Source organism: Peromyscus eremicus, unplaced genomic scaffold (genome assembly GCF_949786415.1).
Source record: "Peromyscus eremicus unplaced genomic scaffold, PerEre_H2_v1 PerEre#2#unplaced_72, whole genome shotgun sequence".
NCBI lineage: Eukaryota > Metazoa > Chordata > Mammalia > Rodentia > Cricetidae > Peromyscus > Peromyscus eremicus.
In genome coordinates, this window is record NW_026734313.1 from 448,633 (window position 1) to 520,721 (window position 72,089).

Sequence of the window (72,089 nt, forward strand, 5' to 3'; positions counted from 1 at the left end):
AATACAGTTCATGTTGTGGTGACCCCCCCCAACCAAAAAATTATTTCATTGCTACTTTATAGCTGTAATTTTGTTACTGTTATGAATCATAATGTAAATATCTGATAAGCAGGATATATGATATACAATCCCCTTTGAAGTTGTGACTCAAGGTGAGAACTACTGGTTTAGATTAAAATTTAAAATATTGTTTAAATAGGACTGACTTCTTTATTGTAATTACAGTCAACGTAATAGTGACTAACAGTTAACATGTAAAATCTTAAGTTTTAGAGGTTTATTATTTGTGTGTACATATGTGAATCTGTGTGTGCTTGCATGTAGGTGTCTGTGGAAGCCTAGAAAGCACATCAGATACCCTAGAGCTAGAATTACAGGCAGTTTTGAGCCACACAATGTATGTGCTGGGGTTTGAACTCTGGCCCTCTGAGGAGCGGAGAGCACTTTAAACCACTGTTATCTTTCCAGCCCCTCTTTGAAGGAATAAAGGATGAACCTTAAGCCTGATCCCTGGAACTTTGAAACAGAATTTTTGAGATCACTTTTCCAAAAGTATGGATTCCTGATTTTAACTTTGAGGATTCTAGATATGATCTTCATGCTTCCCATTTTCTGCATTGTGATGTTGGTGTCTTTTAGGATCATGGCATGAACTACAGTTCAGGTGGATGTTCACTGCACTGAGAACGACACCGGTGTAGACATGTTACAAACATGACTCCCATCCAGAACTGTGAGAGAATCGGGGTCTCTTCATGTTCAAACCCCAACACTCTAAGACAGCCATTAAGGACTCATTCATGTTTTCAAACATGCTTAGAGTTTATTGAATGTATTTGTTATCTAAATATTGCGAAGTGGTGAGGGGAAGTATAAAGACGGATGGGGGCAGGACACTGTGTAAGAACAACCCTAGAATCAGCTACCAGTACCAGGTGTGCAGCTTGGGACAGGATACACAGGAGAAATAGGACGAAGGAAAAGCCGTTGTTTCAAGATCAGTTCGTGCTGTTCCATACCAGACGGACACCCCTCCTCTCGCTTTCCTCTTTGACCCAGGGACAATGTAAGATATCCAGTTTTTTTTTCATTCCCACAGCTTGCAGTAGCATCTGTGACTCCTCAGTCAATGCAGATTGGTCCAGTCTGGAGTGAAAAAGAAAGTGCTGTTTATTTTTATTACATTTACTAATTTGTATGTGTTTATACGGGCACATGCTACAGTGCACATGGGAAGGTCAGAGGTCAATTCATGGGAGTCCATCCTCCCCCTTCTATTATGTGGGTCCCGGGTTGTCAGGCTGGACAGCAAGTGCCTTCACCCACTGAGCCATGTCAGCACCCCAAGTTTTGTTGACAATCACTTTGCCTCTCTTTACCTCCATGATGTCCTGTCACCCTTCCCTAGGAATGAATGAATGTACTGAGTGTGAAGAGAAGGCGTGATTCTCCCCCAGAGAGTAGGAACCCTCTCATATATATAGATATGTAATATAGATGTCTATATAAAGAATCTATCAAGATGTTAAGATTAAAGTTAAAAAACACTGAAGTAAAAATGACTGTTTTCAGCCATTCATTGTTTAAATGCCTAACCACAATTATTATTATTCCTTATTCATGCATTATAACTTAATAGTCTTGACATTTCTCAAACTTGTGAATACTAGTATAATGTCATTGTCACCAATCTCATAATCGTCCATCTTAAGGCTCTCCCTTTTGTGTCTCTACTCACTTTCTATGAAACACTTAAAGCTTATCCTACATCTTAGCTCACCCTTGAACATATCTGATGCTCATCTGTTCTCACTGCCTGTTTCACCCATGCCATTATCACTAAGCTACCTAAAAAAATAAAAACTACCAAACACTCATTATCTTTACACTTATGTTTAAAAAACTAATTGTTTACTCTTTGATAATTTCATATGTATACAATGGATTTTGATCATATCCTTTCCACATTCTCCTCTCTGACCCCTCCACATCCCTTTCCAAACTTCAAGTCCTTTTCTTCTCCAATAGCTCACTGAGTCTAAGTCGTGATGCCCACAAGTGTGTGGATGTAGGTGCATGCTCTGGAGAATATGCAACCTACAGGACCCACATCCCTGAAGAAAACTGACCCTCCTTCCCCTTGAGGCCACAAATGTCCCTAGCTCCTCAGCTAGGGGTGAGGTCCTGAGCCCCTCCTCTGTCTGTGCTGGAGTGTTGACTGGCTTGAGCTTGTGCAGGTCTTGTGCAGCCAGCCGCTGCTTCTGTCAGTTCCTGAGTGTACCTGCCTTCTCAAGTCTAGAAGAGGCTGGTGTGCAGCAGTCCCGCCAAACTCTTATGATGTTTCTACCCCTTCCTCCTCAATGTTCCCTGGACCTTGGAAGTAAGGGACCACACCTCCCTTTAAAAAATAATGTCTTAAGCAGTCAACACTCAACATGGTTAATTTTTTTCTTAAAAAATTTCCCCTAGATTTTGGACATTAGTTCCCCTTGAATTTCACAAATTGAGATCAGAACACAGGTCTCTCTGATAGAGTACAGCTGGCTGCCTCAATTTCTCCTCCTTCTCTGCTTGCTTTTTTCTTGCCTGATGTCCATAACCATAAGTCATGTCACCTTTAACTACAAAGAGTTAGTTCAGAGATCTGCCAGGCTCTTTAGATCTGCTGCCCATTTCAGCCCCTGCCTCTCCAACCTCTCCTTCAGTCAATACTGCCCCAACCACAGCCTTCTCACTACGATTTACCCCTCTGTGTCCACACCCCAGCCCTTCTCAACATCTCATCCTTGCCTGCACATTACTCTTTATATAACCCCAGTTATATAAGACCTAAGGACCTAAGTCAACAGAGCAGAGGCATGAGCCATTTTTCTCACCGAATGTTCCTCAAAACATCTTCACATGCACTTATGTAACCAACCTGCACATATGGAATAAGTTCTCAAATGTAAATGAAATATTAAGAGACATAACCTTGATTTATAATTCCATACAGAAATTTCAGAACCCTTTCTGATTCTAGACTGGGGGTGAACATTTATGGGTAGTGTATGTGTGAGGCAGTGTTTGTAATCACCTCAGCTGGGTGATTGTGTCTCCAGAACACATGAAAATGCCCAACCAAGTTGTGCCCAGTGGTATAACACAGGCCTGGTAGTTATAGGACTAGCCAATCACTTTTTAATTGGATGATGATGCCTGTTCCACAGGGGAGATTTAATGTCTGCTACTGTAAACATTGTCAAAATCCCATGGTTGAGAGGACCACACAGACCCTAGAGGGAAAGCTACTGTGGTTCCCTTAAACAGGTTTGTTGTGAAATTGCCACCTAAATGTTTACATTTATACCCATAGATTTGTACTTCTCACAGCCTTGGTCAAAGAAGCCTTTTTTTTGTTTGTTTGTTTTTTGTTTGGGAAGAATTTCAGATTTACAGAGAGTTGTATGGATGAGAAGACAGCAGAGGCTCCCCGCACCACAACAGATATTTACCCAGATACTTGAAGTATCGTTAACATTTTATCTCTCTGTATAAACACATATTGCATATGCATTTACACAAATCATAGGTAGTGGTTAATACAGATTCACAACTGGTTGAAAATGCTGAGAGCAAGTGACTATGAATGCTGAGCCATAGATGGGTCATTTATCAACCTCCCCATCCAAGGCTCATGGATGATCATGAAAGAAGGGGCAGATAGACCTCAAGAGCTGAGGGTGGGAAGAAGCACTATGAAATGCTATCTTTTAGTCATGACATGACCATTTTATGCATACACTCACAGTTGATGCTGAGGTTGCCAGTACAAGACCTGCATTCAAAATTCCAACATGGGTCGGGGAGGGACTCTGAGCCCCTCCCCTAGCTGAGAAACTATTGGCAGCTGATGACAGCTGAGTGAGAATGACTCTTAATATCTGGCCGTTGGTAGGTTGCCCATGCCCCAGCAGATGACCCCATGTCCATAAGCACATGGTCAACAGGACTTGGAGTCAGGGGGTTATTAATTGGGATTGGAAGGTCCTGGGAGGGTTGGAGGTTGTTAGTGGGGGATGGAATATGATCAATATACATTGTATACATGTATGAAAATTTAAAAGAATAAATAAAATTATTATTAAAATTAACTTATGGCTGGAGAGATAGCTCAGTGGTTAAGAGCACTGGTTGCTCTTCTAGATATGACTAGGGTTCAACTCACATGGTGGCTCACAATTATCTGTAACTCCATCCCAAGGCATCTGATGCCCTCTTCTGGCCTTTTTAGGCCCTGGGCAGGCATGTGGTACATAGACTTAAATGCAGAGAAAACACTTATACATAACAATATTCTAAAGATTAATTTGGCACTGAAAATGTGTTACACCTTGAGAGACCATTTAATGACTTACACAAAGTATACTATATATGTGAACTCATAAATATTTTATAACTTTTATTACCAATTCTTGCTTTTGTAAATGTTATAGGATATCCACATATAACATTTGTTTACATGTGAGTTTGTGTGTGTGTGACTATGATCTGTACATGAGTGAGAACATGTGTTTTTTTCCTTTTTCAGGTTAGTTGACTATTTGCTATACTTCTAAGTGCACTAATTTTTTTTTACAAATATGATTTCATTATTCTTTAGAGTTGAATGATAATTTTTAAAAATAAGCCAAGTTCTACAAAAGCTTCTCAGTTTCAGGAGGTCCCATGTATTAATTGTCGCTCTCAGTGTCTGTGCTACTGGTGTTATATTTAGGAAGTGGTCTCTTGTGCCAATTTGTTCCAGACTACTTCCGATCAAATGACAGCCTATAGAATGGGAAAAGATCTTCACCAACCCCACATCTGACAGAGGGCTGATCTCCAAAATATGTAAAGAAATAAAAAATCTGGACATCAAAATACTGAACAATCCAATTAAAAAATGGGCTACAGAGCTTAACAGAATTCTCAACAGAAGAATCTCAAATGGCTGAAAGGAACTTAAGGAATTGTTCAGCATCTTAGTCATCAGGGAAATGCAAATCAAAACAACTCTGAGACACCATCTTACACCTGTCAGAATGGCTAAGATCAAAATCACTGAAGACAGCTTATATTGGAGAGGATGTGGAGCAAAGGGAACCCTCCTCCACTGTTGGTGGGAATGAAAACTTGTACAGCCACTTTGGAAATCAGTATGGCAGTTTCTCGGAAAATTGGGAATAAGTCTTCCCCAAGACCTAGTTATACCACTCTTGGGCATATACCCAAGGAATGCTCAATCTTACCAGAAGGACACATGCTCAGCTATGTTCATATCAGCATTATTAATAATAGCAAGAACCTGGAAACAACCTAGATGCCTCTCAACTGAAGAATGGATAAAGAAAATATGGCACATATACACAATGGAGTGCTACTCAGCAGTAAAAAATAATGATCTCATGAAATTTGCAGGCAAATGGATGGATCTAGAAAATATCATCTTGAGTGAGGTAACCCAGACTCAGAAGGACAAACATAGTATGTACTCACTCATAAGAGGATACTAAATGTGAGGGAAGGGATGGCCAGACTGCAACCCACAACTCCAGAGAGGCTAGCTAACAGGGAAAGACCCTAGGAGGGACACATGGATGACCCTGTGAAGGAGAAGTGGATGAGATCTACATGACTGAACTGGGTGGGGGGTGGCAGAGGGCAAGAAGTGGGGGAAGAGAACATTGGGAAATGGGAGGGTCAAGCTGGAACAGGGACAGAGTAGGAGGGCAGGGAAGAAGATACCATGATAGATGAGGACATCATGGGAATAGGAAGAGGCAGGGTGCTGGGGAGCCTCTCAGGAATCCATAAGGTTGACCCCACCTTGGTCTGCTGGCAGTGGTCCAGAGGGTTCCTGGACTGGTCTACTCTGGTGACCAGCCTAGCAAATAACCTAGCTGTCATCATAGAGCCTTTGTCCAGTGACTGATGGAGCCAGATACAGAGATCCACGGCCAGGCACCAGACTGAGCTTCAGGAATCCAATTGATGAGAGAGAGGAAGGATACTGCAGGCGAGGGACATCGAGATCATGATGGGAGGACATGCAGAGATGACTGGCCACACAAGTGGAAACCCATGAACTGTGGACTGGTGGCTGTGGAGCCCCCATGGGACTGGACTAGGCCCTCTGGATACGGAAGATGGTGTTTGGCTCAAACTGTTTGGGAGCACCAAGGTAGGGGGATCGGGATCTGTCCTTGGTCTATGGGCAGGCTTCTGGAATCTGGTGCCTGTGGTGTGACACCTTGCACAGCCTTGATGCAGTGGGAAGGGGCTTGGACTTGCCTAGGCTCAGTGTGCTCGGCTCTGCTGAATCTCCATGGGAGACCTCGATTTGGGGGATGTGGGGTTGTGGGGTGGCTTGGGAAAGAGGGCTGAGGGGTGGGAGAAGGGAGGAGGGGGATCTGTGGATAGTATGTGGAGTGAGTAGAAAATTTCTTAATAAAGAAAAACGAAAAAGAAAAAAAATAAGCCAAGTTTTTAAAAAAGATGTCTTATGATGTTTGGAGCAACCACCACCAGAGGGCAGTACTCATGAATGGATAGAAATCAAGGATGGTTCTCAATGTCCTAAAATACAAAAGTGGTCCTGTACAACAGAACGTCCTAGCCCAGTCTCAACGGGGCTGAGCTTGAGCAAACCACCGCTGAAGAGCTTGCTCTGAAGTTATTCCTGACCCCTAGAGACAAAGAGTACTCACCCCAGCACCTTCAAATTACAACTTTTGTGACTCAAAGCCTCACACAGCAGCTCCAGCCCATCACGGTCGAAGGTTATCCAGTCGAGGTTCAGGCTAGTCAGTGTTTTGCATGTGGTGAGAGCTGAGGCAAGGTCTGCACAGCAGTCAGTTTTGAAATCATTCATGTCTAACCTGTGACAGGGAAAATACCAGAAAAAGAATGTGGTATTTGGTGCCAGCCAGTTCCAGGCTTCTGAGCAAACTCCTAACCAGCCCCAAATGTCCACAGTAAGCAAAAGCACTAAGCAAATCCAGGTTTCACAGAACCATATTTTTTTTATTATTTGAGAATTTCATACATGTAGACAATATGTTCCAATCACATCTGTCTACTACGCATACTTCCAACTCCTCCCAGACCTCCCTATTCTACACAGCTCTCTCTTGATACCCCTTTTAAACCCATTAAGTCAGTGGTTCTCAACCTGTGGGTCACAACCCCTTTAGGGTTGAATGACCCTTTTACAGTGGTCACATATTAGATATCCTGCACACAGATATTTACATTACAATTCATAACAGCAGCAAAATTACAGTGATGAAGTTGCATCGAAAATAATGTTATGGTTGGAGGTCACTTCAACATGAGGAACTGTATGAAATGGCTGTAGCATTAGGAAGGTAGAAATCCCCTGTACCAAGCTCAATCAGGATTGCCATAGGTGCTTGGGTTTAGGAATACCCACTGGAGCACAGGTGACCAGGGCTACATCTCTGAAGAAAACTGACTCTCCTCCCATCAGCAGCCCAGGGCAGGGGCTTCTTGAGTGCCTCTGCCATCCAAGCTGGAATTGTGACCTGGATGACTCATGCCAGGTAAATTGGTGAAGAACCTGTGGCCAGGCATGCCATAGGCCCTAAGGGAAAACCCATTACTACTGCCTTGCTAAGGGGACATAACATAAAACTACCTTCTAAGTCAGTGGTTCTCAACCTTCCTAATGCTATGACCCTTTAATACAGTTCCTCATGTTGTGGTAACCCTGCCTCTGCTAAATTATTTTCATTGCTACTTCATAACTAATTTTGCTACTATTATGAATCATAATGTAAATATTTGTGTTTTCCAATGGTCTTAGGTGACCCCTGTGAAAGGGTTATTTCACCCCCAAAGCGATTGTGACCCACAGGTTGAGAACCATAGTCCTAAATGCTCATCATTATTCCTATATGTTAGTTCAGCTCTCAAGCCTCCTCAGAGATGCTTCTTTTTGTTATGGACTGGCTAATACAGAGACTCACAGCTGGTCAATGTTCTGAGTGTGACTATAGAGTACTCAGCCTCAAATGGAACATTTATACCAGACCCACCCCTCAGGCTCAGGGAACATCACAGAAGGGGGCCAGAAAGACTACAAGAACCAGATACTGTGGTGGGGGAAAACATGACAGGGCAGTTATGCTCAAACTCACAGCAACTGTTGTCTGTACAAGGCCTGTGTATTGACATTTTTCTCAAAACTTGAGACTACGCTAGGTGGAATTCTCCTTAACCCTATTGTCTTAGGGTACTCATCACTGTGAAGAGACTCCACAACCATGGCAACTCATAAGGAAAACATTTCATTGTGGTGGCTCTCAGTTCAGAGGTTCACACCATCATCATCATGGCGGGACATGGTGGCATGCAGGCAGACATGGTGCTAAAGAAAGAGCTGAGGGTCCTTACATCTTGATCCAAAGGCAACAGGAAGTGGTCTGACTCACTGTGTGTGGCTTGAGCATATATGAGACCTCAAAGCCCGCCTCTACAGTGACACTTCCTCCAACAAGGCCACACCTCCTACTAGTGCCACTCCCTTTGGGGGCCATTTTCTCACAAACCACCACACCTATTTACCCTCTAGCTTTCCCTCATTGAGCTGGGGGCCCTTTCCACCATGACAGTAGAGACTCACCCAAGACACTGCAATTTACAATTAGGATTCCTCAGAGCCTCACATAACCGCTTGATGCCCGTGTCTTCTATGTTATTCTTGCCCAGTTTCAGGGTCTTTAGATTTTTACTGCTAGTAAGGACAGCAGAGATACCCCCACAGCAGTCTGAAGTGAGAGAGCAACCAGATAACCTGGGAAAACACACATGCAAACATATTGACTTACGAGGCCCAATCCTTTTGTTTTGGTTTATTAATTTTAATTTTTAGAACCTTATATGAACACTGCATCTACATGCCTCCACCTCTACCTCCAATTCCTCCTAGTCCCTTCAAATTAATAAACTATTATTGTTACATGTATGCACATACATATATGTGTATTCATGCGTGAATACATGTACATGCATATTTTTTCACATTTTTACATTTATTTATGTGTGTATTTGTTCATAGGGTGGGGGCATCTTCTACTATGCAAATCACAGGACAACATGTTTGAATTATTTCTCTCCTTCCACAGTGTGGGTCCCAGGGATTGAACTCATTAGGTCCCTTCTTGCTGAAACATCTTGGTGCCAAATGTAAAATTTTAATAAAAACATAAATTTTATCACTCCAGATCATGACTTTAGTATACTATTCTTTTTAACTTTGAAGACTGAAGACTCTAAGAGAAGAGAAATGGAATACATCTGTAGCATGAATCTTAAAAGGACTTATTAATTAAAACAAACCTGGAGCCAGGTATTGGGGTGAATGCTGGAAGATCAGAGAAGCAGAACAAGCCACAGTCACCTCATCTTGCCAATTCCTCAGCTAATCCTGTTTTCTCAGACTGGAAGCCTCTGAGTCCTTATCTAGATGGATCTCAGCTGAACTGCTTCTTGAAAGCCTAAAGCTTAACCAGCCTCTAGTTCCTCATCCTCATGCCTTAAATACCTTTCTGCTTTCTGCCATCACTTCCTGGGATTAAAGGTGTGAGTCACCATGCCTGGCTGTTTCCAGTGTGGCCTTGAACTCACAGAGATCCAGGCAGATCTCTGCCTCTGGAATGCTAGAATGAAAGGCATGTGTGCCACTATTTTCTGGCCTCTATATCTAGTGGCTGTTCTGTTCTCTGACCCCAGATAAGTTTATTAGGGTGCACAATATTTTGGGGAACACAATATCACCACATACATCAGATATAATCAAGACTGAATAACTACTTATCCCTGTCTCAATTATTCTATACTCAATGAAGAACTTAAGTCTATATTTTGACTTTTCCAATAGAAAACTGTCCAAATGAAAGAGAAAAACAAAAAGACTATGCCTACCTCCATAACTCAGTTCAGAAGACACACTATAAAGCAGTATGTTACCAGATGACTTCAGATGAACACAGAAATGAAACCACATCCTGACTGCTCCTGTCTTTGAGCACTGACTTTCTGGTCACTAGATTCTTCTCAGTGATGTTGGAGGCCTGCCTATTGAAAGCACTTAGAATCAACTGCCTCACCTCCAAAGGGAGGGTCTTGGGTGTAGGTTTCATTTCAGTGGCTTGTGAAATGCAGTTAGATACCCAAGAAATGCTCCTGTCACGGCTGGCTGTGACATGGAAAATGTTTAACTCATACCAACTTCTAACTCCCTTTACTATTCATTCTAAAGAATTTTTTCAATTATTTGATGTACATGCATATTTAACCTAGGTTCATTTAGCCTTGCTTGTGTGTACATGTGTCCAGGGGATAGGAACAGTAGAGCTTGTCCCTGGAGGAGACCCGTTCTCTCTCTCAGCAGCCATTCATTCATCTTTTCTTTTTGAGACAGGGTCTCATGTACCCAGTTTGGCTTCAGACTCATTACATAGCTGAGGATTACCTTGAACTTCTGACCCCCCTATCTCTACCTCCCAGTGCTGAGATCATAGGTATGTAGTTATCACACTTTTTTTCTGAAGACAGAGTTTCTCTGTGCAGCTTTGGCACCTTTCCTGGAACTCACTCTGTAGCCTAGGCTGTCCTCGAACTCACAGAGATCCACCTGCCTCTGCTTCCCGAGTGCTGGGATTAAAGGCACCACCATCTGGACACACATTTTTTTAAAGCTGTGCTGGAGAATCAGACTCAGGGCTCTGTGTATGCTAAGTAAGTGTTCTACCAACTGAGCTACATCCCTCATCAATGAGACCCCATCTTATCAGCTTGGCATATTTCCATCTATTTGAACCAGAAATGCCCAAGTGCTTCTGAAATGCTGACGATGCCTCTCCATCTGGGGTACCCTGCTCCATGCTGGTTCACTGCAATTCTTCTGCAGTGATCTCTTCATGTGGTGTTCCTACTCTCATTCCCCCTGGTTAAAATAGAGATTCTCTGAAAATCATTGGGGTCACCTTATTGCTGATTTCAGATTTCTGTGCAAATGTCATCAAATGGTGAACATCTGCCAGTATTTAATGTAACAAACATGTCCTCAAACCCTCCTTAAGCCTCAAGCTTGTGGTCCCCATGGCACTTTTAATAATGGTTAAGAAAGAGGTTAAGAAAGAGGGGAGAGAAGGAAGATAATGGGTGTAAGATAGGTGAGCAATGGAGAACGGAGATGATGAATGTGTAGATGTTAAATATAGACATTAGGCAGATACATTAGATGTAAAATGAACATACCATAATTAGTAGATGATATATAGATTGATAATGGACAGGCGATATGCAGATGATGAAAAAAGAAGGATTATATGTAAGACAAAAAAATTTTAAATGGGAGAAAAGGGAAAGACATTAAATTTATGATTGATAGATAATAATTGATGGTTGGTGGATATATGATAGGTAGGTAAATATGTAAATCAATACATAAACACATATGGGTGGATATATGACTGATGGAGGTATTTCTACATATGGATTTATGCAGGTCTATATGTGTGTGTTAATGGTTCTCAGGCAGGGATGAATTTACCCTCCAGGGGATGCACATTGCATGTAGAGATATTTTGGTTTGCTACACTAGGTCAGAGGATGCTCTTGACACCTCATAGATGTAGACATAGTGCCACAGCCCTCTTCAAATCACAGGACAGCCATAACAAATATGCCAACAGTACAAAGACTTAGAGACTGTGACATTTGCACACACAGTACCTTTGTGCCTCTTATTCATACATGTCCATCACCTCAATTCTGTTGGATGAGGACTATAGTTAACCTTTTAAAAAAATTTTATTTTATGTGCACTGGTGTTTTGTCTGTGTGAAGATGTTGGACCCTCTGGAACTGTAGTCACAGACAGTTGTGAACTGCCATGTGTGTGTTGGGAATTGAACCTCAGTCCTCTGGAAGAGAAGCCAGTGTTCTTAACCGATGAGCCATCTCTCCAACACCTGTACTTAATTTTGTTATACATCAGGAGAGGGGAAATCACTTGCCCTAGTTCCCACTGCCACTGAGGATATCCTGGATTCTATCCAGTTCCAACTGAAGAACAGCATATGACACCATCTGTCCCGACAATGCCTTTGATCAAGACCAGAGTCAGCAAGTCATGGAGCATCCCAGAAGAATCCGCCAGGATAATCACAGCCTCATTTTCTCAAGCAGACACCATCCTCTGTGGTGTCTTAATCTGGTTGGCCCACTCTAACACAATGTTAGGTTGGATGGCTTGTAAACAACAGATGTGTCTCTTACACAGTTCCAAAAGCTAGAAATCCGAGATCAAGGTATAAGCTGGTTGATGCAGTGTGTGGAGAAAGCCTGATTCTCTGATTCACACATGTACCTTCTTTTTTACTTGTGTCTGTATGTATGTGCCTGTGTGAGTGAATGTGTACATGTTGGTGGGTGCTCATGGAGGCCAGAAGAGAACACTGGATCCCTTGGTGTTGGAGTTACAGGTGATCATGGGCCATCAGACATGGGTGTACTTGGATCCAGATTCTGGCCCTCATGATTTGTAACAAGTGCCCTCAACCACCTCATCATCTCTCCAGCCCTGTTGGAGTCTATGTCCTCATGTGACGGAATGGTTGAGGCAGTTTCTGGGGCTTCTATCAGGGCAGTAATCCCACTCATGGGGGCTCACCTTCGTGACCCAATCACCAAGGGCTCCATGTCTTAAGATAGTCATCATAGGCTTCACCACAGACTCTGTGGAGACACTGACATTCACACAATTCTACCCTCCCACTTCCTTCTGAACACCAACATCCCAAACCACATTCCCTGCAACGGATGAGAACACAGCCCTACCATAACTCCTGAAGGGTGCACTTTGGGTCCTTCAAAGCTTCACACAGAATGTTCACTCCAATATCTTCCAGGATGTTTGATCCCAGGTCAAGAAGAGAGAGATATTTGTTGCACAAAAGGGCTTCGTAGAGATGGCAACAGGCAATGAAGTTGAGACAGCAACGTGACAACCTGCAAAGAGGGTCACACATCAGCAGCTCACCCATTGTCACAGCATCACATGCCTCTGCAAAGACTGTCATGTTCTCCCTATACTGAATTTCCACTTTGCATGAAAACATTTTGAAATGGGCTGGTGAGATGGCTCCACATGCAGATAAAGGCCCTTGCTACAAAGCCTGAGGACTCTAGTTCAATCCCACATGATGGAAGGAAATAATCAACCCCCACAAGTTGTCTTCTGTCCTCCATGTGTGTGAGTATACACACACGATGGAAACAGTTTCAAACAAAAGTTTTGAAAACCTGAGGTTGTAGATCACCACAGATGTTTCCAAAAATGACTGATTTGTCAACTTACTTGCAAAACAGTCAACTAATTCTTCCACCTATATCAGAAATTCATCATGTTGCAGAATCCTGCCCTCGTGGAATATCTTCCATTATGTTTTAAATTTCTTTTCATTGTCAATAAGTATGTATATGTGCCGGGCGGTGGTGGCGCACGCCTTTAATCCCAGCACTCGGGAGGCAGAGCCAGGTGGATCTCTGTGAGTTCGAGGCCAGCCTGGGCTACCAAGTGAGTTCCAGGAAAGGCGCAAAGCTACACAGAGAAACCTTGTCTCGAAAAACCAAAAAAAAAAAAAAGTATGTATATGTCTCTGTGCAGGTGTGTATGTGGATGTAGAGGTCAGAGGGCAAGCTCAGGTGTCACACTCTGGAACACCACCCACCCCCTTTGAGACAGGGTCTTTCACTTTCTGGAACTTATTTATTAGACATGGCTGGTTGTCCAATGAGCCCTAGGGGTCCTGCTGTCTCCACTTCTGCAGTTTTCTTTTAGATATTTTTCTTCACCCTGTTATTTGTGTGGGTTAAAGACTAGTGTTTTAAAGACTAGATAATATTTGAGATAACTCATGCTTAATGCAGTTCTTTATAAGTACTAGTCACTATGTGTAATTTAATTCAAGCTACTCTATAATAACTAGTAATTAAATAACTGAATAATTTTGTCTTCTAATGTTATTTTTTCTTACCTCTCCTGAAATATCTTTCAACTTTTTGTAGTGCATATTTCTCCCTTTGTTTTACAAGTTTCACATCAGGACTGGAGACATGATGCAGCATTTAAGATCACTTGCTGATCTTGCAGAGGACACGGGGTTCAGTTCTAAGCATCCATATAACACCTACATGGTACTCACAAGTCTCCTGTAACCATAGTTCCAGGGGGTTATTGACCTCTTCTGGCTTCTGCTGCTCATGCACTCACATGGTACACAGTTAGAAAATTCCACAAGTGCTCTCATGTATCCAGCCCAGATCAAAACACAATGGCACTGAAAGTATTATATAAGACTATCTCCAAGGCATGTGCACGTATTTTATATATTATGCAAATAAATTTTATGTTTGGACTTAGGGACCATCACCAAGACTCATGATATGCAAATATTCCAAAGGAAATTTAAATGGAATATGGAATATTTCTGTTCTAGAAATATTCTGTTCTGTCATAAGCAGTTCATGAAAGAGATACTTAATCTGCACTAGTTTTCTTTCATAAATAGATGTCTCCATAATGGTCAATATTCAATGCTCTTGCATTTTATATGCATGTTCATGTCTGTAAGCTACATGTGTACATACTACTGCATGAATACATGGTCAGAGAGGACACAACTAATTTTGTGTTTGTATAATCTTTTTCTATGAACCCAGGTATCTTTGAGCACATTCCCCATCTTAAGGCCTTTGAGTGATAGAGCAATAAAGTTATTTACTATGGCTTCCCTGGGACAATAGTCTGTGGTGGGTAGTTGTTTGAGCCATGCCCTGAAGCACTGACCCTAGTGAGGCAGTTGTAGCTGTTACATCTGCCTATGACCTTGAGGAACATGACCCTGGGGCATCACCACCGGGGACTCTTAAGACCTAGGATGCACATATGTGTCTGTCTCTTGGCTACCTCATGGTTTGGATGTTGAGATCTTGGACCAAGCCATTCAGGATGAGACATAGCTCAGCTCTCCTAGACCCTACGATAAATCCCCTATGGTTGTGAGTTAACCCCCAAATAAATTCCTTGATCATTAAATAGACTCCGTGGATTGCTAGCAATTAGATCCCAATATTAGTCTGGTATTCTGCTATCATGAGCAACCAACCAACCTTAACCTCAGGACAGGAGATAGTTTACAGTGACTTAGGTAAGATTGAGGAAGCCTGGCCTTGGAAAGGAATTTTTTTCTTATTTATATTCTCCTCTTGCCTGGTATCCAATCTCTTTCCAGGGGCATCATTTCCCCCCATAATAATCATATTCATTAAGCTAAAAATTATATATAAGGAATTTCAGAGCTAGTATTGCCTTGTCTAAAGTTGGTCTCATGGTGTATCTGTTTGCATTTGCTCCACTTACTTATCTAGCAACTGAGGCATGGACAAGTGACTGAGTCTAGTGACACATCCCTTGTTCTCATGCATTCCTTAGTGGGTATTTGACCAATTTTATGATGGCTGCACCCATGTGCAGGGTTCTGCAATATCTCCAGGGCATGCTCTCCCACACCAACTCACATCAGTGTCTCCAGGACACAGCTTGGATGCTTCAGGATTTCACACAGTAACATTACTCCTTTGTTCTTCAAGGGATTTTCAACCAACGAGAGATGTTTCACCTTGCGGTAGATTAGGGAAGTAGCAATCATGCCACAAGCCTCACTTGAGATGTCACATTTCCCCAACCTACATGTGAGATACATGTCACAGGTTAGAAATAACATCTTCAGGTGGTCTATGTAAGCCTACTTATTGTTCAAACAAATGACCCAGATTCTAATACTGTACATACCCGTCCACACCTACATCATAGGCTTAATTAATTTGTAAGTATAATTATGTGACTACCATTGTGAATTATAGAGTTCTATTGATTGGGAATAAGCCCAAGCCAGTGGTTTTCAGCTATGGGTGACTTTTACTCTCTGAGATCCTTGGAAATGCTTGGTGAGGTTATGGGTTGCCACAAGAACCACTAGAGAGATAGGGTGTTCCTGGAATGTAGTGGGTAGAAGCCCTGCCCTTTAATGCAGAGATAGACCCCATCACTGAAATATGGTCTGTAAACCAGTATGTCTGATTACCAATATCACTGTAACACACACACACACACACACACACACACACACACACACACACACAACTTCTTGAGTCCATCACAGTGATCCTTCCCTCCAGATTTCAGTTATCAGTTAGAAAGCTCATTGTGTTAGACTTGTGCTTCTGACATTATTAAAACCTGCTCCTGTGTTTAACTTAGAGAGGAGATCATAAAGCTTATGGGTTTTGCTGTCTCCCTTGTCAGTTTAGTATATTCAAAAGATCTGATGGAGGATAATAGAAGCAGATCACATGCATGGAGTAAGATCTGGAAGGATCCCAAGTACATGAACATTGTTTTATGGATATAAAGTGCTCCAAATGGATATATTTGCCAAACTAGAAGACCCCCAATTCTAGTCTCAACCCATCACTGTGATAAAACACCCTGACCAAAACTATTTACAGAGGAAATGGTTTGGCTTACACTTCCAGCTCACAGTCCATCATTGGGGAAGTCAGAGCAGGAACCTGGATGCAAGAATCATGAAGGAGCTTCTTGCTGGTTCTTGCTTAGCTAGCTAGACTTCCTATAAAGACCAGAACCATCCATCCAGGAAACCATGCCTCTTCATAGCAGACTGTGCCCTCTTATATTAATTAACCATCACGATAATACTTCACAGACATGCCCAATCTGATAAAGAAATCACCTAATCAAGATGTTCTTTAAGCCAAGGTGACAGTTAATGCAAAGCAGGATGAAAATATTCCAAACTTTTTGGGATTTTTTTTAATGGAGTCTTTATCATGTAAACATGATAGGCTAACTCCAAACTAACATTCTCACTGAGGATGGGGGACAAGAATGACAGTTACAGAATGTGGTTCCAGCTTGGTTCTTCTGGGGACTGGTCACTATGCAGTTGCCCACCAAAGACCATTCATTAGAATACAAGTTGATCCTATCACCTGGAGAACGCCAAGAGGTGGGAAGCTTTATGTCAGGAATCAAGGCAACAGTCCAAATATCATAAGAAGTGATTCTGCCACCATCACCAAGCTCTCACGAAATGACAAAGGTTTGTAATTCCTGTACACAGCCAGAGGAAAAGACTGCAATGCAAGTTTCTCAGCATGAGCCGCCATACCACAGGACCAATGGTGATAAGCTACATGACTGATAGCTCAGAGTGAGTTTAAGAGTAACAGTACCCTGCCAACTTCAACTCATTCTCATGCCGTTTTCACATCACCCTCCTATTTTCTTCTTAGCCTCCCGTCAAAGGCCATGTGCAAGTTTTACTTACGGATTGTTTCTCTGCCGGTAGTTTTCACAAGGTGCCTCTGTATGTTGACCTCTGATTTCCACAGGTGCCCTGCCCCCCACACTAAGTAATGAGTGTAATACAATCCAGATATGCTATTATGTTGGTATTCAAGCCATTAGAAAACAAAGGAAGTCATCAAAATGCAAGGGGAAAATTTTCAGAAGGAAGTGGGAACCAACAGCACACAAGTGAATATGATCGAAGTACATTATAAACATGGGCGAAATGGCGTCATGGGGGAGGTGGAGAGCGGATCAGCAGGTAAGAGCACTTGCTGCTTCAACAGAGGACTGGAGTTCAAATTCAGGAACCCACATCAGGTAGCTCACAGCCCTCTCTGGCTTCTGAAGGTACCTATATACAGGCACATATACACATATTTTTAACAAAGAGAAAAAGAAACTATCATAATGAAACTCATTTTGTGTAACATGTGCTAATACAAGTCAGAACTTTCAAAGATAAGCCTTAAAAGTGATTTTAAAAATAATTTTAAAGAAGCTACTGAGTGTAGACAATGCACTGACTTACAGTAGTTCCTCCACTCTGCATGCTGGGCATTTCAGCACAGAGCACATATTCTCAACTGCGTCATTGGAGAGATTGGTGCCATACAGGTTCACGGATTTCAGGTGAGGTAGTAGTAGAAGTGTGTGAAATAATGCACCATCTCCAAAGTCAGTCATGAAGGAACACCTGTGCAATAATGCCAAATGGCGAATTATACCAGGATGTGGGGGTACGTGGCAAAGCAACTTCTAGACATCCTCTTCCACACTTCGCCTCACAAACCATGGTTGTTCGGGCATTATAGTTACCCATGTCAGGCAGCTCATGATTTATTATAACTCTGACTCCAGAGGACCTAATTCAGATGCACACATACATAGACACAATCAAAATAACCTTAAAAACTAGATTTTTAGTTAACATTCATTGCAGTCTCTAGAACATAATCAACTCCTGTTGGCTGTGTACATGTACACACACACACACACACACACACACACACACACACGCACTCGCGCGCGCACACACGATGTATAAACATTTACAAACCCCTATATAGAAAAACCTCAGATATGTGGCTCTTGGCTATTGCTTTTGCTACTTTAGATTTAGTTCTGCGTTTATTTATGCATTAGTCTACTCAAGGAAGAGTCAGAATTTCTTCTATCTACTTAAAGGATGGGTGCCTATTAAACTTACGACAAGCTTTGAAGCTTAAATGCAGTCAGAGGATTCTTAGAAGATGGATACATCAAGTCACAGAGACGCCTAATGGCAGTTTCATTGAAATTACAGCTGTCCAGATCCAATACCTGCAAGTCTTGAAAAATCTTGCACAATATGCTCCAATATTTTATTGCCTTTCTGCAATGAGATAACACATTATTCTCTGGTGCCTAAATTCAATTTGAGACATTCCTAAAATAGGCAGATCACTCCCAACCCCCTCAACGGGGCACACATGGTACACAGACATACATGCAGGCAAAACACTTATACGTATTAAATAAAAATAAATCTTAAAAAAAAAGAAAAAGGAGCACACAAGAGACAGAGGAGAGAGAGAGAGAGAGAGAGAGAGAGAGAGAGAGAGAGAGAGAGAGAGAGAGAGAGAGAGAGAGAGAGCGCCCTGTGGGTTACAAAATGCCATCTTCTGGGCATGGTATAGTCATTGTGGTCTTAATCCCACAAGAGCTACGGATACCTCCACTGCCTGCACAAGACCGGGCCTGTTACCAGTCAGTCAGAAGCTGGGGAGAGCCTCACACAGCTCTACCCCTCCCTGCTAACATAATGACTACTGGTGGATTCTCAGGGAGGAGCAGTCATCTCCAGTTTTGTACCTGCAAGTCAGTCACCAGGGTCTAATGCACAGTTCCAAACCTATACACACTGATAGCCCTAGTTAAACTCAACAGCTGACACAACAAAAAGACATGAATGTGAGAAAGGAGCTCATAAAGAAGAAGTTAGTGTGATGGGGTAGAAGGGGAACAGAACGGAGTAGAAGGTGAGAGTAACTAGAATGCATTACCTATAGGTATGAAACTGCAAATGAATACATTGAATAAAAATTATAATAAAGAAGCATGGCTTGAGATGAGGTGAACTAGACTGAGCCTTTGGGAGACTCATTGTTAACAGCTACATATCACTGCTGAAGACACCCAGCCTTACTCTGTTCTCTAGGGTCTCCTCTTGCAGTGAGAAAACATGATTTCTATGTGAATTCAGGTAGATATTTGGGACTCCTGAGTGAATAGCAAACTATGCCCAATAATATCAAAGATGCTACACATTTGAAAGACCAAGTATGAGCTAGCAGCCTAAAGCCAATGCAATGAAAGGCAAGTCAACTAGAGCAATGTAGTATGAGCACAGCCTCAAACCAGACACGAGTTCCCAGAATCCTCTCCAGTGTAGTCACCAGGACACTAAACACTCTATGGATGAAGGAAAAGAGCCAGACACTGCAACAAAGCTGCTCACATTTCCACCTCACAACTGGCCTTGTCACAAGTTTGCTCTTTGTATAAATGGAGGAACTCAAGACACAACTTTCCAGGGCCACATAGCTCCGAATGGCAGTGCCAAGACTCAACAGATAGCCTTCCTGACTATGTCATCTAAACACTCAAGATGTGTAAGAACTTAGGAAATGCCATGCTAGAAAGAGGGATTAGTGGGTAGGAGTGTAGGCTGTGCAAGTGTGAGGACCTGAGTTCAGATCCACAGCACTGACATAAAAAGCTGAGCATGGTGGCTTGAGGCTGTTGCCCCAACATTAGAAGAGGGAGACAGGTAGACCCTGGTATTCTGCTGGCCAGTTAGCCTAGTCAAGATGGTGAGCTTCAATGGTGGTGAGAGACTCTCTCAAAGGGTGAAGGTAGAGGACAACAAAGAAAGCCACCCCACGTCTTCCTCTGACTTGTTCACAAATTCATATGGACACAGCATGCACACAAACACACGTATAAAATGTATGGGTGCTAAGGCAAAACTGGAAGAACTGAAGACAAGCTTCAGAGTTGTGCTTACCTTTTGTTGCATTCAAAGTCTTCTAAGTCATCGTCTTCTGGGTTATAGATTTCTGAAAAAACTTTGTGTTGTATATGCAGATGAAGTTTCTTTAATTTTTGAGATTTCAGCAGACCATATGTAGCCACCAACAATGCATCAACATTACTAATATCAACAGTCATTTCTTCAAATAGATTCATCACTTCTGTTTCAAAGCTTTCTTCCTGGCTGTCAAGTAGACTGTCGAACAAACTCTGGGGATTCATCAGTTTCTCACTGCACTCTGCTTGACTCAAACTTCTAAAGCATTTGAGGATTTCCTGTTTTATATCTTTGGATGGTATAAAATCAAAGTGTGGTTCCAGCATGTTGGTAACTTTTTCAGTGGCAATTCCAAACACAAATATCCCTGTCAGGAGCCATATGGTTTGGCCATGACCATAAACTTCTCTTAGAAGTTGGGGCAGGCTTCCAATGACAGGGTGAGGTGTGTCTTCATCTTGTCTGAGGAAATAGAACATGGCAGTGAAATATGACTGTAGTGTAGGATGGTAAAATATGAAGTCTTCACCTTGAATACAGAGAAATTTCATTTTCAGCCACACTGCCTTCTCAGATTCTGTTATCCCATTCCTCCTGAGATCCTCAGACGTGAACACAAATACCTGTTTCCACATTGCCTCTGCAGCCAAGGTACACAGGGTCTTTAATTGTGCCCTGTTCTGATTAGGTGGACAGTCGGCATACACTGATCTGAATGTGCTCACCATAAAGCTTGTGTAGATAATTGAATCTGTTATACCAACTAAGTTCATTTCCTCTCCCCTGTCACATTGCCATATTAAAGTACTACAGGACACCCAGCATATATAAGGGTTTCTGCATAAAGTGAGTAATTTTTTACGTTTTTTTAAATATTCAAAGACTTGTAAGCCTTTGTGGTAATCGGAGAAGAAGCACATACAATAGAACTTTGTGGTCTCGTCAGTGAATCCCTGAATAGTTATCTTCTTTGGATACCGCAGTAAGGGATAGATTTTTGGTACACTTGGGTTTCCCAATTCAAGAAGCAGAGAGGATTCTGGGAGCATTACTTTCTGTAGCAAACTGCTGAAGACAATTTGTGTCGGCAGCGTCTTCCCCCAGTCATTGCACAAGTTTGTTCTGAGTTCCAAGTCAAATTTCAGGTATTCAAGTCCCTCCAGGATAAACAAGATTCTCTTTGGATCAGATAAGATTTTGTCCAGTGTCTCTGAAGACTCAGACAACTTAGCTAACATAAGCTCAGCTAAGCTCAACTCTGTGATATTGTTAAGTGTGATGAGAGAGATGAAGAAAACATACCGGAATCTGTTCTGCCATAAGTTTCCTGATGCCCAGTCCAACATTGCTTTTCTTAAGAAAGTGGTTTTTCCTTTTCCTTTAGAACCTAGTACAACTGCAGTGACCGGCTCTAAGGGACAATAAAATACTTCTTGCAATGCCTTGTACTGCTCTTCTACAGTTATTTGGTAGTTTTCATTATTCATTAGAACGAAGGTCTCCTTGGACCATATGTGTTGAAATGTAATCTTCATAATCTCTTTGTATGAATTTTGATTATCTGAGTTTGATGAAATCAGAACACAAGGCAGTTAGGAATAGGATCCTCCTGAGAATGAATCACATTTTGTTTTCTTAAATACACGTCTGGCAAATGATCTACACATCTGGATGATCAGTGAGGCCATGGGTCCCAAGGAAAGAAGAAAAGGAGGAGAGCCACCCACCCCTTCCCCTGCAGTAAGTTTCCTTTTCCCTTCATCTGATACAGGCTTTTCTTCCCGTTACACTACAAATGAAGAATGGTTAGGCCCCACCCTAACCCAACCAACCAACCAGTTCTTTCTACACCCACACCTCTAGAGACCTCTACTGTATGCAGCTCTTTCCATGCTTGTGAACATGCATGGAAGAGTTGACTGACTCATGGCCAACTCAAATCCCTGTGCTAAAGGGGGTACATGAATATTTCAGGGCCACTAGAGAAGGGAGGTCTCCAGAAGCCAGGGGTACTTAAAGAAAAACGTGGGATCCCTCTAGAGTCAACTGTCTCTATATATTGGGCCCCTCCTCTACCTAAAACAAAAACAAAACAAAACAAACAAACAAAACCCGTACAGTGTCAATAAACCTTACTTTCACTTTCCCTGGAACTCTTTCCTCCCTTACATTTTTTAATTTATAGAGAAAAACAACTCGCCAGCTAGCCAGTCTCATCTTGGTGCCCAGCATGGGGCTCAAACCCCAGACACTCGGTTATTTCACCATATCCAGGGTTATAATATGTTTGGTATATTGACTGTAAAAGCATTATGACCAAACTGGAAACTCACCTCTGAGTGACAGCTGCTATAAAGCATGAATTCTGGGTATTGCTTTCCAAATTTGCAAAGGGCGCAGTACCTCCCCAGGACAAAATCCAGAAGTGCTTCATTTGTACATAATTTCATGAGTTAGAGCTCAGAATGTTGCTGTTCAGTCTAAAACTTTCATACCTCACAGTAAGTCACTTACAAGTCATTCTATTTAAAAATTTTCAGTTTGGTATACATGTTTATAATTCTATGCTTAGTCAAAGCAATATTTGATTCAGGCAACAAGACAGAGTGAGATGAACTTTGGAGTTATATGAGTTCAAGTCTTTGGATAACAAATCAGGGTGTCAAGATGTCCAGGGTTAAATCATACGTATCTCATTGTTTTAGATACATTGATGTATCTGGATCAACGTCCTAAGCCAAATGCGATTAATAGAAAGTGTTTCTCTGGTCATTCATGTTAGCAGGCAGCTGGCATGTGATCAATACCACAGGTTGATATTTTTCTGTGATTTCTGCTACCAGGCTTTCTGAGGGCAAGGGCCAACTGTCTTTTCTGAGACTGGGATATGCATGTATCAGTGAGTGGTACATTAGAAATGTTCACTAAGTTAAGAGAACTTGCTGCTCTTCCAGAGGACCTGGGTGCAGTTCCCAGCACCTATAGAGCCACTGACAACTGGCTGTTAAGTTCAGCTCCAGGGATTCCCTGCCCTCTTCTGGCCACCACAGGAACTGCATGCATGTGGTGCCAAAAAAAATCCCAGCACTCGGGAGGCAGAGCCAGGCGGATTTCTGTGAGTTCGAGGCCAGCCTGGGCTACCAAGTAAGTTCCAGGAGAGGCGCAAAGCTACACAGAGAAACCCTGTCTCGAAAAACCAAAAAAAAAAAAATCTTTTCAAAAAGGAAAATTGGTATCCGTACAGACTTTTGAGTGCCATTAAATTTTTATTGTATTTTGAAAAAAAGAATTACTGTATTCACACATGATGAAGTGTTGAGTGTTGGCCTGCCAACATGGCTCATGGATGGGGGCACACAGGACCCACAAGCAACTCCAACAAGTTGTCCTCTCATCTCCACCTGTGCTCAGTTATATATCCTCACAAATAAGGAAATACATAGATATGGGTTGGAGTAGTAGGTAAGAGATCAAGAGTGCATACTGAACTCAGTTCCCAAGTTCCCAGCACCCACATCAAGTGGCTAACAAATGCCTGCAGCTATGCTCCAGGGGATCTGATGCCTCTGATCTTCAAGAACCTACACTCATGGCACACATCCACATGTTGACACACACTTACAAACATAATTAAAAATAAATGTAAAAATAATATATGTAAAATTTATATGTTAAGAGTTTATGTGACTTGGTGGATAGACAACTATCAGGATTGGATTAAGTTTCCCTGCCACTTAATTTGAAACTATAAGGTCTAGATTATTTCTATTATGCCAAACTCATGCTTAAGTTCACAAATTTCTCTTAAGTTCAGAAATTTTTCTCTTTCTGTGCCCCATCTGTGGCCCCTACTCTGTGTTTCTATCTTTCTAAGCAGGCAACAGATAACATCTGTATTTTTAAATTTCATCACTAAGAGGGGGGAATCCTGTCATTTGTTGGAAACAAAACAATAATGCCTTTCATTATTGCACAGCCCCAAACACTGACATTATTATGGCTGGGAAACCTTGTTATCGAATGAAAAGGCTGCACAGGTTCACAGAGGACAGACATATCAGTCATCCTAAGAGAATCTACTATCTGCCACATGCTGTCACACACTCTGGGGTTCACGTGGCCCTGAAACTTGCTTGTCATTGAGTGGAACTTGTCATATGTGTGATTCAACTCCTTAAAAATGACCTAGGTATAAATATTTAATCAAATGAATGGTTAACAAAAGAACATCATTACATCCCTATGTGTAGCTAGGCAACCAGAAATCTTAGCTTTGTAGGAATCACTCTAGCTCTATGGCCCAGTCAGAGGCTTGCATCCTGTAAGTGCTCCTAGGGCAGCAGCCTAGAGAGGACAAAAATTAAGGTGACATCAGCTAGAATTTGTCCATCTTTAATCTAGTTTCTTTTTTTCCTTTCTGTTTTTAGAGACAGGGTCTTGTGCGGGCCAGAATGCCTGCTGACCTCAAACTAGCCATGTAGTCAAGGCTGGCCTTAAACTCCCAAACTCTCCTATGTGCCCCTACATCTGAAACAGTGGGAGGAGCTAGAATGCACTGCTGTGGTGGTTTGGATAAGAAATGTCCCCCGTTGGCTGGTATGTTTAAAGATTTGTTCCTTAGTTGATGGTCATGTCTGGGAAGGCTTAAGAGGTGTGGCCTCGCTGGAGAAGGATGTTGATTGGGGCGGGCACCGAGATTTTATGGCCTCACCCTACTTCTAGTTCTCTCTGTGCTTCATGCTTGCCGTTGAGATGTGATCTCAGCTTCCTGCTCCTATCACCAGGCCTGTGTGTTGTCATGCCTCTCTCCATGCTGCCTCTCATCACTTTGGACTGATAAGCCAAAATGAACTCTTCCTCCATGAGTCACTTTTGTTCATGGTGTTTTATCACAGCAACAGAAAAGGAACTAGTGCAATAATCATGCCCCGTTATCCTCCACATCTTATAGGCATGTGCCTACTTGGTCCTTGCCAAACTACTGGTATCTTTATCCTCATGAGGAAACAGGTGTAGTGAGATTGATCATCTTGTTGCAGCTGACTAACCAACAAGTCACATGACTAAGGACCAGCTAAATGAAAGCACGTGGTTCCACATTCACAATAATTTTTGGTGGATGCTTCTGACAATTACAGCATTTGTTAAATCATAGTTTTGTTAAAGGATGTATGAACAACAGACAGATTGGAATGTGGAGATAGTCTATATGTGTCTGAAATGTGGGGTCATCTGTTGGTAAAATATTCCCTCTGGAAGGATTGTGACATGCCTTCCACCTGGAGATAATCCAAGGTTGTACATTTGAGGTCTTCCTCTACTGTCTCAAGCAATTCACAGGCTATAGAGGTAAGGTCTCTGGGAAAGGAGATTGAAGGCCTAGTTTTAGCAATACATGTCTGGTCAAAAGATGAGTGAGTACTATAACAGAACTCTGTCTCAGCTGATTGTGGCACTGTGCACCTGGAACCCCAGAACTCAGGAAGCTGAGGCAGGAAATCACGAGTTCAAGACTAGTCTGACAGTCTATAGAGTGACTCTGAAGTGAGACATTTTCAAAGACAGAACAAACAAAAGAGACAGAGGGAGAGAGAGAAGGAGGGAGAGAGGGGGGGAGGAATGCCATGATGAAATGTGTTGTTTTGTATGCTAATTTTTCTAAAAAGATTTATTTATTTATTTATTTATTTCTTATGTATACAATTTCCTGTCTGCATGTATCCCTGCAGGCCAGGAGAGGGCACCAGATCTCATTACAGATGGTTGTGAGCCACCATGTGGTTGCTGGGAATTGAACTCAGGTCCTCTGGCAGAGCAGCCAGTGCTCTTAACCGCTGAGCCATCTCTCCAGCCCTGTATGCTAATTTTAACAAAGCAAATGAAAGGACAACTTTCTTGGTTAGCTGAGGAAAACATTAATGTTAGGATCTGCCTTATTTGTTTCAATCAATCCTGTATTTTCTTTTATTGGTCATGGTCATGTGCATTAGGACACCCTCCCCCTCCCTAGTTAAAGGATGATGAATATAACAACCATTGGTTTCTTCAATGTAACCTTTTCTCAACTATTGGGACAGGCAGGCAATCACCAATGACATGACCCTCACATTATAGTTGTAGCTTGTTGTTTCTGTGGGACTCCTAAGAGTGAAGTTGGGGTGTCTGACTCTTTTGCCTCCTCTTGGGACCATTTTCCTACTACTGGGCTGCTTAGCCCAGCCTTGATCTGAGGGTTTGTACCTAGTCTTATTGTACCTTGTTATGCCATGTTCAGGCATAAGACAGCCTCTGGGAGGCTTGCTCTTTTCTGAAGGGAAATGGAGGAGCAGTGGATCTAGGGAAGATGGAGATGTGGAGGATCAGGAGGGAAGGCGGGATGGGAAACAGTGGTCAGTATGTATTGTATGAGAGAAGAATAAACTAAAAAATAAAAGCAGCTCCTATGTGGCTAACTTTCTCCATGTCTCCCCACTCTCTCCATGATCACTTACCTATCTTCAGTGTCTGAACCATAGTCCAGAGGTCTGACCGATTGACCTGGACAAACAGGACCGATAGTACGTCCCATAAATATCTTAGATAATTTCTGGTCAACAGCACTATTAGGTCTCTTTCCGAAGCCTTCTTAATAAGATCCCAGGGGACTGGCGTGGGTTCATATTCCTCCATTTCTCTCATGAGCAGCTCTTTAAACATCAGGAACTCTGCATTACTGAGTTTTTGCAGGCACTGAATCATCTTCACAGCAGATTCATCCATCTTGGATGGTGAGCTCAACTTCAGAGGTTACTAAATCATCAAAACCAAGATACAAGTAACACCTGGGCAAGAATGACATGAGAAGTCAGGTCTTAACTTAAAAAGGCTCAAATTATTGATGTCATGCATTCCTTCAGATATAGGTAGCTTATCCTTCACCCATTCACTTAATGCATGCTAATCTAGTGTTAAAATTATCCTATGTGCCCAGTTGCTGGCCTGCAGGCAGGGCTCCTGTGGGAAGGCTCCTTGTTCACCAAGACCCCTGTGCAGTAGACCCTGCAATCTACACTCCCTGCCTGCATTCCCATCTGCCTGAGACCCCAGCCACTTCCTGAGGGTTGGAAACCAACCCCCAGCTCTATCCAGACCTAGAGCTCTATCTGTACCTAGAGAGAGGAGGAGATGGGCACACATCAAGGCAGAAGTACATACAACAACATAAAGAGCAATATAGCCATTACCAGAACCTAGCCCTCCTCCAACAGCATGACCTGAACATCACAAGGTAGAAAAAGCAGAAGAAAGCAGCCTTAAAAATAACATCATGAAGATGCTAGAGGCCTTTCAAGAAAAAATGAAAAATGAAATGGAGGAAAAGATAAAAAGTGGAAGAAATCAATAAAGAAATTGAGAAAAAGACAAACAAAAATTGGAAGAAATAGAGGAAAAGACAAATAAATTGGAAGAAAGGAATAAAACCCTTAAAGAAATCCATGAAAAAGCAATTAAACACGTGAGGGAAACAGTTAAAGACCTGAAAAGGGAAAGAGAAACAATGAAGATGACACAAACAGAGGGAATGCTGGAAATAGAAAATCTGAGAAAATGAACAGGAAATACAGATGCAAGCATAACCAGCAGAATACAAGAGATGGATGAGAGAATCTCTGGTATAGAGGATACAATAGAGGAAATGGATTCAATAGAGAAATGGATTCATCAGTCAAAGAAAATGCCAAAGCCAAAAAAGTCGTAACACAAAATGTCCATGAAATGTGGGACACCATGAAAAGACCAAACCTAAGAATAATAGGGATAGAGGAAGGAGAAGACTACCAACTCAAAGGCACAGAAAATATATTCAACAAGATGATAGAAGAAAACTTTCCCAACTTAAAGAAGGAAATGCCTATGAAGATACAAGAAGCCTATAGAACACCAAACAGACTAGACCCCCTAAAAAGTCCCCTCACCACATAATAATTAAACAACTAAAAGGTACAGAATAAAGAGAGAATGTTAAGAGCAGCAAAGGAAATAGGCCAAGTGACTGATAAAGGCAAACCCATCAGAATAACACCCAATTTCTCAGTGGAGACTTTGAAAGCCAGAAGGACCTGGACAGATGTAATGCAGACGCTAAGAGACCATGGATGCCAGCCTAGACTAATATACCCAGCAAAACTTGCAATCACCATAGACGGACTGAACAAGACATTCCATGACAAAACCAGATTTAAACAATACCTCTCCACAAATCCAGCCCTACAGAAAGCACTAGAAGGGAAATTCCAACCTAAGGAAGTCAGATACACCAATGAAAACACAGGCAATAGATAACCCCACAGCAGTAAATCCCAAAGAAGGGAAATACACACACACTACCACCAAAAGATAACAGGAACTAACAATTACTGGTCACTAATATCTCTTAATATTAATGGACTTAATTCACCTATAAAAAACACAGGCTAACAGAATGGACATGAAATCAGGACCTATCTTTCTGCTGCATACAAGAAACACACCTCAATTTCAAAGATAGACACTACCTCAGAATAAAAGGCTGGGAAAAGTCTTTCCAATCAAATGGTCTTAAGAAGCAACCTGGTGTAGCCATCCTAATATCCAGCAAAATAGACTTCAAACTAAAAATCAAACAAAAGAGATCAAGAAGGACATTACATACTCATCACAGGAAAGATCCACCAAGATGAAGTTTCAATTATGAACATTTATGCCCCAAACACAAGGGCACCCACATATGTAAAAGAAACATTACTAAAGCTTAAACCACATATAAAACCCTACACATTAATAGTGGGAGACTTCAACACCCCACTTTCACCACTGGACAGATCTCCCAAATTGAAACTTAACAGAGAAATAAAGGACTTAACTGATGTTATGACTCAAATGGACTTAACTGATATCTACAGAACATAATACCCTAACAAAAAAGAATATACCTTTTTCTTAGCACCCCATGGAACCTTCTCTAAAATCAACCACATCCTTGGCCATAAAGCAAATCTCAACAAATACAAAACAATTGGAATAACCTCCTGTGTTCTATCAGACCACCATGATATAAAGTTATTTTTCAACAACAACAAAAATTACAGAAAGCCTACAAGCCCATGGAAATTGAATAATGCTCAACTGAATCACCAATGGGTTAAGGAAGAAATAAAGAAAGAAATTAAAGACTTTCTAGAGATCAATGAAAATGAATATACCACATACCCAAACTTATGGGACACTATGAAAGCAGTACTAAGAGGGAAATTCATAGCACTAAATGCCCACATAAAGAAGTTTGAGAAATCTCACACTAGTGACTTAACAGCACACCTGAAAGCTCTAGAACAAGAAGAAACAAAGTCACCCAAGAGGAATAGATGTCAGGAAATAATCAAATTGAGAGCTGAAATCAATAAAATAGAAACAAAGAGAACAATACAAAGAATCAATGAAAAAAAGAGTTGGTTCTGGCTGGAAGAAGATGGCTCAGTGGTTAAGAGCACTGGCTGCTCTTCCACAGGTCCCGAGTTCAATTCCCAGCAACAACATGGTGGCTCACAACCATCTATAATGAGATCTTGTGCCCTCTTCTGGCAAAACACTGTATACATAATAAATAAATCTTTTTTTTTTTTTTTTGAGACAGGGTTTCTCTGTGTAGCTTTGCGCCTTTCCTGGAACTCGCTTGGTAGCCCAGGCTGGCCTCAAACTCACAGAGATCCGCCTGCCTCTGCCTCCCGAGTGCTGGGATTAAAGGCGAGCGCCATCACCGCCCGGCCTAAATAAATAAATCTTAAAAAAAAAGAGTTGGTTTTTTGAAAAAAAAAAATCAACCAGATAGACAAGCCCTTATCCAAACTAACCAAAAGGCAGAGAGAGAGAGAGAGAGAGAGAGAGAGAGAGAGAGAGAGAGAGAGAGAGAGGGAGAATTCAAATTAGCAAAATTAGAAAAGACAGACAAAACTAACTTTGAGGAAATCCAGAGAACCATCAGGTCATACTTCAAAAACTTGTACTCCACAAAACTGGAAAATCTAAAAGAAATGGATAATTTTCTGGATAGGTACCACATACCTAAGTGAAATCAAGACCAGATAAACCATTTAAATAGACCAATAACCCGTAATGAAATAGAAACAGTCATAAAAGTCTCCCAACCAAAAATGCCCAGGACCAGATGGTTTCAGCACAGAATTTTACCAGATCTTCAAAGAAGAAAAAAATACCAATACTCTCTAAATTGTTCCACACAATAGAAACAGAAGGAACATTACCAAACTCCTTCTATGAGGCTACAATTACCCTGATTCTTAAGCCAAACAAGGATACAACAAAGAAAGAGAACTACAGACCGATCTCCCTCATGAACATTGATGCAAACAATACTCAATAAAATACTGGCAAACAGACTCCCAGAACACATCAAAACAATTATCCACCATGGTCAAGTAGGCTTCATCTCAGGGATGCAAGTGGTTCAACATATGGAAGTCTGTCAATGTAATAAACCATATTGTGGTGGTATTGTGTTCCCCAAAATATTGTACACCCTAATAAACTTATCTGGGGTCAGAGACAGAACAGCCACTAGATACAAAGGCTAGAAAATCCTAGCATTCCAGAGGTAGAAATCCCTCTGGATCTCTGTGAGTTCAAGGCCACATTGGAAACAGCCAGGCATGGTGATACATGCCTTTAATCCCAAGAAGTGAGCCTTTAATCCCAGTGAGTGATGGCAAAAAGAGAAAGATATATAAGGTGTGAAGACCAGAAACTAGAAGCATTTGGCTGGTTAAGCTTTCAGGCTTTCCAGCAGCAGTTAAGCTGAGATTCATTCTGGATGAGGACTCAAAGGCATCCAGTCTGAGGAAACAGGATCAGCTGAGGATCCAGCGAGGTGAGGTAGCTGTGGCTTGTTCTGCTTCTCTGATCTTCCAGCATTCACCCCAATAACTAGCCTCAGGTTTGATTTTATTAATAAGACCTTCTAAAATTTATGCTACATCTGGTGCCCAACATTTGTGGTATGAATTCATGAAAAAGCTGCTTGCCTGTGGCCTTGCGGGCCCCAGCTCAGGCTGGAGCTACACTTGGCCAGTTGTGGTGATGCACGATGGTAGGATTTACTGAAGGAGGCAGAGGCAGGAGGATCCCGAGTTTGAGCCTGGCCTAGGAGGTTTGCTAAGGAGAAGCTTTGACCAGACACAAATGGTGGTGGTGGGACCATGGAGGCAGCAGCTGCTGCTCTGAGTTGCCAGCTCCTTCTCATTGTGTTGATGACTGTGGTGATGCTGCTACATGGGACAAAGGGTTTACTACTGCTTGTTCAGAGAAGAATTGCCAGGACCATTGTGTTACAAGAAAGCATTGACAAAGGTCAGTTTGGAAAAGTTTGGCAAGACAAATGGTGGGGAAAATTGCTGTCAAGATTTTCTCTTCTAGGGAAGAACATTCATGGTTCCAAGAGACAGACATTTATCAGACTGTGATTGCTCCAAACTACAGAGGAGGCGCACGCGCGCGCGCGCACACACACACACACACACACACACACACACACACACACACAAAGTCTTCAGGGAACCATGACCACACCTAACAGCAACTTTGAAATCTTTAAAAAGATGACAGGATCCCACAACGATGATTCCACATACATGGACTATGATAAAGCCATTAAGCTGATTAACACCATGGAAAGATCGATTTTGGACTACAAATTGGTCAGGACAATTTGGAGATGACTAGCTGAGATGATCTAGCCTGACAGACTACTCGAACCAGGACTTGTGACAAGCCCTGAACTTTCCTATTATGCAGAGACTGGACAAATGATACAGGACTTGACAATTAACCCCAAAATTTTCTTTTCAGGATCCCCTAAAGATTCTTCACCCCCAGAAAGCAAGAAGTAATTTTAAGAAAATGACAGCCACATTCCCAAGAGGTGGGGTGGGAGGTTTTTGGTTGTTTAAAGAGTTTTAGATATTGTCATTGTTTATGACTGTTGGTTACAAGTGTTTAATTGTTAATGGTCAGGAAAAAAGCTGAACAAGGAGATTAGATTCAGAGTTTTTGTTTAAAAAAAGAAGAGAATATAGATATGAGGCAGATCCGAATCTTCTCTGAGAAAAAAGATAAATAACAGGATAAATGGGTAGATCATTGAATCTACACTAAAAAGAAAAAGGAGACGATATAAAAATGACAAAAGGTAGATTATTGAATCTTTTATGAAAAAAGAGAATATGAATGTGATAAGATAAAAAGGTCAATTTTTGAATCCACTTTTAAAAAGGAACTACCCCTTTTAAATAGGATAAGTAATGAAATTTAAACTCCAGCATGTTGTTAAAAGGAAAATACAAACTCCCTGTATCATGCCAGAAGAAAAGAGCCATCTTCTGCTATGGGACAGGAGAAAAGCCAAATTAATTAAGGGACTGTTCTATTACTAATCTCAATTCTTTGATTCTATTTTGATTCTTTAAACTTTTCTTAAAGTATGGATTTTATATCAAATTTACAATATATATACACATTTTAAACTTTGTTAAGATATGAATGGTCATATAGAGTACTAATTCTAGAAAAAAGGCTTCAATTATCTGCATGTACATGTCTTTGGGTTCGAGTCTCTTATCAGTTTTCTGCAGGAAATCATGGCCAGGCCTAACATCAACTGAAGTTTCCAGGAAGAAGATAGGGTCCCACAACAACAACAATTCCATGTGGACAATAATATCACTAAGCTGATAAACATCATCTACAGATCAGCTTTGGACTACAAAGTGCTCAGAGCAATTTTGAGAGGGCTAGCTGAGATGATCCAGTTTCAAAGACTACTTGAATAAGGACTTGAGATAAACATTGAACTTTAGCATTATGCACAGACTGGATAATGAAGGATATAGCTATCTTTTCTAGAATTTGACAATAACCCCAAATTTTTCTTTTCAAAATAAAGATACCTTCGCCCACACCCAGCAGGAAGCAATTTTAAGCATGTGACGCCCACATTCCCAAAGAGGTGGTGTGGGGTGGGTGGTTTTTTTGTCTTTTAATGGGTTTTGGGTCTGGGATAATTTTCATTGTTTAGGAGGGTTGGTTACAAGTTGTTTAAGGATTAGAAAAAGGGCTAAGCAAAGGAGATTAAATTTAAGGTTCTTGTTTAAAAAAAAAAGAAAGAAAAAGACAATTACTAGTTTTAAATACTTTACATTGGATTGGATTTTTTTTAGATTGTATACAAATTATATATTGAAATTGATATTGTTAGAAAATATTATATGTATATTTCTAATTTTGTTCAAGATATTGTACTTATACCATTCATTTAACAATGTAATTCAATTTGCTGATTCTTGAATGTTATCATTACCAACTATTAGGATATAAAGAAATGAAAGTTAGTAGTCAGACATTACAATAGAACTTGTAGTCATATTAGGTATGTTTTCAATATTGAGCAGATATATTTTAGATAGACAGGTCATCTTCAAACTCTTCAGAGATCTACAGAATATGGCATTTAAAATGTTTTAATAACTTAGAAAATTTTTCTTTTTTGTTATGACTATGAGACATGTCAGGTCCTGGCAGTACCAATCTACTTCAGAGAAAATATGGGCATTGAAGAAACTGAAATTGGAGTTAACTTTCATTGTGGCAACAGTTAGCCACTGGACAACACAGTATCCTCCAATCAACTGCTGACAAACAGGACAGACAAGACAAGAAACAAAGGACTACCAATTCTTGCCAAGACAGGTGTGGTTGTGGCTTTATCAAAAGGCATCTTCTGAGGCCAGGACAATATGGCACCATCCCTGAAGTGGCCTTTGAAATCTGGAAAAGGTACAGTGCCCTTTTCTTCGAAGGCAGCTGAATAGGCAGTGGGCCGATGGCTTCTGATGTGCTGTGGAACAGCAGCTGAAACAGTTATTCTTGAAGAGTAACTAAGCTCACGCCTCTCAATGGTAGACTGGCATTTAATAGAGGGATGTAGAGAAGAGTGGGATGCCAAGATGAAGCCACACACATACAGACAAGAAGAATGGACAGCTGAATTAAAAAAAATCAACAATTTCCAGAATTTAAAATCCTGAATCATGACATGACACTAGTGGAATTCGGGTGTTTCTGGTACATGGACTGCTCTCACCAAATGTGAGGTTGAACTGTTGACCTTGTGTACATCCTACTTCACAAATGAGTCTGTCAGATATGCTAAGCCTATAGGCTGAAGATGATGCCCCAACACTGTGGAGAAACCTCAGGTGACTGTCCAGGCAGCTGGCTGTTTCTCTCAACTCACATTTTTTTGGAAGTTGTTTGCATGCACTTCCTGTTTTTATTTTTGTTAGGTAATATTATTTCCTTCTTGGGTCTCTGAGGGAGTTGAAGATTAGTTAGTTATAATTGAAGATTAGTTATAGTTGAAGATTAGTTAGTTATAGTTGAAGATTAATTAGGATAGAAAGTGAACTAGATACATTTTGAACTTACCAAAATAGGATAGATAATGGAATTATTTTCTCTGAATTTGTCAAATACCAATGTGCTAGCCTTTTTTTAGGTATTTATTGCTTGTATATATAGTATATAGTTATTGTACTTTTGTATATAGTTTCTTATATTATAACTTTTTTCCTTTTTATTAAAATAGAAAAGGAGAAAATACGGTGATATTTTATTTGTGCTGAAATGTGATTTTATTTGTATGTTAATAAATAAAGTTGCCTGGGGGTCAGAGCTAATAGCAAGCCATTGCAGAAGTCTGGCAGTGGTAGCACATGCCCTTAATCCTGATCACATGACAGGCAGATCTCTGTGTGTTCAAGGATACAGCCAGCATGGAGACACACACCTTTAATCTCAATACCAACCATAGAAGACCTGGAGGTCTGTACAGACAGGCAGTGACGAGGAGGTCATGTGGTTGGGTTTACAACCAATGAGAAGGCAGAACAGAAAGTCAATAAATAGAACAAACACACAGGAAGTAGTTCTCTTGCTGAGGAGGACAGCAGCGGCAGTGAAGGGTAAGGTTTTTAGCTCTTAGCTATTGCTCTGACCTCTTGGGCTTAACTCTGCAATCGGCTCTGTGTTTCTTATTTAAAAAGACAGTTACATCTACACCATATAATCAAACTAAAAGAAAAAAAACACATGATCATCTCACTAGATGCTGAAAAGGCATTTGACAAAATCCAACACCCCTTTATGAGAAAGGTCTTGGAGAGATGAGGAATACAGGTAACATACCTAAACATAATAAAGGCAATTTACAGCAAGCTGACAGCCAACATCAAAGTAAATGAAGAAAAACTCAAAGTGATCCCACTAAAATCAGGAACAAGATAAGGCTGTCAGCTCTCCCCATACTTATTCAATATAGTATTTGAAGTTCTAGCCAGAGCAATAAGACAACATAAGGAAATCAAGGGGATACAAATTGAAAAGGAAGAAGTCAAGCTTTCACTATTTGCATGCAGATGATATGATAGTATACATAAGTGACCCCAAAAATTCAACAAAAGAACTCATACAGCTTATAAACACTTTCAAGCAATATAGCAGGATACAAGATTAACTAAAAAAATCAGTATCCCTCCTATATACAATTGACAAACAGGCTGAGAAGGAAATCAGAGATACATCACCCTTTATAATAGCCATAAATGATATAAAATACCTTGGGGTAACTAAGCAAGTGAAGGACCTGTATGACAAGAACTTTAAGTCCCTGAAGAAAGAAATTGAAGATGTCAGAAAATGGAAAGATCTTCCATGCTCATGGATAGGTAGAATCAACATAGTAAAAATGACAATCTTACCAAAAGCAATCTACAGATTCAATGCAATCCCCATCAAAATACCAACACAATTCTACACAGACCTGGAAAGAACAATACTCAACTTCATATGGAAAAACAAAAAACTCAGTATAGCCAAAATAATCCTGTACAAAAAAAACAACCTCTGGAGGCATCACAATCCCCGACTTCAAGCTCAGTAATAAAATACAGCTACAGTAATAAAAACAGCTTGGTATTTGCATAAAAACCAACATGTGGGCCAATGGAACTGAACTGAAGACCCCGACATTAATCCGCACACCTATGAATATACGATTTTCAACAAAGAACCCAAAACTGTACAACGGAAAAAAAGGAAGCATCTTCAACAAATGGTGCTGGCATAACTAGTGTCAACGTGTAGAAGACTGCAAATAGATCCATGTCTGTCACTGTGCACAAAACTTAAGTCCATGTGGATCAAAGACCTCAACATAGATCTTGTTACTCTGAACTTGATAGAAGAGAAAGTAGGAAGTACTCTTGAACGCATTAGCACTGGAGATCACTTCCTAAACATAACACCAGCAGCACAGACACTGAGAGCAACAAATAATAAATGGGACCTTTTGAAACTGAGAAGCTTTTGTAGGGCAGAGGACACGGTCAATAAGACAAATTTACAGCCTACAGAATGGGAAAAGACTTTCACCAACCCCACATCTGACAGAGGGCTGATCTCCAGTATATATAAAGAACTCAAGAAATTAGACATCAAAATACCCAACAGTCCAATTAAAAATGGGCTATAGAGTGAAACAGAGAATTCTTAACAGAAGAATCTCAAATGGCTAAAAGACATTTAAGGAATTGCTCAACATCCTTACTCATCAGGGAAATACAAATCAAAACGACTCTGACATACCATCTTACACCTGTCAGAATGTCTAAGATCGAAGACACTTATGTTGAAGAGGATGTGGAACAAGGGGAACACTCCTCCACTGTAGGTGGGAATGCAAACTTGTACAGCCACTTTGAAAATCAATATGCAGTTTCTCAGAAAATTGGGAATCAATCTTCAAGACCCAGCTATACCATTCTTGGGCATATACTCAAGGAATGCTCAATCTTACCACAAGGACACATGCTCAACTATGTTCATAGCAGCATTATTTGTTGTAGCACGAATTTTAGAAGGTCTTATTAATAAAATCAAACCTGGAGCCAGGTATTGGGGTGAATGCTAGAAGATCAGAGAAGCAGAACAAGCCACAGCTTCCTCACCTCACCAGTTCCTCAGTTTATCCTGTTTCCTCAGACTGGAAGCCTCTGAGTCCTCATCCAAATGGATCTCTGCTGAACTGCTTCTCAAAAACCTAAAAGCTTAACCAGCCTAGTTCCTGGTTTTCACGCCTTATATACCTTTCTGCTTTCTGCCCTCACTTCCTGTGATTAAAGGCTCACTTCTTGGGATTAAAGGTATGAGTCACTATGCCTGGCTGTTTCCAGTGTGGCTTTAAACTCACAGAGATCCGGATGGATCTCTGCCTCCCAAGTGATAGGATTAAAGGCATACGGGCCACCATTTTCTGGCCTCTATATCTAGTGGCTGTTCTGTTCTCTGACTCCAGATAAGTTTATTAGGGTACACAATATTTTGGGGAACACAATACCACCACAATTTGTAGTAGCCAGAACTTGGAAACAACGTAGATATCCCTCAAGTGAAGAATGGATAAAGAAAATATGGTACATATACACAATGGAGTACTACTCAGCAGAGAAAAACAATGACATCATGATGGTTGCAGGCAAATGGATGGAACTAGAAAATATCATCCTGAGTGAGGTAACCCAGACCCAGAAAGACAAACATGGTATTTACTCACTCATAAGTGGTTATTAGATTTAAAGCAAAGGATAACTAGGCTACACTCCACAGCCTCAGAGAGGCTAGCTAACAAGGAGGACCCTAGGAGGGATGCATGGATTTCCCTGAGAAGGGGAAATAGATGAGATATCCTGGTTAAATTGGAGGTGGGTGTGAGGGGTGGGAGGTGGGGTGGAGGGGAGATGTTGGGAGATGGGAACATGAAAGACCGGCTTGTTTGAGTTGAGGGTGGGACTAATGAAAGAGATATCTTGATAGAGGGGGCCATTCTATGGTCAGGAATAAACCAGGTGCCAGGGAAACTCCTAGGAATCTACAAGGATGACCCCAGCTCAGACTCCTAGCAATAGTGGAGAAGGTGCCTGAACTGGCCTTCTCCTGTAATCAGATTGGTGACTGTCCTAATTGTCATCAGAGAGCCTTTACCCAGTAACTGATGGAAGCAGCTGCTGAGATCCATAGCCAAGCACTGGGCTGAGCTCCAGGGGTCCAGTTGAAGACAGGGAGCAGGGATTCTATGAGCAGGTGGGATCAAGATCATGATTGGGAAACCCACAGAGACATATGACCTGAGCTAGTGGGATCTCACGGACTCTGAACCAACAGTAAAGGAGCCTACATGGGACCTACCTAGGCCCTGCATGTGGGTGACAGTTGTGTAGCTTGGTCTGTTTGTAGGGTCCCAAGAAATGGGATCAGGACCTGTACCTGGAGCATGAGTTGGCTTTTTTGAACCTATTCCCCATGTAGGTATGCCTTGCTCAGCCTTGATGCAGGGGGAGGAGCTTGGTTGTGCCTCAACATGGTATGACATGCTTTGTTGACTCCCATGGGAGGTCTTACCATTTTCTGAACAGAGGAATAGTGAATGGGAGCATAGATGGGAGGTGAGGGGAGGGAAGGGGAAGGGAGGAGGGAGAAGAAATTGTGGTTGGTATGTAAGATAAATGAAAAAAATTCAATAAAAAAGAAAATGTTTAATATAAATTAACAGTTCAGAGAAAAAATCATCTGCAAATAAATTATAATAATAAATATTTCCCTAGGCTCAAATACCATGTGGTATCTTCGATTCAAGGACAAGGGGGAAGCGCACTAAGAAATGAAAATTCTAAAGTATGTAATCCCTGGTTTGATTCCCCAGCACTCTGAAGGAGGAGGGAGAAGCAGAAGACAGGGAGGTGTGGGAGGAGGGAGAGAAAGACAGAGGGAGGGGCTGAGGGAGGGAGAGGAAGGAGAAGGAAGAAGAGGAAAAACAAAAATTCTTAGCATTTGGTCCCCTAGCTTGCCCCCGACCCCATCCCTGGGCACCAGCCACTCCAGGGAAGACCTGCCCAACTTGGCCCCAGGTTCTGGCCACCGGGCAGGTTCCCTTCTAGCCCCACTGGGAAGGATCCCCTTCTCCAAGACCCCTGGCAGACCCTGCAGTCTCCACGCCCTGCCCCCACGCCCATCAGCCCGAGCCCCAAGCCTCTTCCTGAGACTTAGAGGCCGGCCCCCAGCTCCCATCTTGCCCTGGATTTCCTTCTGGAGCACAGCTCCCATCCTGCCCCGGACTTCCCTTCTGGAGCGCGCGCGCGCGCGCGCGCACACACACACACACACACACACACACACACACACACACACACACAGAGAGAGAGAGAGAGAGAGAGAGAGAGAGAGAGAGAGAGAGAGAGAGAAGAGCTCCCATCCTGCGCTGGACTTCCCTTCTGGAGCACAGCTCCCATCCTGCCCCGGACTTCCAATTTGGATAAGAGAGCTCCCATCTGGACAAGAGAGAGACACTCCCTGAATCTGTCAGCTCTGTCTGAACCAAGTGTGCGGATAAGGCCAAGAACGAACCACAAGGAGATGGGCAGATGTCAAGGCAGAAACACATACAACAAAATGAATAGCAATACAGCATCACCAGGCCCTAGCCCTCCTCCAACACCTAGACCTGAACATCAGAAATTGGAAGAAGCAGAAGAAAATAGCCTTATGAATGACATCATTAAAAAGCTAGAGGCTTGTGTAGAGGAAAAGACAAAAAAATGTGAAGAACGCTGTAAACAACTAGAGGAAAGGGCAAACAAATTAGAAGAAATCAATAAAGTCCTGGAAGAAAACAATAAAGTACTGAAAGAAAATCAAGAAAAATCAATGAAACAAATGAAGGAAACAGTCCAAGACCTGAAAAGGGAAATAGAAAAATGAAGAAGACACAAACAGAGGGAATGCTGGAAATAGAAAATCTGAGAAAATGATTGGGCACTTCAGATGCAAGTATAATCAACAGAATGCAAGAGATGGAAGAGAGGATCTCTAGCGTTGAAGATACAGTAGAAGAAATAGATTCATCAGTCAAAGAAAACACTAAAGCCAACAAAGTCATGAACCAAAATGTCCAAGAAATTTGGGACACCATGAAAAGACCAAACCTACGAACAATAGGTGTAGAAGAAGGAGAAGAATACCAACTCAAGGGCACAGAAAATATATTCAACAAGATCATAGAAGAAAACTTTCCCAACTTAAAGAAGGAAATGCCTGTGAAGATACAAGAAGCCTATAGAACACCAAACAGACTAGACCCCCCAAAAAAGTCCCCTTGCCACATAATAATTAAACAACTAAACGTACAGAATAAAGAAAGAATCTTAAGAGCAGCAAAGGAAAAAGGCCAAGTGACTGATAAAGGCAAACCCATCAGAATAACACCCGATTTCTCAATGGAGACTTTGAAAGCCAGAAGGACCTGGACAGATGTAATGCAGACACTAAGAGACCATGGATGTCAGCCTAGACTAATATACCCAGCAAAACTTTCAATCATCATAGATGGAGTGAACAAGACATTCCATGACAAAGCCAGATTTAAACAATACTTATCCACAAACCCAGCCCTATAGAAAGCACAAGAAGGAAAATTCCAACCTAAGGAAGTCAGATACACCCTCAAACACACAGGCAATAGATAAAGCCACAGCAGTAAACCCCAACGAAGAGAAGTACACACACATCACCACTAAAAAATAACAGGAATGAACAATCACTGGCCATTAATATCCCTCAATATCAATGGACTTAATTCACCTATAAAAAGACATAGGCTTACAGAATGGATATGAAAGCAGGACCCATCTTTCTGCTGCATACAAGAAACACATCTCAAATTCAAAGATAGACACTACCTAAAAATAAAAGGCTGGGAAAAGACTTTCCAATCAAACGGTCTTAAGAAACAAGCGGGTGTAGCCATCCTGATATCCAGCAAAATAGACTTCAAACTAAAATCAATCAAAAGAGATCAAGAAGGGCATTACATACTCATCACAGGAAAGATCCACCAAGATGAAGTCTCAATTCTGAACATTTATGCCCCAAACACAAGGGCACCCACATGTGTAAAAGAAACTTTACTAAAGCTTAAATCACATATAAAACCCCACACATTAATAGTGGGAGACCTCAACACCCCACTTTCACCACTGGACAGATCTCCCAAATTGAAACTTAACAGAGAAATAAAGGACTTAACTGATATTATGACTCAAATGGACTTAATCGATATCTACAGAACATTCCATCCTAACAAAAAAGAATATACCTTCTTCTCAGCTTCCCATGGAACCTTCTCTAAAATCGACCACATACTTGGCCACAAAACAAATCTAAACAGATATAAAACAATTGGAATAACCTCCTGTGTCCTATCAGACCACCATGGTCTAAAGTTGGATTTCAACAACAACAAAAACTACAGAAAACCTACAATCTCATGGAAACTGAATAATACCCAACTGAATCACCAATGAGTTAAGGAAGAAATAAAGAAAGAAATTAAAGACTTCCTAGAGATCAATGAAAATGAAGACACCACATATCCAAACCTATGGGACACTATGAAAGCAGTACTAAGAGGGAAATTCATAGCACTAAATGCCCACATAAATAAGTTGGAGAAATCTCACACTAGTGACTTAACAGCACACCTGAAAGTTCTAGAACAAGAAGAAGCAAAGTCTCCCAGGAAAAATAGATGCCAGGAAATTATCAAAGTGAGAGCTGAAATCAATAAAATAGAAACAAAGAGATTACAAAAAATTAATGAAACAAAGAGTTGGTTCTTTGAGAAAATCAACAAGATAGACAAGCCCTTATCCAAACTAACCAAAAGACAGAAAGAGAGCATCCAAATCAACAAAATCAGAAATGAAAAGGGGGACATAACAACAGACATTGAGGAAATCCAGAGAATCATCAGGTCATACTTCAAAAACCTCTATTCCACAAAACTGGAAAACTTAAAAGAAATGGATAATTTTCTGGATAGGTACCACATACCTAAGTTAAATCAAGACCAGATAAACTATTTAAATAGTCCAATAACCCCTAACGAAATAGAAACAGTCATTAAAAGTCTCCCAACCAAAAAAAGCCCAGGACCAGATGGTTTCAGTGCAGAATTCTACCAGATCTTCAAGGGGATACCAATACTCTCTAAATTGTTCCACACAATAGAAACAGAAGGAAAGCCAGGCAGTGGTGGCACATGCCTTTAATCCCAGCACTCGGGAGGCAGAGCCAGGCGGATCTCTGTGAGTTCGAGGCCAGCATGGGCTACCAAGTGAGTTCCAGGAAAGGCGCAAAGCTACACAGAGAAACCCTGTCTCGAAAAAAAAAAAAAAAAAGAAACAGAAGGAACATTACCAAACTCCTTCTATGAGGCTACAATTACCCTGATTCCTAAACCAAACAAGGATACAACTAAGAAAGAGAACTACAGACCGATCTCCCTCATGAACATTGATGCAAAAATACTCAATAAAATACTGGCAAACAGACTCCAAGAACACATCAAAACAATTATCTACCATGATCAAGTAGGATTCATTCCAGGGATGCAAGGATGGTTCAACATATGAAAGTCTGTCAATGTAATACATCATATAAACAAACTCAAAGAAAAAAAACCACATGATCATCTCACTAGATGCTGAAAAGGCATTTGACAAAATCCAACACCCCTTCATGATAAAGGTCTTGGAGCGATCAGGAATACAGGGAACATACCTAAACATAATAAAGGCAATTTACAGCAAGCCAACAGCCAACATCAAATTAAATGGAGAGAAACTCAAAGCAATTCCACTAAAATCAGGAATGAGGCAAGGCTGTCCGCTCTCCCCATACTTATTCAATATAGTACTTGAAGTTCTAGCCAGAGCAATAAGACAACATAAGGAGATTAAGGGGATACAAACTGTAAAGGAAGAAGTCAAGCTTTCCCTATTTGCAGATGACATGATAGTATACTTGAGCAATCCCAAAGATTCCACCAAAGAACTGATACAGCTTATAAACACCTTCAGCAACATAGCAGGATACAAGATCAACTAAAAAAAAATTAGTAGCCCTCCTATATACAATGGACAAAGAAGCGGAGAAGGAAATCAGAGATACATCACCCTTTACTATAGCGACAAATGACATAAAATACCTTGGGGTAACACTAACCAAGCAAGTGAATGACCTATATGACAAGAACTTTAAGTCCCTGAAAAAAGAAATTGAAGTTTTGGGTGGAAATCTGGCAGGCTCTCTCCAAAAACACAGAAAGGGAACCTTGCCTTTCTCCCATGATTTCTTCACCTAGAACCCATCCCCAAGAAACAACTGCATGAATGCTCACAGATGTACAACTGAATAAATGAACATTAGAGTTGTAAATAATGTTTTAAAAGATGCAAACTTAAATACCCACAAATATGAGGATAGTCAAATAATGGTTTGATGAATTTGTGCCATTCAATAAACCAGATATTAAAAGTTGACTGGGACCCAAAGGGGACTCTTACCTGTTACACAAAAGGACCTCACACTCCTGACAGAGACAACGAGGGAGTCCTAAATGTGCTATACCATCATCTTTGTGCATCTCACAATGCCTGGTAGCAGAATGCAGACTGCACAAGCTCACTTGTTGAGTACAACTTTTCATTGTACCCCAACCCTTACAATAGCACTGTTCACTATAAGCTAAGAGCTGGGAGTGGCTAAATACCTATCAGAGGATCAATAAATAGGCATAGTCTATCCCAACACACGGGTATTATTGGCCACCACAGGGAAGGAAATGTTGGCATATTCTATAGCATGGACGGACCTATAAAGAGGATGGCCAATGAAAATCATCCACTGACAAGACACCGTATTCCACTCATTTGAAGTACTTTGATCCAGTTCTTAGGTCTGGGAGGTAGAGTCTGTGGAGTGGAGGAAGAGAAGGAGAAAGGCAAGCTGTTTAGTGGAAATAGTTTCTATCTAGAACAGTGACCAGTTTCTGGAGATGGATGGTAGTGATGGGTACCCAGCAAAGCAAGTATGTTAAGAAATCTGAACAATGGTTCCACATTCCTAAAGCAGTGGGTGTCATGCCAGTACATTTCACCACAAGTTTTTAGAAACCTCACGTGCCCCAGTCTCTCTCCAATCATCTTTTCCTGTTGGGCTTGAGATCTTTCATGAAGGTTCAGGATCTCCCACAGATGTCTCAAATGCTTGACTGCTTAATCAGCTTTACCCCTCACAGTGCATCCTAGAGTCCTCATGTAGGCTCTTGAAACTGTATGGACCCATCATGATGACTTTAGGCTCACAAAAGGATTCTCACAGATGCTCACAACACTGGAGGACCCATCACGCTGACTTTAGGCTCTAGCTCGTTATTTCATGCTGTGGACCTTAGTGCTCCTGCCAACACCTGCCTTAATTCTCATAGAGGGCACCACCTGGCTCACTCCACCTATTATCACTATCCTTGTGATAACAGAGAGAAAGGTTGATGATGAAATGAATTCCCTATCACTTAACATGAAGCTAGGATTTCCAAGAGCTTCTGGGTACCAAACATTTACCTCAAAGCTACCCAACCAAATCACCATAGCAACAGAATTCATACTTAATTCAATTTCTTCCTATGTAACCGCATGCTTTCATTTCTCTGTCCAGGTTCCATCCATCTCACAATCAGAACAGGCACAGCCACCGAGTGTGGGAAACAGAACTTTGAGTTTCAGTGGTCTGTCCTTTCACCCTGATTTCTCCAATATCCACAGCTTCCAAATCTCTATGCCTTTGATTAATATTTTTAAGACATGGTCTCCTGGAACCCAGACAGGCCTTAGACTCACCATGGTGAATCTGAGGATAGCTGTAAGCTTCTGACTTTCTAGTATCCACCTCCCAAGTGCTGGGGTCACACCATTGCCGGTTTGATACAATGCTGATGAAGGAACCCAGACTTCATGCCTGCCAGGTGAGCACCAACCAAGCTACATTCTCAGCTGTAATTAGTTTAAAAAAAATATAATGAGCCCTGACTCCTTTTGGAAGGATTCGTTCTTTCACCCAATTTAGAGTTGGAAAACATAGGAGTTTAATTTTTCTACATTTACTTTTAGGCAGATCTCACTGTGTAGCCCTAGCTGGCTTGAACTCCCATTGTAGACCAAGCTGGCTTGAAACTCAGAGAGGTCTATCTGCCTGCCTCTGCCTCTCGAGTACTGAGACTAAAAGTGTGTGCCACCATGCCCAGCCTATTACATTTTTATTTGGGGGTTGGGAACACACATACGCTGTATGTGAAGGTCAGAGAACAATTTGTGGGAGTCTCGTCTCTCCTTCCACCAGCCGGGTCCGAGAGATAGACCTCAGGTGGTCAGGCTCGGTAGCAGGCACCTTTACTAGCTGAGTTATCTCACCAGCCCAAGGGAAACCTGGACGTTTAAAGGGAGGAAATGTTGGGTACACAATCTAATCTCTGTAAACTCACATGCTTTTCATTAGAATTCCTCCTTGTAACAACAATCAGATCTGGAGCCCCCACTTCTGGCCATTCCTCTAAAGAAACAAGAGAACCACTGAGAAACAATACAATGATGGTACAATTGATTGAACGGACTTACATAAGCCACGAGAGAGATCAGAGTCAATACTGAATGAGGGTCAAAGAAACTCACGGTTCTGTAGACCATCAGGAAAGCATTGAGTGGAGAAAAACAGAAGGAGAGTAAAGACATTTCACTAGAGGGAGTGAGTTCCTTACCCAGTCTGGAGAGGGTCCTATGGGCTGGTACTTATCAAAGACCACTGTGAAAAACGAAGAATAAGAAGCCATGCTAGCCTTTTGATTGGCAGTAGGTTCTCTCCCTTTCATTGGCTGCTATGGCTCTGTCATTGGCTGCAGGCTTTGTAAAAATGTTTCGCCTGTGCTCTTAGGCCCCAGGTGTAAATGATCACCATCAGGCTGCCAGCTGGAAATTCTTAGGATGCTAGCAATATGATTATCATTATTACACTAGCACACAGTGCCATTAGTATAATCCTAGCACTTCTCTGAACAGCCTTCTGCTCCCGATGAGAGGGACTAGTCACGGGCTCCATTCTGCATATAATCTGAATATCTGGCTTCCTTTACTTTGTGATTCTCCAAGGCAAAGCACTTTATGGGTCTGAATTTTCACAGCAGGATCTTAGAATTGTATGTGAGGAAGTGGATGACGGTTCTAGAATGAATGGTTACATTTATAAAACACAGAAGCTGTCATCGTTGGGTGTCTACCAGCACCCCACATTCCTCTTGCAACTCTAGTATCAGATGGAAGCTGATGATGTGAGTCAAGTCCTTCTCATGAAGGTACCGCACTACCAGACTGGTCTGTGTCAGCGGTAACATCACTACCCCAGGTTTTCAAAGCACTTAAAGGAGTCAGAGAGAAGGCTAGAGTCCAGAAGACTGCTGCCTGGTCAGCACAAATTTTAACTATTTCCCTCCATTGCCTACAGCAGTGGTTCTCTCCTTCCTAACCCTTTAATATAGATCCTCATGTTGTGGTGAACCCCAACATTAAATTATTTTTGTGGTTACTTCATAACTGTAATTTTGCTACCATTATGGATCACAATGTAAATATCTAGGTTTTCCAAGATCTTAGGTCTCTGTGAGGGGTCATTTGGTTCTCAAAGGGGTCATGACCCACAGGTTGAGAATGACTGCTCTACAGAAAACCTAAACACTGTTAGGGTTAGAAGGTCTTGTGTTGGGTCAGGTGTGACTCAGTTTTACCTAGGGAAATGGAGCTTGGAGAGTCCTCAACCCTTTCCCACCAAGATCTCTTTCACCATCAAACTCCTTACTTCTCCCTTGAAACAATGAGCTGCTCCCTGACCTTGGCTGTCTAAGTGGTCCTTAGCTCTGTCACAGATAACACATTACAAAACCATGTCTTGGTGTCTTTTAAAAGTATTGTATTGCATTTATTGGGAGGCATGCACATGCCACAGTGCACATGTGCAGGTCAGAGGACACTTGGAGGAGGCAGTTTTCTCCTTCCTGGTGGGTCCCAGGGATTGAACTCAGGTTGTTGTCTCGGGGGCACTGAGTCATCTCACTAGCCACTTCCTCACTCCCTCCCTCCCTGTCTCCCTCCCTGTCTCCACCCCCCTCTCTTTCTTTCTTTCTTTTGAGGTCTGGTGAGATGGTTCAGTGGGTAGAGCATCCGCTATGCAAAACTCACAGCTTGAGTTGAATCCCCAGAGCTGTCATAAAGGTGGACAGAGAGAATCAAGTCCCACGCTGTCCTCTGACTTACACATATATGACAGGGCATAAACACACACACACACACACACACACACACACACACAATTGTAGAGAAAGAAATTGTAATAGTTATTAATGAATTAAAGTGTCTGATGGGTGCTGGGTGATTCCGAAGAGAATCCTAACTGGAAATGATCTCTGTGGCTACATGCAATAGCTGAACTTCCTCCTGTGGGAAATGGATATTTTAATGAACATGGTGGTGTTGATGAGGAGGATGGAGATGGAGAGGGTGATGATGAAGATGACAGGAATGGAAAGGATGATGGTGGTTATGATAATGGGGGAGTTAGCATGTGTTTCTTTCTCCTCAATATGGAGATTTAACTTGACTGTACATCAGTATATATGTAAATATATAAATAAATGTAAATAAGGTATATACATAATGTATGAATAAACATACATAATATTAGATTCAGTAAAAGATGAAATAAATTTAGGTCTATTTAAATTGAATATGTTTAAATTAATTTTATTTAAATATAATAATATACCATTTATAAACATATAAAAACATATATGAGGCTGACTATACATGAGTGGTGTATTGGAGTTTATATATAAATACAAATTATGTGGAGACTCAAATCTCCAAGAATTGAGTTTTTCTATGTATTGTCTATGTTATCTAGATGGTAGAGTTGTCTTGAAATTTCATGTAATATATTGGATTAATCTTATCCTTTATGCTGAGCTTCCCAACCTTGAAATTTAATTATTTTTCTCTATTTTCTTCCACAAATTGATACGTTACTCATATATAAGTTTCTTTTTTTCAAGATAGGCGTTCTCTGTGTAGTTTTGGTGCCTGTCCTGGATCTTGCTCTGTAGACCAGGCTGGCCTTGAACTGACAGAGATCGGCCTGCCTCTGCCTCCCGAGTGCTGGGATTAAAGGCATGTGCGCCACCACTGCCTGGTCTCATATTTAGATTTTGAACCTTTATGGTATGATGGGTTGATTTGGTCTCATTGATTGACTTACCAGTACCAATTACATCAACATATTGCCCAGCCTCCCTCTCTCTAAACTGTCTTTTGAGGCTGGAGAGATGGCTCAGTGGTTAAAAGCACTTGCTGCTCTTGCACAGAACCCGGGTTTGATTTCCAGCACCCTCATAGTGGCTCACAATCATGTGTAACTCCAGTCCCAGGGTGTCTGACGTCCTCTTCTGGACTCTCAGGACACTGCATGCAAACACATGAAATGAAAACAAATCTTTTTAAAAAAGAGTGTTTAAGCTTTTTCTTATTACATTTTATTTGCTTTCTCTCTCTCTCTCTCTCTCTCTCTCTCTCTCTCTCTCTCTCTCTCCCCCCTTCTCTCTCTCCATGTGCACACACAGCATGGCACATGTGTGGAGGTCAGAGGTAACTTACTACTGAAAGTTCTCTCTGTCCACTATGTGGGTCCCAGGGATTGAATTCAGATTATCCACAGCAAGTGCCTCAACCCACGGAGCCCTCTCAGAAATCCCCTTATCAGTTTTCTAGCACTACCCACTTGATACCAAACAGCCTCACATGGACTGTGCTTCTTCTGCATCTCTCTTCTACACTGAATTTTCTATGTCTACTGCTTCTACAATATACTGCTTTAAAAACACTGTTTCTCCATCAGTATGTATCTGTTAATATACCTGTGTGTATTCTATACATCTGATCCAATGACTACTATTAATAATATATTTTGTGTACATGTGAGTGTAGTGCCCACTGTGGCCAGAGGAGGGCAACAGTTCTCTCAGAGCCAGCTCCCTAACATAGGTTCTGGGCGTCAAACCCAGGTCCACTGCAAGAGCAGCCTGTGCTCTGTGGTACTCTTCTCTATTCTTTTGCTAAGAGCCATTCTGGTTGGAGTTAGATGGTTCTCATTCTGAAAACTGTGTTTGCATGATGAATAGAGATTCTGACAAGTTTGTTCAACTCTTGGCTTTTGAAGTTAGTGTACAAAGCAGCCACTTCCTTATGGCATTTTCAAACAGTCTTGGTTGACCCTCCCCACATCCATCATCTCCCCATCTCCCTGCCCTCATCCCTGCTTCACTTTCCCCTCCCAGTGATTCCCCCTTTGCACTTTAATATCACACTGTCACACTTTTTATTATCCTTCCCACCATTTTCCTTTACTCTCCCATTCCCCACCTTGGCTGGGCTCCTTTCTAGTTTCCTGGCAGTGAGGCATACTCACCACACAAAAATAAACTCACATAAAAATTAGGAGCTAGGATATGCATATGAAAGCAAGCAAGCTCCATTTATCCTGAGCCTTGCTTACATAACTTAAGATAATATTCTCTAGTTTCCTTCATTTCCCTGGAAGTTTCATGATTACATTTTGTCTTTTTGAGTGACTATGTTTCCTTTGTGTAAATGCACCACATTTCCATCATCCACTTGTCAGTTGATGGATATCTAGACTGTTCCACTCCCTAGCTATTGTGAACAGAGTGGGGATAAGCATGGGTGTTATGTCTCTGTAACAGAACATAGAGTCCTTTGGGCCTATGCCCAAGAATGATGTAGCAGGGTCATGTGGTAGATCTATTTTCAGCCGCTTGCAAAACCCCCACAGACTGATTCCTGGATGTGGTATCTAAAGTGACCCCTGATTTGCTGCTAAGGGCACAGCTCCAGACTCACAAAAGTGTCAGCAGATTGCACAGTGTGAGAATCAACATTTAGTACTGCTTCTGACCTCAGGATATGAGATCCATGGATTCTATTCAGACCTGGGAGGCCAGTTGTGAAGTGGAGAGTCATGGATCTGTGACCTCACAGTGTCTGGCTGGTGCCCCCAAGGGTCCCAGCAGAACTGTGGAGGTGTGCTGTGGGATGTTCTGTATGTCAAATGTGTTGCTCTGATTGGTTAGTAAATAAAACACTGATTGGCCAGTAGCCAGGCAGGAAGGATAGGCGGGACAAGCAGAGAAGAATTCTGGGAAGTGGAAGGCTGAGTGAGGGAGACACTGCCAGCCGCCACCATGACAAGCCGCGTGGGAAGGTCCCGGTAAGCCATGAGCCATGTGGCAAAGTAAAGATTAATAGAAATGGGCTAAATATAAGAGTAAGAGCTAGACAATGACAGACCTGAGCTAATGGCCAAGCAGTTTAAATAATGTAAGAGTCTGTGTGTTTATTTTATAAGTGGGCTCTGGGACTGGCGGGACTTGGTGGCGGGAGCTGGAGAGAAATTCTCCAGCTACAGAGGTGAGTGATGTAATATGGTTCTCTGACTTCACACTGAGTCAGGTGACAGTGCTGAGGTATATCCAGAATCTAGATATGGCCAAGGGGATCAGCAGCCATGTCCAGTATCACTGGAATTGAATTTGAAATTATAAAGGAAAGGTGAGCCTTAGGATGTGATTCATCTTTCCCTTGCTTTCTACATGCTAGAAGTGCAGACACACACCCACCCAGACCTAGTACTCTATATTTGCTGTGATTGCCTAATGCATATCCTTTCCAGTTTTCCCAGGATTACTTACTTATACAGCAGATTCTCTGTACAGTGGCAATATATTAGGCCTCTGTAGTGTCAGAGGATACATGAGTATCTCAGAAAACAAGCCTGAGATCCACATACAGATAAGTGAACACTGAAATAACTCACAGAATCTGCTGGAGGAAACACATGCTTCTATGGGTCTGTAGTGACAGAGTAAACAGTCCCAGGCCACATGTAGAAGAATGTAGGACCTGCATAGCATATACTAGACTCAAGCTCACACAATGATGGTCCGTATAAAAGGTCTTGTCTTCAGCCTGGTTTTGAAGGATTGAAACAGTACTGTGTGTAGAGAAAAAGGGCTAGCTAAAGAACCCCATCCTGACCCTGGAGCCCAGAACTAGGGAAAGATGGCTCAGATCAGGGCAGAAAGAAACACAGTTTGGCTCAGTCAGATCAGAGCCATCTCTGCCCCTGGCCAACTGACTTGTGAAATCAACCAATCACAGAGCAGGACAGTAGAACCCTGGGCCCCAAGTCAAATCCTGGTTGACTCCACCCCAAGACTTCCCGTGTAAACTGCTCTGCCTGGTCAGTTAGAAAAAGGCTGTTCTCTCCACCCTGGTAGAGGTAGCTACTCTCTTGGAATCCTCCTCCTCAAATAAATTTCTTTCTCAAAAGAGTTTTGGGTGTGAAGATCTTCATTCACTGGCATAGAGAAGATCCTTGCTCAGAAGTCTCTCAGTGGACAAAACAAGGGAGAGCTGAAAGAGCAGAGTAAGGAGGAGCTGAACAGAAGATCTTTGCTGAGACTTCCTTCAGTGGACAGAGCAAGAGAGAGAGCTGAAAAGTAACAATTTTCTCTGGAACTAGAGGAGATTGCTACATTTCTGCAGGGGTTTCCCTTTTGCAGAATGAAGCAAAAGAAGCAACATCTTAGGCCAGAGAAGCAGAGCTCTGCTAGAAAGCCCCCTGAAGTGGGAGTTGAGCAAAGCTCAGCTGTAGCAGCTCTCTAGGAGAGGAATAGGATTGCTATATCCTGTGGGAGACCATCCCCCATCACACCAGGTATACCTTGACTTTCCCAAATAGTCAGGATACGCTTCCCAGCTGAAGCAGTTTCAGGCCTGACGTTCCTGAGAAGTCAGAAAAATTTCCCTTCCAGGGTTGGGCTTCTTCTTTGCAGTTCCAGCCAGCAGAGCTGCGCTAAACAGCTTCAGGTGACTGGGACACCTTCAAGGCAGAGTTGTTGTACTGAGCAGCTTGAGATGTCCTGGATACCTGGCCCTCCAGGGCTGAACTGTGTCCTTGAAGTTCCAGCCATCAGACCTGTGCTAAACAGCTCCAGGTGTCCGGGACACCTTCAGTGCAGAGCTGTTGTTCTGAGCAGCTTGAGATGTCCTGGATACCTGGCCCTCCAGGGCTGAACTGTCTCCTTGCAGCTTCAGCCATCGAGAGCTGTCATAAGCAGCACAAGGTGTTGCCTGACTCCCCAGGTAGTCAGGACACCTTTCCCCAGAGTTGCAAAACTCATGTTTTGGTGCCAAAATCTAGGACCAAACACAGTTTGTTGCAACCAATTTACTTACACTGTGCAAAGTACACCACCCCACAGGTAATACCATAAATACATCCCTTGATCCATCCCTAAGCACACATTTCCATAACTAATATAACATCATTTCCAAACATAAATTATCACAAATGAAACATGCAAACCTTTTCTAACTTCTGCCCAGCTGTTCCTTAGTAACCACCATTAGTTGTTTGTGGTGATTGCTATGGGAATAAAACTTGTACCTCCTTGGAGGCAACCCAAACTCTAACCATGCAGATGCTGCCACTAAAAGGTGACCTTGTAATGGTCTTTCTGAGGGATATCAGGGCAAGACACCTACCCTTTTATGAACACTGGCATCCTGGACTCACCTGTATTGAAAACTTCCTTCACAGAGCTCTGTAGATATTATCTGAAAGATGATTACTTTGTTGAATTCTGTTTCAGGAAAATAGATAGACACAGGGGTCTTCCTTGACAGGGGGTTCAGAGCTGTGTTTCTGCAGTGACTGAGTTCAGTGGAAAGCCTTCACCCCTCGGGAGACTCTCCATCTTTCTATGGCTGGGCAGGTGGAATTCTTGTCACTGTGAGTTTGTTTTTTTTTTAAATTTTTATTTTGCAATACAATTCAGTTCTACATATCAGCCACAGATTCTCTTGTTCTTCCCCCTCCCGCTCCCCTCACCTTCCCCCCAATCCACCCCCCATTCCAATCTCCTCCAGGGCAAAGCCTTCCCCACAGACTGAGATCAACCTGGTGGACTCAGTCCAGGTAGGTCCAGTCCCCTCCTCCCAGGCCGAGCCAAGGGACCCTGCATAGGCCCCAGGTTTCAAACAGCCGACTCGTGCAAAAGCTGGATCAACAACAGAGAGGGAGAACAAGGAATAGAAGACCATGGTAAATGAAGACCACATGAGAATAGGAAGAAACAAAGTGCTAGAGAGGCCCACAGAAATCCACAAAGATACCCCCACAACAGACTGCTGGCAATGGTCGAGAGACAGTCCGAACTGACCTACTCTGGTAATGGGATGGCCAAACACCCTAATTGTCGTGCTAGAAACCTCATCCAACTACTGAGGGATCTGGATGCAGAGATCCCTGACTAGGCCCCGGGTGGATCTCTGGGAGTCCAATTAGCGAGAATGAGGAGGGTTTATATGAGCAAGAATTGTTGAGACCAAGGTTGGATAAAGCACAGAGACAAATAGCCAAACAAACCGAAACACATGAAATATGAACCAATGGCTGAGGGGTCACCAACTGGATTAGGCCCTCTGAGTGGGTGAGACAGTTGATTGGCCTGATCTGTTTGGGAGGCATCCAGGCAGTGGCACCAGGTGAGCTTGTTTTTTATAGAATTCATACATCCCTCTACACTTGACCAACACTTTTGGATCCAACATCAAAAATATTATTTCTGCTTTTTAGAAGTCTTTAGAGTTTGACCAGAACATATTGATGCTTGCATTTTATCTCACAGAACCTTTATTTCATTGGTTCCTACTGAGCTGAAAACTACATGTATTGGGCCAGATGTGGTGGTCTCAGCCTAAATCAGTTCCAGTACTCAAGAAGCAGAGGCAAGTGGATCTCTCTGACTTGCTCTCCACCAACTGTGAAGCCTGCTTTCTTATTGATAAAGAAAGAGTTAATTTGGCTCATGGTCTTAGAGGATTAGAGTGTGTGATGGCGGAGTAAAGGAGCAGCTGAGAACTCACATCTTGATCCACACCAAAATGTCAAAGTGATTCACACTTGGAATGGCAGAAATCTTTTGAAACCACAAAGTCTACCTCAAATGACACACCTCCACCAACATGTCGGGACCACCTATACATTCCCTAACAATTCCACTAACTGTAGGCCAAGTTTTCAAGTAGATGAGCCTATGGCAGACATTCTCATTCAAACCAAAATGTACATACAATGAATTTTCTTGAATCATGAGGAAATTGGGGAATTCTCAGATGTTGAGACATCATAGGACCTCTTAGCTAAATAGTCTCAGCCTTAGGGGTCAAAACTATTTAAGAGCCGAATGGATGGATGCTCTAGTGATCCCATCACCAGATTCGAAGGCTTTGACTAAAACATTTCAAAATATCTTCTGTATTTACTTCTCCTCCCTCCCTGCCTAGGATGTGTCAAGGTCATGACTTTACCTCACCTCACATCTCTTTCCATCTCCAGTCAAGGATGTCCTTCCTCCTGACACCTGTGGTAAAATTGCAACTACTGATGTCCTTCTGAAATTTATTCAACATGTCCATCTGGAGGGGTTCCCCAACTCTCTTACCAAATGTTCAGCTTTAAGAAGACAGATACATTCAGCCCACTGACATATCAACTATGGCTCATACACCTTTGTAGAAACATGAAATATACTCTCCAGAGGGAAAGATGAGGATGAGGGGGGCACAAGTTGGTTATGCCATTTTCAGTAGAAAGACACTAAAGAAAACACTTCATATGCTGGCCAGAAGACAGGAATGTCCTTGGGCTACCTGGAAACACTCTCCTCTCCAGCTGTCATAGATGCCAAAAATGGTTGGGATTTCTAACCTAGGATCTGTTTCTAAATGACTTCGTGTTTACTTCTTCAGTGACATAGAAGTTAATTAAAGGAAAACTCATTGTATCTAAGACAGTGGAATGTCTGTCCTGACTGGAGATTTAATGTTCAGGTCACATGGGTCAATCACCTTGTCAGAAGATTATGCCCCAAAGAGGAAGGACCACCACTTGGAAGGTGGGCTCTCCTTAAGGCATGCCAAAGAGAGGGTCAGAGAAATTATCCCTGTGCTGAAATACTCAACTTTTCCTTCCCAGATTCCCTCCCTGTAGCAAGGCTCTTGCTGAGCACACCATGGTGCTCTGAATTATTCTTTGGATCTCTGCTTTAAGCACGTTTACCCCACTGCTTGGCATTCTTTAGCCTATCACTAAAGGCCCACACCACACCATGGGGCTGTCTGCCACTGTTTGAGCAATTCCATGCTGGCTTAACTCAAGGTCATGGCTCTTTTTGATTCCTCTCCTTTGAGAAACTGCTGAGATTTATAGATTGCCTATTCTGGTATGTTTTTCTTTTGAACTCTAATAAAGTAATCTTTCAGCTTCCATTTGATCACTTCTTATAGGCTATTATTAATGAAATTAAGAAACCCAGGAATGAAATCCCAATTTCCTTTTTCTACTGTGGTGCCAATAAAGAGACACCTAAAATTCTGGTGATAATGGCATAATACAGTCTCACATCTCTCCCTACCCCAAGGGGAATAATACAGGAAGAACTGAGGATAGAAAAAATAAATAAAAAATGACAGTCATCACATAAATTCACAATTATATTAGCATGTTTGTCCAAGCCCTTCTGGTTTTCAGAGTCTCCACTCAGAAGAAAGGGGTAATTCTGACACTTCTGCCTTTATATATTACTTGGTCTTTCTTTTAAACCCAGTCCCCAACTTGATCTCTTTACCTTGAAATTTTTAAAATGCTTTCTTTGTTCTAGACATTTAGTGTTTTGATGATCATGTACCAAGGGGACTTTCTTTTTTGGTCTAGTCCATTTGGTGTTCTGTGTGCTCCTTGTACCTTGATATGCATGTCTTTCTTTAGGTTTGGGACATTTTCTTCTATAATTCGATTGAAAATATTTTCTGTGCCTTTGACCTGTGTTTCTTCCCCTTCCTCTATTCCTGTTATTTTTATATCTGGTCTTTTTGTAGTGTCCCAGATTTCCTGGAAACCTTCTTCTATCTAAGACAATAAAACCTATGGCCTTATATTGGAGACTAAACAGTCATGGTATATAGGCCAATAACCTGGCCAAGGTATTATGCACTAAAAGAGAAGGAACACCTCTATGAAGATGGGCTGACCTTAATCCATGCTGAAAAAGAGGTTTGGAAAAAATTTCACTTTGATGAAATGTTGTACTTTTCCTTCCCATATTCCCACACCCTAGGACAACTGTTACAGAGCACAGCCATGCTGCTCTGAATTATCCTTCTTTCTTTCTCTGCTCTAAGCATGATTGCCCCAATGGTTTTTATTCTTTAGTATTTCTTCAAGCCCCACTCCCCACTATGTGGCTGTCTGCCACTGTGTGACTCATCTCTGTTCTGGCTTACCTCAAGTTCATGGCTCTTTCTCAACACTTGTTGGGCCACAGATGGGAAAATACCAGACTCCTGATGATGTATTGATTATCTTCCTGAAGGATTTCATGCCAGCATGATTTTGCAATGTACAATGAACCCCTTTGGAAATACATTCAACAAATCCCTTGATCTACTCTGGAGTGCACCCCTCTACACCTGATGACAACACAAATTTAAAACTTAGATGCTCCCAAAGGAAAAACATGGGAAACTTTTTCTAACTTCTGACAGCTATTCCTTTGCATGCAACAAAGTCATAAACTTTATCATTAATAAGCAGAAGGTAATAATTGTGATTTCCCCTGAGGACCAGTGTTTTTTTCCTGTCATTGGATGTATCCCAAATTCTCCATGCACACACTGTCACTGGCATCACAGATAACAAAGTAATGCACTCTCTGAGGGCTGTGAGTCTAGATGAACAGTCCTTTTATGAGCACTGATAATCTGTGTTCATTCAGTCATCTGCACAATGCTCCACTGAGTTATTGGAGAGGTAAGCATTTCCTTGGATCTGTCTCAGGGAAGATAAGATCTTCAAATGGAGAAGAAGTCAGAGATGTGTTTCTTCAGTAAATACTTAGGAGCTGTTTTTCATCTTTGTGAGCATCTCTAAAATTGCTGCAGCTTACAGGTGGGATTCTTGTAAAGATAGATGTCTGTTTATCATTCTCTTCTCCATACCACAAGTCTTCTGAAGTCAACATTAATGCTTAGAATAGTTCCTTTTTTGTCTCTTCTTTATCTAATGATGTCAATGATTTCTACATCCCAAGGAAATGTCTGATTCACAGCTTAGCACTTATCTGAAAATGACATTTAATGTGATAATTATATATAGAATGGCTGATTTTTAGCTGATGGATGGAAACTGACTGTTCCTCTGGAAAACAATGTATGAAGTAAGTCACAGACTAAAAAAGGACTTTCAAAGACATGTTTCAAGGATATGAGTTTCAAAAGAATCTGTCTGTGCAAATGGTTTAACTGTGATGGAGTATCAACACATTTTGAGTGTGGCTAAGGGAAGCTGGTGTTAACTCACCAGCATCCAGCTTCTGCTTCCTCATAAAAATAGTTAAGATACAGAAAATGATGAATAAAACAAATGCTTTGGTCCCTTGCAATTTTTCCCTATATATGTGTAAATTGAATTCTTTATATTTTGGAAATCAGCCCACTGTCATATGTGGGGTTGGTGAAGATCTTTTTCTATTCTGTAGGCTGTTGTTTTGTTCTATTGACAGTGTCCTTTGCCTTACAGAAGCATTTAAGTTTCATGAAGTTCCATTTACTAATTGTAGATCTTGGTGTCTGCATTATTGGTGTTATATTAAGGAAGTGATCTCCTGTGCCAACTCATTCAAGGCTATTGCCTACTTTCTTTTCTATCAGGTTCAGTGTAACTTGGTTTATGTTAAGATCTTTGATCCGCTATCCCTGGTGCGTGAGCTAGCTATATGGAGCCCATTACCTATGGTGGGATGCCTTGCTCAGCCTTGATGCAGTAGGGGAGGGCCTTGGCCCTGCCTCAACTGAATATACCAGACTTTTGGAGAAGTGGATGGAGGTGGGTTGAGGAGGTATCCCTGGAGGAAATAGGAGGAGACATAAAAGGACGATCTGTGGTTAGTATGTAAAATGAGTAAAAAAATTTCTTAAATTAAAAAAACAGATCTTTGACTTACCTGAACTTGACTTTTGTGTAGGGTGATAAATATGGATCTATTTTCAATCTTTTACATACTGATGTACATTTAGATGAGCACAATTTGTTGAAGATGCTTTCTTTTTTCCATTGTATAATTTTGGCTTCTTTGTCAAAAATCAGGTGTCCATAGGTGCGTGGATTTACATATGAGTCTTTGATTTCACTGATTTAACTTTCTGTTTTTATGTCAGCATCATGTGGTTTTTATTACTATATTCTTGTAGCAGAGCTTGAAATTAGGCATGATGATACCTCATGAAGTTCTTTTATGTACACTATTGTTCTAGCTTTCCTGATTTTCCATATGTAGTCCAGTATTGTTTGTTTGAGATCTGTGAGGAATTGTGTAGGAATTTTAATGAAGATTCCATTGAATCTGTAGATAGCTTTTGGTATGATGGCCCTTTTAACAATGTTAATCTTACCAATTCATGAGCATGTGAGATCTTTCTATCTTCTGATATCTTCTCCAATTTCTTTCTTAAAAAACTTGAAGTTCTTGTCATATAGGTCTTTTACTTGCTTGGTTAGAGTTACACCAAGTTGTTTTATTATTTGTGATACTTTGAAGGGTGTTGTTTCCTTGATTTCTTTCTTAGCATGTTTATAATTTTTATATATTATATAGGAGGGCTTCTGATTTTTTTGAGTTTATCTTGTATCCAGTCATTTCACTAAAGGTGTTTATTTGCTGTTCTGTGATAGAACTTTTAGGGCTGCTTCTGTATATAAGGATATATATGTGTAAATTGAGGTTCATATTTGTGGTCAGAAAACTAGTTACTTTTTTGAAATATTTTGTATTCTATCACTTTTATGATCCGTATAAAATATTATGAAAATCTGATTGGTCCTTTTTTGCTACTTAATTTACTTATATGATTTTATAAATTATAAATTTGTGTTTTTGTCCTTTTTTTAGATATAGGCATTTTACTTTATATATGTAGTATTTTAAGTGCCTGTATTGTATGTCTGGCACCACATTTGTGCAGTACCACAAAAGCCATGAGAGGGCATTCAATTTGGGGAACTGATGTTACAGATGGATATGAATGACCATGTGGGTGCTGGATTTGAACATGAGTCTTGCACAGATTCCTCTCTCCAACCTTCAGTTTGTAATTCTTAACTTATTTGGTTCACATGGAAATATGAGGAAGCAGAAGCTGGAGATGCTGGAGATGCTGGTGAGTCAACACCAGCTTCCCTTAGCCACACTCAAAATATGTTGATACTCCATCACAGTTATACCATTTGCACAGACAGATTCTTTTGAAACTCATGTCCTTGAAACATGTCTTTGAAAGCTCTTGTTTAGTCTGCAACTTACTTCATACACTGTTTTCCAGAGGAACAGTCAGTCTCCATCCATCAGCTATATATCAGGCATCCTATATATAGATGTCACATTAAATGTCATTTTCAGATAAGTGCTAAGCTGTGAAACAGACATTTCTTTGGGATGAAGAAATCATTGTGTTAAGAGGAAAGTTGCTGCATTGAAAGGATGCAAATATGTGTTCCTATGTTCAATGTTCATATATTAATATGTACTACTATGTTATCATGGGTGTCATGTTGACCATGAAAGAAACAGCTGTATCACTAATACACTTGCATCATGAGGTGAGGGAAAGTACATGAAGTACAAAATAATAGTCTCAGTTGTCTATGCAGTGTTCTCCAGGACAAGCTCCTGTACTGTGGTACAGTAGTGTCTCCCTTCATAGAAGAAGTAAAGACTCAAATCATTCATTATGCTCAGACAATTTAGAAGTGTTTTCAAGAGAGCAGTATTCCTCCTGGTCATCACTCCAGTCTGCACAGAAGTCCTCTCCATGACTTCTCAGAGTAAAGCTCTAAAAACCACTGAGGAATTGGCTCTCCAGATGCTCCTGCTTTTACTGGTTGGGATTGGGACTGTGGCCAACATTCTTCTGTTTATCCATAATTTCTCTCCCGTCTTTACTGGCTCTCGACTGAGGCCCACACAGGTCATTGTCACCAACTTGGCTGTGACCAATGCCTTCCTTCTCCTTGTCACTGCATTTCCAACCAACATGATTGTTTTTGTTCCAAGGAAACCTGCAACTAACCTGAAATGCAAAATTGTGTTCTTCATTCGCCTGGTGGTTCGAAGCACAAACATGTGCTCCACCTGTGCCCTGAGCATCCATCAGTTTCTCACTCTTGTTCCTGGTCACTGGGGTAGGCTGATGCTCCGAGGAAGAACCCCTGATGTCCTGAGTTATTCTTGTTACAGTTGTTGGTTGTTCAGTGTCTTAAATAATGTCTACATTCCAATCAAAGTCACTGGTCCACAGAGCACAGGCAATGACACTAACAATAACAGCAAATTTCTCTGTTCCACATCTGGGTTCAGTGTAGGCATCGTCTTCTTACATTTTGCCCATGATGCCACATTCATCAGCATCATGGCCTGGACCAGTGTCTCTATGGTGATTCTCCTCTATAGGCATCACCAGCGAACACAGCACATCATCACTTCCAATCAGAACCACAGAGGCCATGCTGAGACCAGAGCAGCCCAAACTGTCCTGATGGTGGTGGTCATATTTGTTGCCATGTACCTCCTAAATTTTATTTGTATCATCTTTCACACTGTTTTAACAGACTGGGGTCTCTTGTTGAGGAATGTAGGTGAAGCTTTGACTGCAGGCTTCCCCACTATTTCTCCCTTCCTGTTGATCTTTAGGGATCCTAAGGATCCCTGTTCTGTGCTCTTCAACTGCTGAAAACCACAGTCTAAAGGCCAAACATAGGAAACGGCTTTAACAACAGTCATAAACACTCTATAGTAAATAATGGTTTTAAAAATCCATCTTTACAAAAGGAACATTATGACTCACTATAGGCATCCCAGCACTGGGAAAGTTAATCCAGGAGAAATGGAATGTAATTAATGGTATATCCCAATGCTATGGAGTGAGATACTGGACAACCTCTGATACAGAGCCCCAGTCACATAACTCTCTAACCACCTCCTCCTTAAAGAAAGTGGAACAAAGAAAGAAAGATAGGAAGAAAGAAAGAAAGAAAATAAAGAAAGATAGAAAGAAATAAAGAAAGAACAGAAAGAAAGATAGAAAGAAAGGAATTAAGGAAGGAAGGGAAGAAGGATGAGCCAGTTATGACATAACTTACACTTATCTTATGTAGTCAATATGTTAGTGTTGATGGATTAGAGGATTCCATGTACTTCAATTAATGCATATACTTGATAATCTTTCCTTTACCAGTGGTACTGTGCAAACATATCTAGCTTTTCATGTGAAGAGTTTATACAAATGTTATCTCATGTAGAACAAAGCTAATAACTTTATGTATTGGCGTACTGATGTCAATGGGCAGATGTAAATTTTAAAGTGGAAAACCGAGATGTTTTTCTATCCTGGACACATATAAGGTACCTGAACAATAAATATGTGTCCTCCTAGTCTTTTGTGTCTTTGTTTCTGATGTATTTATCTGAAATACTGCCATATTGGATAGGGAGGGTATTGTGCATCGAAAGGTTGCTTCTCACACATCCAGGTAAACCTTTAAATTTCCCTAAGGAAATGTTCCTGTGGGGATAAATATTAATAAAGACATGGAAACTTCGTTTCTGAGATTTATTTATTTTATTTCTTTTTTTTAATTGTTTTTCCCTTGTCCCCCCCCCCCCCCCCAGCACACTCCCCATTCCCATCTCCTCCAGGGCACGTTTCTGGGATTTATGACATCAGTTTTTACACTTCATCACTGAAAATCAAAATGAAGAGCCTAGTTTCCTATGAAGTCTTATAGGACTTCATCTTCCCCTGATTATTCTCTCCTGATAGTGTAGTCTATGATCTGATTTCAGCACGCTTTACCCTTCTTAATGCTACATTTTTGAATTCTTGGTGAGTCTTTTGGGAACTGAGGGTGACCCACAGAATAATCATTTTCTAGTTAGACCAACTGTCATCTAGTTAGATCAATATCTTCACTGTATATTTAAGAATGATGTAATACAGCCTTTAGGCAGGGGGAGGGGCTTTGACGTGCCTCTACTGAATGGACCTAGCTCTGCTGACTCCCCATGGGAGGCTTCACCTTTTTGTAAAAGGGAATGGGGTGTGGGTGGGTGAGGGAAGACTGGAGGGCTGGGAGGAAGGAAGAGGGGGATTTGTGATTGGTATATAAAATGAATAAAAATTTATTTTGAAAAAAAGAGGAAAAATAGTCGTATAGTCAAATCTTAAATAAAATAAACTGCAACTAATTAAAAACATAAAGCATGATGTGATAAATCTATCTCACCTCCAATATATTATGTGCTGCTATAGGATTCTCTCAGCAGCAGCGACCATGAACAGATGAGGAAGAGTACATCTCCACCCTGAAATCTAAACCCTGAAGATAAAATGAACTGTATGGTGTTCAATCATCTGTTGGCTACATAAGGATTATGTATGGGTCTCCCTCACTCTATCTCTGTGTCTCTGTCTCTCTGTCTCTGTATCTCTCTCTTTGTGTGTGTGTGTGTGTTTGTGTGTGTGTAAATCTTCTTTTGATAAGGCATAAGAAATCTTAGTGATTCTCATGTGATTTGTGTCCAGCCTGTCATCCTGGAATCAAATCATGTCTTCTGTGCAGCATCCATCATGAGTTCCTATGCCTATGTGAGAATATTTCCTGGACTATACAAGGCAGAAAATATTGCTGTCTGACATTGCTGTCATTGAGGTCTGCTGGGAACATCTAAAGCTTTGCAATTTTAGATTGTGCATTCTAGGAATATTAATTTATTTCAGTATGCTATGTATGCTGTTTTGGATTAAACTTTCTTTTTTATTTAACTTGCTAATTTTATCATGTTTCATCATGTGAAGGAAGGATATAAAATGAAAAGGAAACAGGAAACAGGAAAAAGATAATGATAGAAAGGTGTAAGAACAGCTATATTTTAGCAAAGAAGGATTTGTATATAAAGTTTAAGATGGAAGATTGTTTCCCCAGCATCAGTTAGAAATCTGGAAATCCTTACCAAGACTAAGTATGGCATAAATTGAATGTGAAAGATGAGATGTCAATATGGCACCAGTGATCTTGACTTTTTAAGCTTAAAATTCAACACACTGAAGCCATTGGAGTTCTCTGAAAGTAATGATCCATCCTTGGTAAGTTTTTCAAGTTCTGCTTTAAAGGAACAAAAGGCCATCCAGTCAGTGTGTATTAAAAGTGTTATCTTCTGCCTCAGCTCTATATAAATATTAGGTAGGAGAGAACAATACCAGACTTGGCTGGAGATATGGCTAAGCAGTTAATAGAGTTGTTTTCTTACAGAAGACCAACGTTCAGTTCAGAGGACCTAAGTGATGGCTCACAGCCATCTGTGGTTCCAGTTCCAGAGATTCAATGTCCTCTTTTGGTGACTCAGGGTACTAGGCATGCATGTGGTGCACAGACATACACTCATGCAAACATTCATAAATGTAAAATAACAATAATTTAACAAATACCAACTGATATAAGTGCCTTCCTGGGTTCTCAGTAAGGATACTGGCAAGCCTATACTGCTGTGGACAGTGGGATTAAGAGGGGTGATCTTCCAAGGTCAACCAACTCCTGGAGGAACATGGAGAATCTCATAAAATATCCTGTAGCCTCGTTAAATCACCTACCCCCTAATTCAGGGAAGCCATGGAGACCTTACTAGGTAGACTCTAACCTTGTCCAGTTTACAAAGCTGACATTCAAGATAGAGAAGACTTTCCCTACATGATCCCAAGAAAAGTCATGATCCAACAAGGCCTTTGACACATTCTTACCTAGATGCATCAGCTTGTAGAAGAAAGGCTAAAAGAACTAGATGTTCCTGCAAGACCAATTGATCCCTGAGGAAACTATCTTCAAGTAGTCTTGATCTTCAAGAAGTAAAAGCTTAACATTAGCCCTGGTGTAGCTGCAATACCCCAAAAGAAACTGTAACAAAAGACTAAGCTATTTTTCTTTTAAAGTTAAATTAATTAAACTCAAAGTATTTGATCTCATGGGTGATGTTGTTACCAGCAGAAGAGCCTGCATGTGAATAACCAGCTTAAAATTCCAGCATGGACAGGCAAGGGAGAAGGAATGTCTCAACAAAAATTGAGGGTGGTGGGTGGATGGTAGGGACATAGAGTCATTTTCTTTTTCTTTTTCATTTTTATTTTGCAATACAATTCAGTTCTACATATTAGCCACAGATTCCCTTGTTCTCCCCCCTCCTGCCCCCCTCACCTTCCCCCCAGACCGCCCACCATTCCCATCTTCTCCAGGGCAAAGCCTTCCCCACAGACTGAGATCAACCTGGTAGACTCAGTCCAGGTAGGTCCAGTCCCCTCCTCCCAGGCCGAGCCAAGGGACCCTGCATAGGCCCCAGGTTTCAAACAGCCGACTCATGCAATGAGCACAGGACCCGGTCCCACTGCCTGGATGCCTCCCAAACAGATCAGGCCAATCAACTGTCTCACCCACTCAGAGGGCCTGATCCAGTTGGTGACCCCTCAGCCATTGGTTCATATTTCATGTGTTTCCGTTCGTTTGGCTATTTGTCCCTGTGCTTTATCCAACCTTGGTCTCAACAATTCTCGCTCATATAAACCCTTCTCATTCTCACTAATTGGACTACCAGAGATTGACCCGGGGCCTAGTCATGGATCTCTGCATCCAGATCCCTCAGTAGTTGGATGAGGTTTCTAGCTCAACAATTAGGGTGTTTGGCCATCCCATCACCAGAGTAGGTCAGTTTGGACTGTCTCTCGACCATTGCCAGCAGTCTGTTGTGGGGTTATCTTTGTGGATTTCTGTGGGCCTCTCTAGCACTTTGCTTCTTCCTATTCTCATGTGGTCTTCATTTACCATGGTCTCTTATTCCTTGTTCTCCCTCTCTGTTGTTGATCCAGCTGGGATCTCCCGCTTCCCCAAGCTCTCTTTCCCTCAACGCTCGCCCTTTACTACCCCCACTCATGTCCAGGCTGTTCATGTAGATCTCATTCCATTTCTCTGTCATTGGGCGATCCCCGTGTCTTTCTTAGGGTCCTGTTTTCCAGGTAGCCTCCCTGGTGATGTGAGTAGCAGGCCAGTCATCCTTGTTCCACATCTAGTATCCTGCTATGAGTGAGTACATACCATGTTTGTCTTTCTGAGTCTGGGTTACCTCACTCAGGATGATTTTTTCTAGATCCATCCATTTGTCTGCAAACCTCATGATGTCATTGTTTTTCTCTGCTGAGTAGTATTCCATTGTGTATATGTACCACATTTTGTTTATCCATTCTTCAGTTGAAGGGCATCTAGGTTGTTTCCATGTTCTGGCTATTACAAACAATGCTGATATGAACATAGCTGAACAAGTGCTCTTGTGGTGTGGTTGAGCATTCCTTGGGTATATGCCCAAGAGTGGTATAGCTGGATCTTGGGGGAGATGGATTCCCAATTTTCTAAGAAATCGCCATATTGATTTCCAAAGTGGTTGTACAAGCTTGCATTCCCACCAGCAGTGGAGGAGAGTTCCCCTAGCTCCACATCCTCTCCAGCATAATGTGTCTTCAGTGTTTTTGATCTTAGCCATTCTGACAGGCGTAAGGTGGTATCTCAGAGTTGTTTTGATTTGCATTTCCCTGATGATTAGGGATGTTGAGCAATTCCTTAAATGTCTTTCAGCCATTTGAGTTTCCTCTGTTGAGAATTCTCTGTTTAGTTCTATAGCCCATTTCTTAATTGGACTGTTGGGCATTTTGATGTCTAATTTCTTGAGTTCCTTATATATTCTGGATATCAGTCCTCTGTCAGATGTGGGGTTGGTGAAGATCTTTTCCCATTCTGTAGGCTGTCGCTTTGCCTTGTTGACCGTATCCTTTGCTCTACAAAAGCTTCTCAGTTTCAAGAGGTCCCATTGATTGATTGTTTCTCTCAGTGTCTGTGCTACTGGTGTTCTATTTAGGAAGTGGTCTCCTATGCCAATGCGTTCAAGACTACTTTCTACTTTCTCTTCTAGCAGGTTCAGAGTAGCTGGATTTATGTTGAAGTCCTTGATCCACTTGGACTTAAGTTTTGTGCACGGTGATAGATATGGATCTATTTGCAGCCTTCTACATGTTGATATCCAGTTTTGCCAGCACCATTTGTTGAAGATGCTTTCTTATTTCCATTGTGCACTTTTGGCTTCTTTGTCAAAAATTATATGTTCATAGGTGTGCGGATTAATGTCAGGGTCTTCGATTTGATTCCATTGGTCCACATGTCAGTTTTTATGCCAGTACCAAGCTGTTTTTATTACTGTAGCTCTATAGTAGAGCTTGAAGTCAGGGATCGTGATGCCTCCAGAGGTTGTGTTATTGTACAGGATTCTTTTGGCTATCCTGGGTTTTTTTGTTTTTCCATATGAAGTTGAGTATGATTCTTTCCAGGTCTGTGAAGAATTGTGTTGGTATTTTGATGGGGATTGCATTGAATCTGTAGATTGCTTTTGGTAAGATTGCCATTTTTACTATGTTAGTTCTGCCTATCCATGAGCATGGGAGATGTTTCCATTTTCTGACACCTTCTCCAATTTCTTTTTTCAGGGACTTAAAGTTCTTGTCATATAGGTCTTTCACTTGCTTGGTTAGTGTTACCCCAAGGTATTTTATGTCATTTGTCACTATAGTAAAGGGTGATGTATCTCTGATTTCCTTCTCAGCTTCTTTGTCTATTGTATATAGGAGGGCTACTGATTTTTTTTTTAGTTGATCTTGTATCCTGCTATGTTGCTGAAGGTGTTTATAAGCTGTATCAGTTCCTTGGTGGAATCTTTGGGGTTGCTCAAGTATACTATCATGTCATCTGCAAATAGGGAAAGCTTGACTTCTTCCTTTCCAATTTGTATCCCCTTAATCTCCTTATGTTGTCTTATTGCTCTGCCTAGAACTTCAAGTACTATATTGAATATGTATGGGAAGAGCGGACAGCCTTGCCTCGTTCCTGATTTTAGTGGAATTGCTTTGAGTTTCTCTCCATTTAATTTGATATTGGCTGTTGGCTTGCTGTAAATTGCCTTTATTATGTTTAGGTATGTTCCCTGTATTCCTGATCGCTCCAAGACCTTTATCATGAAGGGGTGTTGGATTTTGTTAAATGCCTTTTCAGCATCTAGTGAGATGATCATGTGGTTTTTTTCTTTGAGTTTGTCTATATGGTGTATTACATTGACAGACTTTTGTATGTTGAACCATCCTTGCATCCCTGGAATGAATCCTACTTGATCATGGTGGATAATTGTTTTGATGTGTTCTTGGAGTCTGTTTGCCAGTATTTTATTGAGTATTTTTGCACCAATGTTCATGAGGGAGATCGGTCTGTAGTTCTCTTTCTTTGTTGTATCCTTGTTTGGTTTAGGAATCAGGGTAATTGTAGCCTCATAGAAGGAGTTTGGTAATGTTCCTTCTGTTTCTATTGTGTGGAACAATTTAGAGAGTATTGGTATTAACTCTTCTTTGAAGATCTGGTAGAATTCTGCACTGAAACCATCTGGTCCTGGGCTATTTTTGGTTGGGAGACTTTTAATGACTGTTTCTATTTCGTTAGGGGTTATTGGACTATTTAAATAGTTTATCTGGTCTTGATTTAATTTAGGTATGTGGTAGCTATCCAGAAAATTATCCATTTCTTTTAGGTTTTCCAGTGTTGTGGAATAGAGGTTTTTGAAGTATGACCTGATGATTCTCTGGATTTCCTCAATGTCTGTTGTTATGTCCCCCTTTTCATTTCTGATTTTGTTGATTTGGATGCTCTCTCTCTGTCTTTTGGTTAGTTTGGATAAGGGCTTGTCTATCTTGTTGATTTTCTCAAAGAACCAACTCTTTGTTTCATTAATTTTTTGTATTGTTCTCTTTGTTTCTATTTTATTGATTTCAGCTCTCACTTTGATAATTTCCTGGCATCTATTTTTCCTGGGAGACTTTGCTTCTTCTTGTTCTAGAGCTTTCAGGTGTGCTGTTAAGTCACTAGTGTGAGATTTCTCCAACTTATTTATGTGGGCATTTAGTGCTATGAATTTCCCTCTTAGTACTGCTTTCATAGTGTCCCATAGGTTTGGATATGTGGTGTCTTCATTTTCGTTGATCTCTAGGAAGTCTTTAATTTCTTTCTTTATTTCTTCCTTAACCCATTGGTGATTCAGTTGGGTATTATTCAGTTTCCATGAGATTGTAGGTTTTCTGTAGTTTTTGTTGTTGTTGAAATCCAATTAGACCATGGTGGTCTGATAGAACACAGGAGGTTATTCCAATTGTTTTATATCTGTTTAGATTTGTTTTGTGGCCAAGTATGTGGTCGATTTTAGAGAAGGTTCCATGGGGTGCTGAGAAGAAGGTATATTCTTTTTTGTTAGGATAGAATGTTCTGTAGATATCGATTAAGTCCATTTGGGTCATGACATCAATTAAGTCCTTTATTTCTCTGTTAAGTTTCAATTTGGGAGATCTGTCCAGTGGTGAACGTGGGGTGTTGAGGTCTCCCACTCTTTATGTGTGGGGTTTTATATGTGGTTTAAGCTTTAGTAATGTTTCTTTTACATATGTGGGTGCCCTTGTGTTTGGGGCATAAATGTTCAGAATTGAGACTTCATCTTGGTGGATCTTTCCTGTGATGAGTATGTAATGCCCTTCTTGATCTCTTTTGATTGATTTAGTTTGAAGTCTATTTTGCTGGATATCAGGATGGCTACACCCGCTTGTTTCTTAAGACCGTTTGATTGGAAAGTCTTTCCCCAGCCTTTTATTTTTAGGTAGTGTCTATCTTTGAATTTGAGATGTGTTTCTTGTATGCAGCAGAAAGATGGGTCCTGCTTTCGTATCCATTCTGTAAGCCTATGTCTTTTTATAGGTGAATTAAGTCCATTGATATTGAGGGATATTAATGACCAGTGATTGTTCATTCCTGTTATTTTTTAGTGGTGATGTGTGTGTACTTCTCTTCGTTGGGGTTTACTGCTGTGGCTTTATCTATTGCCTGTGTTTTTGAGGGTGTATCTGACTTCCTTAGGTTGGAATTTTTTTTCTTGTGCTTTCTGTAGGGCTGGGTTTGTGGATAAGTATTGTTTAAATCTGGCTTTGTCATGGAATGTCTTGTTCACTCCATCTATGATGATTGAAAGTTTTGCTGGGTATATTAGTCTAGGCTGACATCCATGGTCTCTTAGTGTCTGCATTACATCTGTCCAGGTCCTTCTGGCTTTCAAAGTCTCCATTGAGAAATCGGGTGTTATTCTGATAGGTTTGCCTTTATATGTCACTTGGCCTTTTTCCTTTGCTGCTCTTAATATTCTTTCTTTATTCTGTACATTTAGTTTTTTAATTATTATGTGGCGAGAGGATTTTTTTTGGGGGGGTCTAGTCTGTTTGGTGTTCTATAGGCTTCTTGTATCTTCATAGGCATTTCCTTCTTTAAGTTGGGAAAGTTTTCTTCTATGATCTTGTTGAATATATTTTCTGTGCCCTTGAGTTGGTATTCTTCTCCTTCTTCTACACCTATTATTCGTAGGTTTGGTCTTTTCATGGTGTCCCAAATTTCTTGGACATTTTGGTTCATGACTTTGTTGGCTTTAGTGTTTTCTTTGACTGATGAATCTATTTCTTCTACTGTATCTTCAACACTAGAGATCCTCTCTTCCATCTCTTGCATTCTGTTGATTATACTTGCATCTGAAGTTCCCAATCATTTTCTCAGATTTTCTATTTCCAGCATTCCCTCTGTTTGTGTCTTCTTCATTTTTCTATTTCCCTTTTCAGGTCTTGGACTGTTTCCTTCATTTGTTTCATTGATTTTTTCTTGATTTTCTTTCAGTACTTTATTGTTTTCTTCTAGGACTTTATTGATTTCTTCTAATTTGTTTGCCCTTTCCTCTAGTTGTTTACAGCACTCTTCACATTTTTTGTCTTTTCCTCTACACGAGCCTCTAGCTTCTTCATGATGTCATTCATAAGGCTATTTTCTTCTGCTTCTTCCAATTTCTGATGTTCAGGTCTAGGTGTTGGAGGAGGGCTAGGGCCTGGTGATGCTCTATTGCTATTCATTTTGTTGTATGTGTTTCTGCCTTGACGTATACCCATCTCCTTGTGGTTCATTCTTGGCCTTATCCGCACACTTGGTTCAGACAGAGCTGACAGATTCAGGGAGTCTCTCTCTCTTGTCCAGATGGGAGCTCTCTTATCCAAACTGGAAGTCAGGGGCAGGATGGGAGCTCTTCTCTCTCTCTCTTTCTCTTTCTCTCTCTCTCTCTCTCTCTCTCTCTCTCTCTCTCTCTCTCTCTCCTCCAGAAGGGAAGTCCAGGGCAAGATAGGAGCTGGGGGCCGGCCTCTGAGTCTCAGGAAGAGGCTTGGGGCTTGGGTGGATGGGCGTGGGGGCAGGGCTTGGAGACTGCAGGGTCTGCCAGGGGTCTTGGAGAAGGGGATCCTTCCCGGTGGGACTAGAAGGGAACCTTCCCGGTGGCCAGAACCTAGGGCCAAGTTGGGCAGGTCTTCCCCGGAGTGGCTGGTGCCCAGGGATGGGGTCCGGGGCAATCTGGGGGACTCACCTGAGCTCCAGAAGGGAAGTCCGGGGCAAGTTGGGTGCTCTAGAGTCATTTTTTTGTGATATAAGAGCTGGCCATCTCCCCATGCCATCGTGCTAACCCAAAACCCATAGACCTGTGGGCAGCAGTATTGGACTTATGGTGTAATAAAAATAAAAAGTGACTTGAATCAAGAGATTAAATGCATTGGAAGAAGCAGTGAAATGCTGGGGAAGGTGTGGGGTGTGTATGATGTAGGTTCAATAAAGTGTTCAACAAATACAAAACAAATCTCTTGCATTGCTCTACAACTGTTTTGAGATTGGATCTTGCTGTGCCAGCAGTGGCTGGGATTATAATTCTTGTTAATGAGAGGCTGGCTTCAGTGTGATGGCCTTTTATACTGCCTTTCCTGTGCTAGTGTTACAGTCACGTCCCCCTGCCTGATTCTCTGTATTTCTTAATATTACTAATTCTTTGTGAATTTCATTTAGTGTTGTTGATCGTATTCAGCTCTTTCATCAAACTCTTTCCACATCCACTCTCTCCACATTACAAATACAATTATGATTTTCTTCTGTTCCCATCAAGTTCATGTTATGTTGCATTCTTCTTCTGAATGGAACCTTCCCACAGTGTTTCTGACCTAGGCTCACATTATTAGAGAACTGAATCCCTTTCAGCAATTATCAGTTACAATATCTCCTCAGCTAGTAGTGGGACTTTGT

At 41.3% G+C, this 72,089-nt stretch overlaps 2 protein-coding genes across 2 annotated transcripts; one reads left to right on the forward strand and one right to left on the reverse strand.

The window, feature by feature from the left end:
• Nucleotides 1-925: 925 nt before the first annotated feature.
• On the reverse strand, nt 926-27,314 carry LOC131901331 (NACHT, LRR and PYD domains-containing protein 9B-like). The gene is made up of 9 exons (XM_059252516.1): nt 27,047-27,314; nt 20,532-22,116; nt 18,693-18,857; nt 18,015-18,179; nt 15,631-15,798; nt 12,889-13,059; nt 8,666-8,836; nt 6,729-6,899; nt 926-1,146 (listed from the first exon to the last, which is right to left on the reverse strand). Exons 1-9 carry the CDS (start codon nt 27,312-27,314, stop codon nt 999-1,001), a joined length of 3,012 nt encoding a protein of 1,003 aa, XP_059108499.1. The 3' UTR covers nt 926-998.
• A 33,284-nt stretch (nt 27,315-60,598) lies between these two features.
• LOC131901356 (vomeronasal type-1 receptor 4-like) lies at nt 60,599-61,555 on the forward strand. The gene has a single exon (XM_059252535.1). The coding sequence runs from the start codon at nt 60,638-60,640 to the stop codon at nt 61,553-61,555; it is 918 nt and encodes a 305-aa protein (XP_059108518.1). The 5' UTR covers nt 60,599-60,637.
• The last annotated feature ends 10,534 nt before the right edge of the window (nt 61,556-72,089 follow it).

What these genes read in the sequence shown, in the direction of transcription:
- LOC131901356 (XM_059252535.1), top strand. Translation starts at nt 60,638, where the DNA reads ATGACTTCTCAGAGTAAAGCTCTAAAAACCACTGAGGAATTGGCTCTC.
- LOC131901331 (XM_059252516.1), bottom strand. Translation starts at nt 27,314, where the DNA reads ATGGATGAATCTGCTGTGAAGATGATTCAGTGCCTGCAAAAACTCAGT. An exon ending in TGCAGAGTGGAGGAACTACT is followed by an intron (nt 15,799 to 18,014) that starts GTAAGTCAGTGC and finishes TCTCACATGTAG; the next exon opens with GTTGGGGAAATGTGACATCT. An exon ending in TGTAATTTGAAGGTGCTGGG is followed by an intron (nt 1,147 to 6,728) that starts GTGAGTACTCTT and finishes TTTTCACTCCAG; the next exon opens with ACTGGACCAATCTGCATTGA.